General features: G+C 38.2%; 1 pseudogene; it reads left to right on the forward strand.

Annotated features, from left to right (window-relative positions):
• The first annotated feature begins 14,915 nt into the window (after window positions 1-14,915).
• On the forward strand, window positions 14,916-40,002 carry LOC116751114 (annotated as a pseudogene).
• Window positions 40,003-72,089: the final 32,087 nt, after the last annotated feature.

The following is a 72,089-nucleotide window of genomic DNA, read 5'->3' on the forward strand; positions in this document are numbered from 1 at the left end:
CATTTTTAGGACAATAAAAAGATGTTTTACCAAATATAATTTAATGTAAAGAGTATAGTAAAACTTAAGAGTAAAAAGACTGTATCTTAGATGATGGTCAATTTACATTCCCTCCTATGATCTATTCCTTTACTTCCTAAGATGTCACAGCATTCTGAGAGACCTGGGCAAATAATGCACAAATGAAATCTAGAGTCTTATAATTGTAGCATGGCTCTTCTCTAACAGTGTTTGATCTGATTTGTGAGGATGTGCAGGAAGAAATGCTGTGTGTGTGTGTGTGTGTTTTAAACAGATCTGAATGGATCTTGTGCTCACTGATTATGTCATCTCTGGATGCTTAGGGCTTAAAACAAAGGATGATTTTCTTAGAAGTACTTTATGTGTACCTCTGTCTAAAATAGAAAAACAAAATGAAGAATGAAAAAAGTAAAATGAATGGACAGGCATGTAATGGACATGAACTCTGGAGTCAGATGTGGCAGGCTTCTTGCTTTATAGTTCTAGTTTTGCCACCTTCGTCAAGTTCCATAAGTCTTGTTAAGCTTCAGGTGCCTCATCTATAAAATGTGTGTGATAATCATACCCACTTCTTGGAGTGTGATGAGGACCAGATGACATAATGATGAATTGTACCTACCACAATGCCCAGCCCCTGGCTAGAGCTCAACAAATGACAGTGACTATGATTATTACTGCATCATTGGTGTCAGACTAAAAATAAGGGCCTAGGTAGTGTGCATCTTTCTGTTACCTACTTCAAAATCAGTAACTTTAAATCCACACGGTATTATAATAAGTGTGAATCACATAGCGTGCCTGCCTTCCTTCCTTCTTTCACTCATCAGAATTTTGTGTTAGATTCCAGTTCAGAGTAATAAAATATTGCCCTTCCCATCTCAATCATATGTACGACTAAATCAGGAAATACAATCTTTCTTAAATCCCAATGAAAATTCATATAAATTCACAGAAGCCTCTCCAGGTTAAACGTCAGTTTCAGCTTGTTGTATTTGAGAAAACATGGCACTTGCATGTGAAAACAAAACTACTTCCTCCCTTTCAAAAAGAGCAAAGGCAAATCATTTCCTAATTCCAGACACCATGGCACTATGTGAATTTAATCTATTAATTCACTATAAACCTAAGCTAAAGCACATTCTTAGGTTGTCATTATAAAATGAATCAGGTTTAAAGCAAACAAGCCAACAAACACACAAATATAGCCAGAGGATTTGCAATGCAAATAGAATTGATGATTTTATAAGATAAACTGGTCTAAGGACATGTTCATATCTTAAATCTTGAACACATCATGCAAGGGCTGGGTTAATAATACTAGTTGATTTTACTATGTAAAGAGTAACAGTAACAGGCAAGTGCTGTTCTGTCAGCTTAGCTTATTTTTTTTTAACATCTTTATTGGAGTATAATTGCTTTACAATGGTGTGTTAGTTTCAGCTTTATAACAAAGTGAATCAGCTATGCATATACATATATCTCCATATCTCCTCCCTCTTGTGTCTCCCTCCCACCCTCCCTATCCCACCCCACTAGGTGGTCACAAAGCACCTAGCTGGTCTCCCTCTGCTATGTGGCTGCTTCCCACTAGCTATCTATTTTATATTTGATATTATTTATAAGTCCATGCCACTCTCTCACTTTCTTCCAGCTTACCCTTCCCCTTCCCCATGTTCTCAAGTCCTTTCTCTACGTCTGCGTCTTTATTCCTGTCCTGCCCCTAGGTTCTTCCTATTTTTTTTTTTTTTTTTTAGATTCCATATATATGTGTTAGCATACGGTATTTGTTTTTCTCTTTCTGACTTACTTCACTCTGTATGGCAGACTCTAGGTCCATCCACCTCACTACAAATAACTCAATTTCATTTCTTTTTATGGCTGAGTAATATTCCATTGTATATATGTGCCACTTCTTCTTTATCCATTCCTCTGTTGATGGACACTTAGGTTGCTTCCATGTCCTTGCTATTGTAAACAGTGCTGCAATAAACAGTGTGGTACATAACTCTTTGAATTATGGTTTTCTCAGGGTATATGCCCAGTAGTGGGATTGCTGAGTCATATGGTAGTTCTATTTTTAGTTTTTTAAGGAGCTTCCATACTGTTCTCCATAATGGCTGTATCAATTTATATTCCCACCAACAGTGCAAGAGGGTTCCCTTTTCTCCACACCCTCTCCAGCATTTATTGTTTGTAGATTTATTGATGATGGCCATTCTGACTGGTGTGAGGTGATACCTCTTAGTTTTGATTTGCATTTCTCTAATGATTAGTGATGTTGAGCATCCTTTCACGTGTTTGTTGGCAATCGGTATATCTTCTTGGGAGAAATGTCTATTTAAGTCTTCTGCCCATTTTTGGATTGGGTTGTTTGTTTTTTGATATTAAGTTGCATGAGCTGCTTGTAAATTTTGGAGGTTAATCCTTTGTCAGTGGCTTCATTTGCAAATATTTTCTTCCATTCTGACGGTTGTCTTTTGGTCTTGTTTATGGTTTCCTTTGCTGTGCAAAAGCTTTGAAGTTTCATTAGGTCCCATTTGTTTATTTTTGTTTTCATTTCCATTTCTCTAGGAGGTGGGTCAAAAAGGATCTTGCTGTGATTTATGTCATAGAGTGTTCTGCCTATGTTTTCCTCTAAGAGTTTTGTAGTGTCTGGCTTTACATTTAGGTCTTTAATTCATTTTGAGTTTATTTTTGTGTATGGTGTTAGGGAGTGTTCTAATTTCATTCTTTTACATGTAGCTGTCCAGTTTTCCTAGTACCAGTTATTGAAGAGGCTGTCTTTTCTCCACTGTATATTCTTGCCTCTTTTATCAAAAATAAGGTGACCATATGTGCGTGGGTTTATCTCTGGGCTTTCTATCCTGTTCCATTGATCTATATTGCTGTTTTTGTGCCATTACAATACTGTCTTGATTACTGTAGCTTTGTAGTATAGTCTGGGGTCCGGGAGCCTGATTCCTCCTGCTCCATTGTTCTTACTCAAGATTTCTTTGGCTATTTGCGGTCGTTTGTGTTTCCATACAGATTGTGAAAGTTTTTGTTGTAGTTCTGTGAAAAATGCCATTGGTAGTTTGATAGGGATTGCGTTGAATCTGCAGATTGCTTTGGGTAGTATAGTCATTTTCACAACGTTGATTCTTCCAATCCAAGAACATGGTATATCTCTCCATCTATTTGCATCATCTTTAATTTCTTTCATCAGTATCTCATAGTTTTTTGCATACAGGTCTTTTTTCTCCTTAGGTAGGTTTATTCCTAGGAATTTTATTCTTTTTGTTGCAATGGTAAATGGGAGTGTTTCCTTAATTTCTCTTTCAGATTTTTCATCATTAGCGTATAGGAATGCAAGAGATTTCTGTGCATTAATTTCATATCCTACTACTTTACCAAATTCATTGATTAGTTCTAGTAGTTTTCATTGAGGACGATGTTGGCTGTGGGTTTGTCATATATGGCCTTTATTATGTTGAGGAAAGTTCCCTCTGTGCCTACTTTCTGGAGGGTTTTTATCATAAATGGGTGTAGAATTTTGTCGAAACTTTTTCTACATCTATTGAGATGATCCTATGGTTTACTCCTTCAATTTGTTAATATGATTTATCACATTGATTGATTTGCATGTATTGAAGAATCCTTGCATTCCTAGGATAAACCCCACTTGATCATGGTGTATGATCCTTTTAATGTGCTGTTGGATTCTATTTGCTAGTATTTTGTTGAGGATTTTGGCATCTATGTTCATCAGTGATATTAGCCTGTAGTTTTCTTTTTTTGTGACATCTTTGTCTGGTTTTGGTTTCAGGGTGATGGTGGCCTCGTAGAATGAGTTTGGGAGTGTTCCTCCCTCTGCTATGTTTTGGAAGAATTTGAGAAGAATAGGTGTTAGCTCTTCTCTAAATGTTTGATAGGATTTGCCTGTGATGCCATCTGGTCCTGGGCTTTTGTTTCTTGGAAGATTTTTAATCACAGTTTCAATTTCAGTGTTTGTGATTGGTCTGTTTATATTTTCAATTTCTTCTTGGTACAGCCTCAGAAGGTTTTGCTTTTCTAAGAATTTGTCCATTTCTTCCAGGTTTTCCATTTTACATCCAACTGTCATACAGTTGTTTGTTGTAACGTCTCATGATCCATTGTATTTCTGCAGTGTCAGTTGTTACTTCTCCTTTTTCATTTTGAATTCTGTTGATTTGAGTCTAATCCCTGTTTTTCTTGATGAGTCTGGCTAATCGTTTATCAATTTTGTTTATAATCTCAAAGAACCAGCTTTTAGTTTTATTGATCTTTGCTATTGTTTCCTTCATTTCTTTTTCATTTATTTCTGATCTGATCTTTATGATTTCATTCCTTCGGATTACTTTGGGATTTTTTTGTTCTTCTTTGTCTTATTACTTTAGATGTAAGTTTATGTTGTTTGAGATGTTTCTTGTTTCTTTTTTTTTTTTTTTTTTTTTCGGTACGCGGGCCTCTCACTGTTGTGGCCTCTCCCGTTGTGGAGCACAGGCTCCGGACGCGCAGGCTCAGTGGCCATGGCTCACGGTCCCAGCCGCTCCACGGCATGTGGGATCTTCCCAGACCGGGGCACGAACCCATGTCCCCTGCATTGGCAGGCGGACTCCCAACCACTGCGCCACCAGGGAAGCCCGTTTCTTGTTTCTTGAGGTAGGATTGCATTGATGTAAACTTCCCTCTGGAAACTGCTTTTGCTGCATCCCATAGGTTTTGGGTCATCGTGTTTTCATTGTCATTTGTTTCTAGGTATTTTTTGATTTCTTCTTTGATTTATTCAGTGATCTCTTGGTTATTAACTAGTGTATTGTTTAGCCTCCCTGTGTTTGTATTTCTTACAGACTTTTTCCTGTAATTGATATCTAGTCTCAAAGCATTGTGGTCAGAAAAGATCTTTATATGATTTCCATTTTCTTAAATTTACCAAGGCTTGATTTGTGACCCAAGATGTGATCTATCCTGGAGAATGTTCCTTGAGCACTTGAAAGTGTATTCTGTTGTTTTTGGACGGAATGTCCTATAAATATCAATTAAGTCCATCTTGTTTAATGTGTCATTTAAAGCTTGTGTTTTCTTATTTATTTTCATTTTGGATGATCTGTCCATTTTGGATGATTGTCCATTTTCATTTTGGATGATCTAAATTGCTTTCTCAGAAAGTAGTGTGTTAAAGTCCCCTGCTACGGTTGTGTTACTGTGGATTTCCCCTTTCATGGCTGTTAGTATTTGCCGTATGTATTGAGGTGCTCCTATATTGGGTGCATAAATATTTACAATTGTTATATCTTCTTCTTGGATTGATCCCTTCATCATTATGTAGTGTCCTTCTTTGTCTTTTGTAATAGTGTTAATTTTAAAGACTATTTTGTTTGATATAAGAATTGCTACTCCAGCTTTCTGTTGATTTCCATTTGCATGGAATATATTTTTCTGTACCCTCACTTTCAGTCTGTATGTGTCCGTAGGTCTGAAGTGGGTCTCTTGTAGACAGCATATATAAGGGTCTTGTTTTTGTATCCATTCATCCAGTCTATGTCTTTTGGTGGGAGCATTTAATCCATTTACATTTAAGGTAGTTATCTATATGTATGTTCCTTTTCCCGTTTTCTTAATTGTTTGGGGTTTGTTATTGTACATCTTTTCCTTCTCTTGTGTTTCCTGCCTAGAGAATTTTCTTTAGCATTTGTTGTGGAGTTGGTTTGATGGTGCTGAATTCTCTTAACTATTGCTTATCAGTAAAGGTTTTAATTTCTCTGTCAAATCTGAATGGGATCCTTGCTGGGTAGAGTAATGTTGGTTGTAGTTTTTTCCCTTTCATCACTTTAAATATGTCTTGCCACTCCTTTCTGGCTTGCAGAGTTTCTACTGAAAGATCAGCTGTTAACCTTGTCGGGATTCCCTTGTATGTTATTTTTGCTTTCCCTTGCTGCTTTTAATATTTTTTCCTTGTATTTTATTTTTGATAGTTTCATTAATATGTGTCTTGGTGTGTTTCAACTTGGATTTATCCTGTTTGGGATTCTCTGTGCTTCCTGGACTTGATTAACTATTTCCTTTCCTATATTAGTGAAGTTTTCAACTATAATCTCTTCAAATATTTTCTCAGTCCCTTTCTTTTTCCGGGGCCCATATAATTTGAATATTGGGTCGTTTAATGTTGTCCCAGATGCCTCTAACACTGTCCTCAATTCTTTTCATTGTTTTTTCTTTATTCTGCTCTGCAGTAGTTATTTCCACCAGTTTATCTTCCAGATCACTTATCTGTTTTTCTGCCTTAGTTATTCTCCTATTGATTCCTTCTAGAGAATTTTTAATTTGATTTATTGTGCTGTTCATCATTGTTTGTTTGCTCTTAGGTCTTCTAGCTACTTGTTAAATGTTTCTTGTATTTTCTCCATTCTATTTCCAAGATTTTGTATCATCTTTACTGTCATTACTCTGAATTCATTTTCAGGTAGACTGCCTATTTCCTCTTCATTTGTTTGGTCTGGTGGGCTACAACAAATAGACATTTGTTGATGATTTTACTATGAAAAATAGATGCTAGACACTTATTGCCAAACTAAAATTTGTCTTGTGATACCATTTTCATAAAGAAATCATAGTATTAATATTTCTGTGTCTTTCTTATATCCCCCAGCAAGTGAGACTTTGTAAGAAGCAATATAAAACTGATAAAGAAGGTCAAACTGCTCTTTTCATCAGATGGCACTGATTAAGAACTGGACTCATTTGGTCTTGAAGAAGCCAAACCAGTCCTATATGCAGAGTTCGAACACTTCTTCCCTCTTGCTGGAAAAGTTCCCAAACTCTCAATTTACTAGAAATAAGTACATTTGGACTCTTGTTGATCAGGGATCATTCCTGGCCCTCTCTCTTCCATAATATGGAGATATTGATCTCTTGGGCTTTTGTGAGGATTAAATAAAATGATATATTTAGAGTTCCTACACGGTGCTCACAATTGAACTCAGTAATGAGGTTTCCATTTTTCCTTGATTCTGAGTCCAAGACAATGTTGGAAATTTCCACAGAATGACATACAGTCATGAATAAGACATGGTAGAAATTGCTTAAGTGTCTAATGTCTGGTGCAGAAAATAAAAGCAGAGGAGACCTTAATGAGGTAGAGGTCCTTGGATGCCATAGTCAGTTTATAATGAGACATGATGTGGCAGTTTGGTGGAGCTGATGTTGGGAGGAAGGGTATTTATTATAGCTTCAATATTCAATGTATTTTATAGCACTTTACATCTTTGGAAAATGGTAGTAATGAATATGCCAAATCTTATGGTTCCAGAATACTTGGCATTTCAGTGTACTCTGAGTGCATTGTGTTGTTAAAGTGGACAAATGACATAGTTTATTTCAATTTAAGCATATTCTAAATTGCTTTCTCAGAAACTTCTGGCTAAGACTAATTTATCTATGGTACATGTAGAATTTAATGGACTGAGTGTGACACAGTTAATGTGAATTAGCAGTTTTATTAAAGATAATCTCTAATTTAGACTCATTAATTCTCAAAAGAAGTTAGTTCTGAATCTTTTACAAATTGATACTTCACTCTTGATAATTAGAATTTTGAGGGAACACAAATTATCAAGCTATAGTGAAATGTTTCACTGTAAGTGCTATTGGAAAGCTCTGACAGAAAAACCACAGTTCTCAGGGGTAGATCATGAGTTGAAGGTGGTGATATAAAACAAAATGCAGGTGGAACCATGAGGGAGGTACACCCAAACTTTGAATTAGTCTAAATAGTCACTGAGCTGTACATTCGATTGGAAATTTACTGAATTTACGAGGCATTGTGGCAGAGTGGAAAAGGCATTAGTTCAAGAACTAAGGAGAGATGTATCCAAATACTGGGCCACCAGTGAGGCCTGCTGTCCTTGTGCAAGTAACTTAAATCCTTAAGCCTTAGATTTATCATCAGTAAGAAACAAAAACACAGCAGTAACAGCAAAATACCAACTGAACACATTTCATAGGGTTATTATAGAAATATATTTATTTATTTAGCAGGTGGTTATTGAGTACTACCTAAGTGTCACTGGACATTTTCCACATGGCAGTGAACAAAATCAGGCTGGATCTGTGCTCTCCTAGAGCTTGAGAGACAGATAGGCACACACTCAGATACACACAAGAATACATGTAGAATCACTTCTAAAGGAGTTTCCACAAGGGAGAAAAATATGGTTCTGGAGCTGGATTGACTTGCCAGGTTTGCTAAGGCTTCATTGAGGAAATGGTTATGAGCTTCGGTTTAAAGGATGAATAGGGAGTAAGGAATGAAGAGAGGTCCCAGTAGAAGGAACAGCAGGTACAAAGGCCAGTCGGATAATATGAGGCTACAGCAGAAAGAGTGAGGAGCAACTTGCTGTCAACTGAGGCTTGAAACAGAAAAAGGGCTTTGTAGGCAATACTAATGATTTGGCTTTCAATCTGCAAACAATGAAAAGTCACTGAAGGGTTTTAAGCTGTGAGGTGACAAAATTGGATTTTGTGGCTACAGAGTGGGAGAACAGCTCATAAAGGGCTAGATAACAGGAAGCTGCTGTGTAGTCTAGATGAACGAGTGATTGTCTTGACTAGAGTCTCATGGGGTTGTGGACAGAAATGAAATAATTCGAGAGATTCTTATGATGGATTGAGTGTAGGGGTGGCTGAGAGAGAGGTGTCAAGCCTGACTCCTCTGTTACTGGATTGTCTGAATGGCTGGATGGTGATGTCTTTCGAGAAGGAAACCACTGCAGGGGAGAGAGAAAAACTCAGTTTTTAATATATTACATTTGAAATGTTTTTGAGACATCCGAATGCAGGTGTCAAGAAGAATTTGGATTTTAGAGAGGAAAAATCTTGTCATTTTTGTTATTCCTTCTTCTACTTGTGTCCTCCACTCACTTTCTTTTGGATCTTTCCTTATCAGCTTTTTAAGCATTCTCAAGACTTTCCCAGTTTACAAACACAAACACCCTAAAAAAAGAACTCTTTCACATCATATTTCTCTTAGCCATTGCCTCACCTCATAGTCAAATTTCCAGAAGTCATTGTATTCATTGTTTCCATTTTTCTTAATTCTTACTCACAGCTACACTTACTGATGATAAATCTAAGGCTTAAGGATTTAAGTTACTTGCACAAGGACAGCAGTCTTTGCAACATGAACTCATTAATTCTCAAAAGAAGTTAGTTCTGAATCTTTTAGAAATTGATACTGCACTCTTGATAATTAGGATTTTGAGGGAACACAAAGTAAATTGCTGTGAAAAATAAGATGTTTTAACATGCTTTGAGTTTTTAGGTTTAGGTGTGCTATACAATATTTCTTCCTTTTTTTCCTGTCAGCCTCTGGAGGGGAACTCTAGCCTGGATGTGGGGGGATATGTATATTTAGCTGGTGAGATAAAAAATTGGTGCAGTGAACTATGAGATAGTTGTGCGGCTTGCCCACAAATTTCTGCAAATTCCATGTGTATTGCTATTGATATACTGCAATAAAATTACCTCCCACCCTGGGAGTTGGCTGAGAAGAATTTAGTATTTAATGAAAGGTTGGCTCGGTAAGTCCTATTTTCCAAATCAGAAAATAAAACTTTAAGAGGAAGAAATTTGGACAATTGTTCCATGAGTTTGTAGACATTAGGGCTTGGCTTGACACTGCTTTTAATTATATAAGCCTATTGGGAATATGGTTAATGAAAAAGGATGTGATATGAAACTTGAATAATTTTATGTATTGAAATGTTCCTAGTTGTTAATACAATAATCAACACTTCTAGGCAAAGTCTAAGCATATTATTTTCCCTTTTCCATGAAAGTAGAGAGAAAGCCATAGATAAAGAAAAAGCAGATGTTTAATAACAAACAGTAGTAATCTGGAGTTGGTTAGCCTCATGACTATCCATCTTAAGGAAACATATTTTCCAGTAAAGCTGTCAATACTCCTGAAACTATTTTGGGAACTCTAAAGGGTATTTTGTCATAACCCTATAGTGTCTGGGTGTTATAAGCTTCTGTCTTCACTGCAATTTGGGTGTCATTGGGCCAATGATATCATCCATACGGATGTACAGTTGAGTGTAGAAGCTATGTTTCTCCAGTAATTAACTGATGTTTTATCTTTTCTCTGTAGTGTGGGAAACAGAATACTTTGATGTGATACCTCAATAAATAAATGCCAAGGTACTGGCATATTCCTTCTTTTTTTTTATTGTAAAAATAATGTCACAAAATTGAAGAAAGATTGCCTCCCAAATAATACCTATAATCTCACTATTCTAATAAAACAAATTTCATGTTTACATTAAAAAATCTATTCCATATTTACATGCATAATTGCACACTATTTTATGATGGTTATATTCCATTTCATCAAATCAATGTGCAATAATTTAATTATTCCCATTTATTTAACGTATAGATTACCTTGAATTTGTATGTTTATGTCTTTTGCCCAATTTGGGAAAGTTTCATTCATTAATCACTTCAAATATTTTTCTGCACCAAACTCTCCTTTTCATTCTGAGACTCTGATGACATGACTGTTAGCTTTTTCTGTTTATATTGTGCCATAGGTCCTTGAGAGTCTGTTCACTACAAGAAAAATCTTTTTAATTCTCTGTTCTTCAGATAAGATAATTTTAGTTGATCCATCTTTCAGTTTACTAATTTTGTTCCTCTATCATTGTCGTTCTCTATTAAGATCATCCAGTGAGTTTTTATTTTGGTAGTATATTTTTTTCTAAAATTTCTATTAGGTTTAAAAATATAGCTTATATTTATGATTTTTTTCAACCCTGTTGTGTAATAAATTATCCACCCAAACTTACTCAAATTCTGCTCTGTTTGTATCTATAAAATTTATGGACTTAAATAAAATGTAAGCTTTAGTAAGTCATTATTAGATGTAGAAGTCAATTTTACATCCAATACAGAAGACTCTTTTTGTGGTGTGATATATTGGAAATAGAAGTAAGATTCCTAAAAGTTAGCATTGAGAAATGATCAGAAGAAATACTGGAATTCTAGGGCTTTCCTGGTGGCACAGTGGTTAAGGATGCACCTGCCAATGCCCGGGGCCCGGGTTCGAGCCCTGGTCTGGGAAGATTCCACATGCCGTGGAGTAACTAAGCCCGTGCACCACAACTACTGAGCCTGCGCTCTAGAGCCTGTAAGCCACAACTACTGAGCCCACGTGCCACAACTACTGAAGCCTGCATGCCTAGAGCCCATGCTCCACAACAAGAGAAGCCACTGCAATGAGAAGCCTGAGTACCACAACAAAGAGTAGCCCCCGCTTGCCTCAACTAGAGAAAGCCCATGCATAGCAACGAAGATCCAATGCAGCCAAAAATAAATAAATTAAAAAAAAAAATACTGGAATTCTGTTTTCCAGTAGCCCAGAGAGAGGTCTCTTTGGGCTCCCTTGTCTGTGAAAACAAATTGAAGAAAAAATAAAAGGTGAAACTTGGCCACAGTTTTTTGGACAGTGGATAGACTAAAATGTGATGGTTATGATTTGTTAGTTTCTGGTTGTCCCTGAGATAATTTTTATTTTTACTTTTTTATTAAATTATAATTGACATACAGTATTCTATTAGTTTCAGGTGTACAGCATAGTGATTCTATATTTTTATACATTACAAAATGATCACCATAAGTCTAGTTGCCATCTGTCACCATACAGAGTTATTGCAGTATCGTTGACTATATTCCCTATGCTGTACATTACATCTTTGTGACTTATTTATTTTAGAGCTGGAAGTTTATACCTCTTAATGTCCCTCACCTATTTCACTTATCCCCCCACTTCCCTCCTCACGGATGACCACTGGTTTGTTCTCTGTAACTTTGAGTCTGTTTCTGTTTTGTTTTGCTTGTTCGTTTGTTTTCTTTTTTAGATTTCACATATAAGTAAAATCATATGCATTTGTCTTTCTCAGTCTGATTTATTTCACTTAGCTTAATACCCTCTGTATCCATCCATGTTGTCACAAATGGCAAGATTTCATTCTTTTTATGGCTAATAGGCCATTATATATATATATGTGAATGTGTGTCTGTATATATGTATGTATATACATACATATATACAGACACACACACACATCTTTATCCATTCATCAGTTGATGATCACTTAGATTGCTTTCATCCTGAGAGGATTTTCAAAATAATGAATTCAATCCAGTTTTTTGATTTACGATCCTTCTTTTCCTCTCTTTTTTCCACCAGTGCTATTGAGGACCTACTCTAAATAAGCCAGCCATAGGGAATATAGAGATTTAAAGACACCATGCCTTTTAAAAGTCTATTTGGGAAGCAGACATGCAGACGGAAACGGAATACATTATAATAATTATGATAGTGAAGGTAGGAACATGTGTGTTGTGGGAGGAAAGACCAGAAAGTGCAAAATCGGCTTGAGGAAGGTAGATCAGGCTCGGCAGAGAATGCATTTCCACCAAACCACAAATATAAGTTTGGTATGTTCAGGCAATGTGCCTGTAATTCTTCATAAAGTCAGAGCAATTCTGTCTGCATATACATGGACCATGACTGCTGTATTAGTCAAGTTTCAGTTGCAAAACCCAGAAACCATCTGAGTTAGTTTAAATAGAACAAGATTTAACACAGGAAACTGGATGCTTTCCATTTTATTAGAAGAGCTGGAATACAGGCTTTGGGCCAAGCTTCCAGGAATGAGTCTCTGACAAAGAGCATAGAGCTGGCTTGTCAAGGGGGTTGCATCCTGTGCCATGACCGGCACGTGGGGGACTTCTCCTTCAGGTTGGGAATCAGCCTAACTGTTGTCGCCAGTACACACAGCCTCAGAAGCAGTCCAAGGATCAGAAAGCCACCACCACAATTGTTGGTTCTAAAATCACACCCTCTGTCATCCATGCCAACAGAGTGGATTCACTCTCTTAACAGCTATGAAACGAGGGACCAATCAATCACTACAACTTCTGTTACCGTTGTAGTAGAAATCCAAATACCTCTACCACCAGGCTTGCCAGCCAAAGTACTTGAAGCAGTGGAAGAGTGGTCTCTATCTCATTCTGCTATCCAAGTCTAAATTACATCTGGGTCTAAATTGCATTTGGAAATTTAGCTGCAGGGGAGTCTGAGAAGTGTCATTTTAGTTTCCCATTTTTGCATTATAAGAAGGTACATCTAAAAGGGTTAAAAGGTTTTTGAGACAGGTATTCTGCAATACCTATCTCTCACAGTATCTGCTATAGGTGGTAGAAAGATGAATGAAGTAGAGGCCCAGAATTCTTCATTCTATGACCACCGATATCTTCAGTGTAATCACTTTCACGTATTATGTACTGTTTTTTATGATGTCTCTTTCTCAATACTGGTGTAGACTCTTATCTTGGATTTGTACTGGAGCTTGTGCTTTTTTTCATTGAATAGGTTTGATTATGATGAATATCTATTGAAAATGAATTTGAATACTGGAAATAATACTAAATAATGGTGAATAAGATAGATTGTCATAATAGATAATACTGTTTACATTGAAAACATTCACACAAAAAATATATTGTCAGCCAAACCATTGTCATAGTGAAAAAAACAGTCCTTGTGTGGCAGTTCAGGCCAAGTGCCTCACCCTTCACTACTTGCAATGCCTCAATCATTAACTCAGGTATTTATTGAACATTTAATATGTGCAATGGCTGTGCAGTGTTTTACATTTAGAACTTTCATTTGTGCTTTGCTTTATGCCTCTTTTACAGTGTGCCTTCCCTTATGTTGTCTTATTTTGTATGAATAACCAGCTTATTTTTTAAAAAGAAACTGAGACCGAGAGATTTATTGTTAAGAATGCCAACCAAAAAGAATAGTTCTATTGGATATTTTATTTTGTGAAATTTATTTCATATGACCAATACCATTCATATTCCAAAACTGAACCCATTTTGTCTTCACTTGTGATTTTTGACATACATTGTTTCTGGGTTGTGTTAGAAATTAGAAAATTCTGACTGAAGATCTTGTTACTTTCCTGTGAATTATATGAAAAATGTCATATTCTATCACTAGTGGCTGTTATCGTTAAATGTTGAACAGCTTCCTTGGAAAGATTTTTAAATAAGATACCTTACCTTTTATTTTCCTCAAAATGGATTGAACATCATATTTCTCTCATTCAACAATAAGTCTACTTTATAAACCACACAAAATTTTTTTTATTATTTTAGAGTTACACTCACATTTAAAGGCAAAGCTGCTGCTGCATATGTAATTTCAATTGTTATATGTGACAAAGGTTTTATATTTTATTGACTCCATCTCTCTCTATATTTTTTTACTACTGTTACTCACTATGTACTATTATTTACCTGTTCTAAAAGGGACAAAATAAGGATGAGTTTATTTTATATTTTGATGAATTCTAACTTTTTCTAAGCAGATATTTAACAAATGAATTAATCTGCATATCAGCTATCCTACTTCTGATTCTTTCTAAATTTTCCACTATTAATAATTTTTTTAAAAACTGAGGGGGTTGATATAATTCTAGTTAGGCAATTTCTAAGCCTTTCTTTTCTTGCTAAAAAGCACCAAAAAAAAGAAAGACAGAAAGAAAATATCTCTGTTTATATCTTTCAAGCCATTCATCCATCCATCTTATTTATCCATTGGTCCAATTTTTCTTGTTTATTTTGTGGTGATTTGCATGATTTTAGATGTTATAAAGGACAAATGACTATAAAATAGACTGTAGAAATCTATTATCTAAATGGAAATCAGTAAAAACAAAAAAAGAAAACCAAGGTCTATTTCTAATAATACTGCACTGCATATTCAAAAGTTGTTAAGAGAGTAGATCTTAAAAAAAAGAAAGCTGGAGGGAGGAGTCAAGATGGCGGTGTGGGAACATGCGGAGTTAACATCTCCTCACAACGAGGGCATCTGCTGGCCTCTGGTGGGGGACTCTGATGCCCAAAGAGACGGGAGGGGCTCCAGAATGAACTGGTAGGACGTAGGGGGACTGAGAGGGGAGGAGAAGTGGAGGCCATACAAGATTGACGCCCCTGAGGCTGGGAAGATCAGGAGAGGCAGGTGGGAGGGACTCTCTGGGAAGAGCAGGAGAGGAGCGGAGGGTGATCACCTGGCCCACTGGACCGGGGAGCCTGCTGAGCTCCCAAGTCGGTTCCCGCCCTCCAAAGCCCCATCCAGGCCACGTGGGTCCTCGGGGTGTAGGTGGGAGGCCAGGAGATCTTGAGTGGCAGGTGGGAGGGGCCATCCAGGAGGAGGGGGAGAGGAGAGGAGGGTGTTTTCCCCGCCCACTCGAGCCCAGGAAGCCTGCTGGGTTCCCAGGTGAGGTCCCTTGCCCTCTGAGACCAGGAGTGGGAGGCATGCCTGGGCCCCTTGTGTTCCTTGAGCCTGAGCCCCACCCGCCACAGCCCCCAGGTCCTTTTCAAGCCCTGTGGGTCATGAGCATTGGCCCCACCCACCACCCAAACCTCGCCCTTGCTTAGGACCCGCTCTCCACAGCCAAGGCCTTCCCCCACCCCACCCCCTTTTATTTTTCTTTTCCTCCTCCTCTTTTTTTACTGTTGTGGTTCTGATGTACCTTCTGGTTGTTGATTCATCTGTATTTTTATTTTTACATTCTTTCAAACATATCTGTTAGTTTCCTAGTCTAATTTTATCTTTTACTTTGTTATTCTCTTTTTTTTTTTTTTGCCACCCCACACAGCTTGTGGATCTTGGTTTGTGAGTCTGGGGTCGGGCGGAAACTCCCGTGGTGGGAGCTCTGAGTCTGAACCACTAGACTAACAGAGAACCTCAGACCCCAGGGAATATTCATCAGAGTGAGGTCTCACAGAGGTCTCCTTGTCTCAGCACCATGACCCAGCTCTACCCAATAGCTTACAAACTCCAGTGTTGGAAGCCTCAGGCCAAACAACCAGGAAAACAGGAACACAATTCTACTCATAAAAAAAAAAGAAAATGAGATGGCAAAAAAATATGGCACAGATAAAGAAGCAAGGTAAAAACCTACAAGACCAAATAAATGAAGAGGAGATAGGCAATCTACCTGAAAAAGAATTCAGAGTAATGATAGTAGAGATGATCCAGAATCTCAGAAATATAATGGAAGCACGGATTGAGAAAATACAAGAAATGTTTAACAAAGATCTAGAAGAGCTAAAGAACAAACAAACAGAGGTGAAAAACACAATAACTGAAATGAAAAATACACTAGAAGGAATCAATAACAGAAAAACTGAGGCAGAAGAACCAATGCGTGAGCTGGAAGACAAAATGGTGGAAATAACTGCTGAGGAGCAGAATAAAGAAAAAAGAATGAAAATAATTGAAGACAATCTCAGAGACCACTAGGACAACACTAAATGCACCAACATTCGAATTACAGGGGTCCCAGAAGCAGAAGAGAAAAAGAAGCGGTCTGAGAAAATATTTGAAGAGATTATAGGGGAAAACTTCCCTAACATGGGAAAGGAAATGGCCACCCAAGTCCAGGAAGCACAGAGAGTCCCGTACAGGATAAACCCTAGGAAAACACACCAAGGCACATAACAAACTAACAAAAATTAAGTTCAAAGAAAAAATATTAAAAGCAGCAGGGGAAAAGCAACGGATAACATAGAAGGAATCCCCATAAAGTTAACAGCTGATCTTTCAGCAGAAACTCTGCAAGCTGAAGGGAGTGGCAGTATATACTTAAAGTGATGAGAGAAAAACCTGCAACTAAGATTACTCTACCCAGCAAGGATCTCATTCAGATTTGATGGAGAAGTCAAAAGCTTTTCAGACAAGTAAAAGCTAAGAGAACTTAGCACCACCAAACCAGCTTTACAACAAATGCGAAAGAAACTTCTCTAAGTGGAAAACACAAGAGAAGAAAAAGACCCACAAAAACAAATCCAAAACAATTAAGAAAATAGTAATAGGAACATACATATTCATAATAACCTTGAATGTAAATGGATTAAATGCCCCAACCAAAAGACACAGACTGGTTGAATGGATACAAAAACAAGATCCATATATGTTCTGTCTACAAAAGACCCACTTCAGACCTAGGGACACATAGAGACTGAAAGTGAAAGGATGGAAAAAGATATTCCATGCAAATGGAAATCAAAAGAAGCCTGAGTAGCAATACTCATATCAGATAAAATAAGCTTTCAAGACTGTTACAAGAGATAAGGAGGGACACTACATAATGGTCAAAGGATCAATCCAAAGTGAAGATATAACAATTATAAAAGTTTATGTACCCAACATAAGAGTACCCAAATACATAAGGCAAATGCTAACAACCATGAAAGGAGAAATTGACAGTAACACAATCATAGTAGGGGTCTCTTAACACCCCACTTATACCAATGGACAGATCATCCAAACAGAAAATAAATAAGGAAACACAAGCTTTAAATGACACAGTAGACCAGATAAATCTAATTGATATTTATAGAACATTCCTCCTCAAAGTGGCAGAATACACTTTCTTCTCAAGTGCATATGGAACATTCTCCAGGATAGATCACATCTTGGGTCATGAATCTAGCCTTGGAAAATTTTAAGATATTGTAAATCATATCAAGCGTCTTTTCTGACCACAACACTATGAGATTGGAAATCAATTATAGGAAAAAAACCCTGTAAAAACCACAAATACATGGAGGCTAAAGAGTGCACTACTAAATAACCAAGAGATCACTGAAGAAATCAAAGAAGAAATAAAAAAAACATAGAAACAAATGACAATGAAAACATGATGACCCAAAACCTATGGGATGTAGCAAAAGCAGTTCTAAGAGGGAAGTTTATCGCAATTCACTCTCACCTCAAGAAACAAGAAAAATCTCAAACAAACAATCTAACCCTACACTTAAAACAACTAGAGAAAGAAGAACCCAAAGAAAGAGAAAGAGAAAGAAAACCCAAAGTCAGTAGGAAAGAAATCATAAAGCTCAGAGCAGAAATAAATGAAATAGAAATGAAAAAAACAATAGGAAAGATCAATAAAACTAAAAGCTGGTTCTTTGAGAAGATAAAATTGATAAACCCATAGCCAGGCTCATTAAGAAAAAAAGGGAAAGGACGCAAATCAATAAAATTAGAAATGAAAAAGGAGAAATCACAACTGACACTGCAGAAATACAAAGGATTATAAGAGACTACTACAAACAACTATATGCCAATAAAATGGACAATCACAAAGAAATGGACAAACTCTTGGAAAGGTACAATTTTCCAAGCCTGAACCAGGAAGAATTAGAAAATATAAACAGACCTATCACGAGTAATGAACTTGAAACCTTAATCAAAAATCTTCTAACAAACAAAAGTCCAGGACCAGATGGGTTCACAGGAGAATTCTATCAAACATTTAGAGAAGAGCTAACACTGATCCTTCTCAAACTCTTCCAAAGAATTGCAGAGGGAGAAACACTCCTGAATTCATTCTATGAAGCCACCATCACCCTGATACCAAAACCAGCAAAAGATATCACAAAAAAAGAAAATTATAGACCAATATCACAGGTGAAAATACATGCAAAAGTCCTGAACAAAATACTAGCAAACAGAATCCAACATGACATTAAAAAGATCATACACCATGATCAATGGGATTTATCCCAGGGATGCAAGGATTCTTCAATATATGCAAATCAATCAGTGTGATACACCACACTAACAAATTTAGGAATAAAAACCATATGATCATCTCAGTAGACGCAAAAAAAGCTTTTGACAAAATTCAACACCCATTTATGATTAAAAACCCTGCAGAAAGTAGGCATAGAGGGAACTTACCTCAACATAGTAGAGGCCATACATGACAAACCCACAGCCAACATCGTTCTCAGTGGCGAAAAACTGAAACCATTTCCACTGAGATCAGGAACAAGACAAGGTTACCCACTCTCACCACTGTTATTCAACACAGTTTCGGAAGTTTTAGCCATAGCAATCAGAGATGAAAAAGAAATAAAAGGAATCCAAATTGGAAAAGAAAAAGTAAAGCTGTCACTGTTTGCAGATGACGTCATACTATACATAGAGAATCCTAAAGATGCTACCAGAAAACTACTAGAGCTAATCAGTGAATTTGGTAGAGTACCAGGATACAAAATTAATGCACAGAAATCTCTTGCATTCCTATATACTAATAATGAAGAATCTGAAAGAGAAATTAAGGAAACACTCCCCTTTACCACTGCAACAAAAGGAATAAAGTGCCTAGGAATAAACCTACCTAAGGAGACAAGAGACCTGTATGCAGAAAAGTATAAGACACTGATGAAAGCAATTAAAGATGATACAAACAGATGGAGAGATATACCATGTTCTTGGATCAGAAGAATCAACATTGTGAAAATGACTATGCTACCCAAAGCAATCTACAGATTCAGTGGAATCCCTATCAAAGTACCAATGGCATTTTCCACAGAACTAGAACAAAAAATTTAACAATTTGTCTGGAAACACAAAAGACCCCAAATAGCCAAGGCAATCTTGAGAAAGAAAAACGGAGCTGGAGGAATCAGGCTCCCTGACTTCAGACTATACTACAAAGCTACAGTAACCAAGATAGTATGGTACTGGCACAAAAACAGAAATAGATCAATGCGACAGGTTAGAAAGCCCAGAGGAAAACTCATGCACTTATGGTCACCCTATTTTTGATAAAAGAGGCAAGAATATACAATTGAGAAAAAATAGCCTCTTCAATAAGTGGTGCTGGGAACACTGGACAGCTACATGTAAAAGAATGAAATTAGAACACTCCCTAACACCATACACAAAAATAAACTCAAAATGGATTAAAGACCTAAATGTAAGGCCAAACACTATCAAACTCTTAGAGGAAAACATAGGCAGAACACTCTATGACATAAATCACAGCAAGATCCTTTTTGACCCACCTCCTAGGGAAATGGAAATAAAAACAAGAATAAACAAATGGGCCCTAGTGGAACTTAAAAGCTTTTGCACAGCAAAGGAAACCATAAACAAGACGAAAAGACAACCCTCAGATTGGGAGAAAATATTTGCAAATGAAGCAACTGACAAACGATTAATCTCCAAAACATACAAGCAACTCATGCAGCTCAATATCAAAAAAAACAACCCAATCCAAAAATGGGCAGAAGACCTAAATAGACATTTCTCCAGAGAAGAGATACAGATTGCCAACAAACACATGAAAGAATGCTCAACATCATTAATCATTAGAGAAATGCAAGTCAAAACTATAATGAGATATCATCTCACACTGGTCAGAATGGCCACCATCAAAACATCTACAAACAATAAATGCTGGAGAGGGTGTGGAGAAAAGGGAACCCTCTTGCACTGTTTGTGGGAATGTAAATTGATACAGCCACTATGGAGAACAGTATGGAAGTTCCTTAAAAAACTAAAAATAGAACTAGCATACGAACCAGCAATCCCACTACTGGGCATATACCCTGAGAAAACCATGATCAAAAAGAGTCATGTGCCACAGTGTTCATTGCAGCTCTATTTGCAATAGCCAGGACATGGAAGCAACTTAAGTGTCCATCAACAGATGAATGGATAAAGAAGATGTGGCACATATATATACAATGCAATATTACTCAGCCATAAAAGGAAATGAAATTGAGTTGTTTGTAGTGAGGTGGATGGACCTAGAGTCTGCCATACAGAGTGAAGTAAGTCAGAAAGAGAAAAACAACTACCTTATGCTAACACATATATATACAATCAAAAAAAAAAATTGGTTCTGAAGAACCTAGGGGCAGGACAGGAATAAAGACGCAGTCGTAGAGAATGGACTTGAGGACATGGGGAGGGGAAAGGGTAAGCTGGGACGAAGTGAAAGAGTGGCATGGACATACATACACTATGAAATGTAAAACAGATAGCTAGTGGGAAGCAGCTGCATAGCACAGGGAGATCTGCTCCGTGCTTTGTGACCACCTAGAGCGGTGGGATAGGGAGGGTGGGAGGGAGAGGCAAGAGGGAGGACATATGGGGATATATGTATATGTATAGCTGATTCACTTTGTTATGAAGCAGAAAGCAACACACCATTGTAAAGCAATTATACTCCAGTAAAGATGTTTAAAAAAAGAGAGAAAAAGAAATATTGTATGGTAATGCATATATATGGAATCTTAAAAAAAAAATGGTACTGATGAACCTAGTTGCAGGGCAGGAATAAAGAGGCAGACATAGAGAATAGACTTGATGACATGGGGTGGGAGCGCGAAGCTGGGGCAAAGTGAGAGTAGCGTGGACATATATACAGTACCGAATGTAAAATAGCTGGCTGGTGCGAAGTAACAGCATAGCACAAGGAGATCGTCTTGGTGCTTTGCGATGACCTCAGGGGAGGGATAGGGAGGATGTGAGGGAGGCTGAAGAGGGAGGGGACATGGGGACATGTGTATGCATATGGCTGATTCACTTTGTTGTGCAACAGAAACTAACATGGCATTCTGAGGCAATTATATTCCAATAAAGATCTATTAAAAAAAAAAACAGGGGTCTTATGCAACTGGTATATATTGTATAAAGGAAAATACATACCTTGCCCCTTAACAGTCATGAAGTTAAGTAAAATAAGAGTAGTGGAGGTGATTAAATGAAGCTCCATACTTTTTCTTACTTGGTCAATACAGATAACGACCAAGGCCCAAGTAGTGTTCTGAACAAGTTAACTGGCTTTCTTAATATGCAGATGGACAGCCAGAAAGTAGTGATATGATGGAAAGGTGAACTTTTCCCATCTTCTTCTCACTTATGAATTAAAATCTGAACTGTGGTCAACGAGGGTGGCTTTTTGATAGCTTATGTAGTGACCTGCTTAAGAGGCCTGCTCAAGGTGCCTGTAATTCTATATGTCTGGGGTCACACAGCCTAATTCTAGAGTTTTTGATCAGCTCAGTTCCCAATGAGGAAGGATTTAAGTGGCGTAGTGTCTTTGCTCAGCATTATAATACTAGCAAACACTTGTTTAGTATCTCCTATGTGCCTGACACTGTGCCAAACACTAATACCTAGATACTCACTTAAGCCTCACAACAAACCCATGATGTTGGTACCATTGTCTACATTTTATAGACGTGGCAACTGAAGCACGAAGAGTGTAGGTTACTTTGCCATAGTCCCACAGTCCCAGAGCCAGTATTTGGATCCAGGTAGGCTGCGTTCAAAGTCTAAACTCTTAACAGTTTTACTATATGCCTCTTCTATATTATACTGCTTCTACATTATGTCAACCTCTTTGTTTCTTGCTTTTAACTTTTGCCCTTATACAGTAGCTGCGTTCTAGTAGGTATTACTACTAGTGTTAGTAGTAATTTCTGTTTTATTATTAAAAATAAGAAAATTTCATATAAGAGAAACTTGATAATTTAAATACATAGATCAGCTAATTCGCATGATGATCATATGAGGATACATTCTACACAGATGAGAAATTGTGACCCAGGTTGTGCTGTATCCAAGGTGAGGCAAACAAGAACCTATAAACCTGAGACTAGAGCCCAGGTCTTCTGATAGCAAGTGCAGGGCTCACTGACCACACTGTGTCTCCTGCCTATAGTGTGGCTTTATTAGTGCAGGTTTTCTTTCTGAAGACCTGCCTTCACAGGTGGCAGGCCTATCCAAAACCATTAACTCAGAACCCAGTGCAACACTCCTACAAGAGATGTGCCCAGACAGCTGCAGGGGGTCATTTTGTTTTACCTCCTACTGTTCCTCCTTGCCGTCTTGGCCACCCTATCGTCTTCCTGCTTATTCTGGACTTGTTCTGGCCTTCCCATGGTTTGTAAGGGACTTGATTGGTTAGTTGTAATTAGTATTATTGTTACTTAGAAAAGGCCCCCAACATTCTTTTGTTGCAAAACTAGTAGATCATAAGAACAAGAGGTCTATAATAGCATTCAGAATTTGCCAGGTTGTTATTGGGTCTCATGATCCATTATCCTTTTCCTGATAAGGACTTTTTCATCATAAATTTGTTCCTGATAAATCAGATTCACTTTGTTGTCCTTAAAAATCCAACTTTTAGCAGTTAACATTTATTTCAGAGCAAAATATAATGTTGAACATTATCAGATTTAAAAAATTGACAACTTCTACAACATGATAGTTAATTTCTAGATGATGACGTTTCTTATGTTTCAGGAAAATCACTCAGTAAGCTGCTTATGCTGAAGGAACAATTTGGTGGCAATGCAAGAAAGGGTAGATGGCTATCAAATGTTGCATATAACGAAGAAACCAAGCAAAGAATGAGCACAAAGGTATAGTTAGTCATCGTCCGCAAAAAAAGAAAAAAAAAAAAGCCCAGTTGAAACTGACAAACTCTGAAGACCTGAACATGCTATTTTAAATACATAAAATACCTTTGGTGGCCAACTTTGTAAGCTCTTTTCACACAGATTTAATTCAGTTTAGCACCTCTCTGCAGTTTTTTGGTCAGACCACATATGACAAGTTGTGAAAATTTACCAACAGCTCAGAAAGAACCACAAACACTCAGGGAAGGCTGAGAAAAGAGAAAGCTAAATGAATAAAAATAATTGCTAGAGTTTGCAGAGGTATGAGTTGTTAACTAAAAATATAGATCTGATGGCATTCTATTGGCACTTCTGTCTTTGTGTTGCTTCAGAGCACCTGTCCTGATATCTAAAATTAAGAGATTATAATCTGTGCTTTCATGGCGTACTATGGAACTGATGATAAAACACCATGCCTTTCACCTGGTATGTCATATTCAATCAGTGGACATTGTGAAAATAATACCTCTGGTAAAATGTTCATGACTACTGGGTATGGAAGTCAGGGCAAGGTAGACACGTAGCCAGACATCAACTTCATTCAGCTATTTAAATTCTTCACATATGCATTCATATCTTACTTAATAAGTAGAGTCAGCTTTTCTTCTTTTTTATATCATACGCTATGTTCCATTGTGTAACGTGATTTCCTTCTATCAGTTGCAAATCCAGTCTTTTGACTGACCTGTCTTTTTGTCCTCAAGTTTGTTTACTTATTTATGAAGCTCGTCTTCCATCTTCAGTTCCTATCAAAGTCCTTTCTATTTTCTTCTGTTTTCCAGTGGTTCTTTCCTGTTTTTCTTTAGCCCTTCTCTGTGTCAATCAGTATCTGACTTAAAATTCAACAAATATCCCAAAATGAGTTTGTGATATTCTAAATACATTTAATTTTCTATAAATTAATACAAAAGACAACTCTTTATTTATATCTGATTATCTCAGACAAACTCCTTGTTTTTAATTTCCCTAGTGGACAACAAATTTCTCTTCACTAAATATCCTGTAAGGAGATGGTCCTCTTTTTTTGGTTGCTGATTTTCTCTGTGGCTGAGATGATCTGTGAGCCAATCTACTAACCCTGAGTAGGAAACTAGTGATTTTTATTACTCAGTGTAGTTCATAATTCTTCAAAGACTTCAGTTTACTTCATTTGAAATTTGAAAATTACTCCAGTTTACCTCATGAAAGATGACCATTCCATAACTAGTGTGAAATAACCCTCAGACTGTGAGTTTACCAATTCCAGTCTTATTATAGACTGAGTCTCTGTATGATTTCATGCCTTCAAACAGTCAGTTGCTAAGATACTCTTTGTTAAACAATTCAGCAATTCAGTAGGGGATGTGGTTTTTGCCAAGTCATTCCAGTCAAAACAGGTGAACTGCAATAAAAATATGAAAGATTATGGGTCAGCGAACTCTTAACCTCTAAAATAATGTGGAAAATTGTGATCTGTGCATATATACATTTTCTAGGGAGAGGACTTATTACTATTATTAGATTCCCATTACCTTGCATAGTACCTGGCACATTGTTGAATCTGAATAAATATTAGGTGAGTGAATTACAAATGAAATAAGAATTCTAAAAATGGTCCCCTCATTAGTAAAAAGAAAAAAGTTTAAGAATAACCAGAACCACATTTTTTTTCCTTTGAATGTTCCTTCTCTACAGATCTCTTTAGTTTCTCCTTCTCAAAGTTCCTAGAAGCTGGATGTTAAAAGTTCTGAATTTATCTTTCATATTTCTTGACTGTTTTTTCATACCTTCCAATTTTTATCCCTTTATGATATGTTATGGAAATTCAACAGCTCAGTCTTCTGTCTTACTGGTTTGACTTTAGCTGTGTCTTTTCTACTATTCATTTTATTTAAAGGTTTGAATTTTAATTTCAACACCATTTTCCCATGATATTTATTATTTTTTTCTACTAGCCCGACTTTACTTCTTAGCCTTGATGATGGTTTCTTTTTTCTTATCCCTCTCCCAGAGATTCCCCATGATTTCTGGTCCACTGAGGTTTCTTTTCTTGATTTTGAATGTAGTTATGAATTGAAAAGGAAAAGATGACTCTCTGTCATTTTCAGAAACCCAAGATGATCAGAACTGAGGGAGATGAGACATTGTGTGTGTCCACGATCTATAAGTAGAAGTTCTTACATTTTTCTTATGTGTCATTTGAGGTTGGAGACAACTCATTTAAAAGCATAGTGTTTCTCCTGATATTGCCAAGATTATATAGAAATATTGTTAGGTAAAAAATAAAAAATCCAGTGAATAAACACTAAGTCCCCCACAATTATATTATTAAAAAATTGCTACTGCTACTCTTAGTATACACACTTTTTCATGTATTTAGACTTTTCTGTCTCTTGCTTATTCAGCTGTGGGGATGGAGGAAAAGGAGTGTGGCAGATATCCAGGAATTGGGGAAAACACTTTAGGGTTAAATTAATAGGAGGAGATATTGTAATTTGATTTGAAAGGAGACAGCATTCTCTTTAGCAAAAGAAGACCTAAAACCTATGCTCTTAGAGTTGGGGTGGGGTGAGAAGGATGTACTGGAAAGCACTGTCAGAAGGAAATTAACTTCCTTAGTGTGAGATGTCTTTGATTGCTATTGTTGTTGCTGCTGTTATTAGTATTATTTTCAGGCAACCAAAGACAAGAATATCAGAAACAAAATGACTCCCAATGCTCTGTCTTCTCCTGTCTACTCTTAGAATGGGAAGCTTCCCCATCCTCTATCCCACACCAGAATGAGAGAAAGAATAGCTGTAGAAGAATAGTTACCTGAAGTTTCATATAATTAGCACAGGAAGCTAGGAAAATTTCTAAGAAACAGGAAAACTTGGAGCTTGCTAACCCGTAGGTTGATGAACACAGCTCTGTTTGAAGGGAGGGAAGTGAGGGGGACTTTGGGCTAGGAGAAGATGCTAAAAGGAGTGAGGCATTGTGGGAAGGGGGTAGCAAAATGAAAGATGGGGATGTATAGACTCTACTAACCTAGGGAGCATCCATGTGGGAATCCCTAGAAGGACTGAGTAGTGGATCTCCATGCTTGTGTACAGTGCTTTGGGAGGACTTAAATAGACTAGAGGTGAAAAGTCCTTGATTTCAACCCTTTCTGAAATTCAGTACAGTTGAATTCTGCCACTGTGAACCTGAAGTAGAGTTGATTGAAACTTACTAGGGTATGTGTTCAAATGGCAGAGGAAGGGGAATGGACCACGTCTCCACCTGGTCCATGACAGGCATCTAAGACACTTCGAATGTGTTCAGTGATGAGGGTGGGCCATCAGGGGAGCTGTTTTTAGTTATTATGGGGCTAGAGAAACAGGAAGCCTTATTTGCATGCCTGTAGCACGTTTATCCCCAATTGTTTGCTTAGCTAACTTTCAACAGTTCTGTTGGAATCATATTTTCAAATGATAACTTCTTTCCTCACTATGAAGAATAATCAGAGTGAGCAAAATGTCAAGTATGCGTTTCCTAGGTATAATTGAAATACATTAAATCTTAGGCGCCCCCCCCCTTTTTTTTTTGCCTTAGATCAGCTACATAATGTACCTGCAAGTATGAATATAGCTAGGTTAACCTGGGTGTGGATAATGTCCTCTAACAGAAGTTGAGAAACTTTGCTTGTAGTCTCAGCTTGCCTGTCAACTAACCTGGTGAGCTTGACCAAATTGCTTAAGTTCTTTGCACCTCAATGTGTTCCTCACTATGTAGCCCTCCATTATCAAACTAGAGCCTGGTCTTTGACCTCAGCTCTCCTGCTGCTCCTTTAACTGTTCAGTAAGAAACCAAAGAGTTCTGAGTTACTTTTAGTGGGAGCCCTGCAACCAAGTCAATCTTAGAAATAATGAGACCCAAATGATTGTCCATGTTCAAGTAGTAGAACTGAAGACAAGTCCATTTTAGTTATTTTTGGATGTTGAGCTACTTCTTAAGGGGAAAGAGGGTGCTGTGGTATCAGGATGCTTTCACTTAAAGTAATGAAACACGAACTCAACCTGGCTTCTACCATACAAGCCCTTTTAAAAAGTTTCACATAACTTACCCTTCCATGGGTAAGGTAAGCATTAGGTACACAAGTTCTCTAACTTTACTTCTCTGAGATTCTTTTGGCTCCATTCTCTTTCCCATGTTAGCTTCATCTTCTGGTTGAGTGACAGATAGTGGCAGTAGTTCAGGCATCCCACTTAAATATGAACATGTATGGAGGGAGAAGAATCCATTTCCTCCGGCCTTGTCTCCACTTAAGAGTAAGGAGTTTATTCCCAGAAGTGCCCCAGCTCACTCTCCTCATGTCTTATTGGTTGGAATTGTATTAAATTGTACTAAATATCTATCCATAAGCCAATCACTGACAAGGAGAATGGATTGCCATGACTGGCTTAGATTCTGACAGTTTTTGCCGGTTCATTAGTTGCTTTTGAAGAGACAGAGTCCTGAATTTCCCAACTCTGCCAGTTTTGGTGATGTCACCTTAGATTTCTGATTGGCTTAGATTGATTAAGATTTACCACTGGAGTTGGAGATGCATGAAGTTATTTTTAGAAGAGAGAGAATCCAGGTAAATCAAGCTTAGCAAGGAGGAATGGACACCAGTGTTCACTAGAGTCACTATGGGAGATGACTGTAATAACGAGAGGCATCGTGGATGGAGGAGGGAGGGTGATCACGGAGAGTCCTGGGTCAGAGCAGCAATCTGTCAGTGGAGAGGACAGAATGATTTTAAGAGGAAGACAGACTCAGTTTCCAAATCAGCTCTATCACCCTCCAGTTATTTTAATGTGGGGAAATCAGTTAACTTTGTTGTCCCTCAGTCTCATACTCACAATAAGATGGGAATAATAATTTACCCCCTTTTGAATTAATGTTAAAGTGATATAAGAAATATAAAATGTCAAAAGGGAACTTGGCACATCATAGACAGTTATCCTTATTATGTTGATGATGTGACTGACCCTCCTGGAGCAGAGTGATTAGCAGACTAAGTAGCGAGTTATTGGTAGTTGAATGGCTGTGCTTAAATACAACACTTGGCCTTTATTGAGTGCTTCCCATATGCCCGGGATCATTTATTGATTCTATCAACAAATCATTACTGAGTGCTTACAGTGTGTCAGGCCAGCACTGAATTACAAGACATAAACACCACTGTCCTCAAAAAGTTACAGCCTAGCAGGGGAAGACGGACACAGTAAATGCATAAAGCATGTAGGATATGAGGTAGTGCTGAGTACTGAGGGGCACTCTAAGGCAGGGAAGAAGGACAGGGAGGGCAGGGGTGGAGGCAAGCTGAAACAGGTGGTCAGGGAAGATCCTCCTGAGGAAGGCGACATGTGAGCGAAGAACTGAAGGAGGTGAGGGGGAAGGCCAAGTGGCATTCTGGAGGAGGAGATCTCCCAACGGAGGGGACAGCAAGTGCAGAAGTTCTGATGCTGGAAACATGGCTGGGAAGTCCAAAGAAGAGCAGCGACGATAATGTGGTTAGAAAACAGCAAAATGAAAATCAGAAAATAAAAGAAAAAGGAAAATCGGGAGGAGGTGAGATCGGGAAGGTGGCAGGTGAGATTGGGTGGGGAGTTTGTAGAGCTTTGAACGTCATTTTAAGGACTTTGATATTTCATTCTGAGTGACATGGAAAGTTGTGAAGTGGTCTGAGTGGCATTCATTACTTTTCCTTCACTGTTCTTGTGATTTTCTTCTATTTACATTTCTTCTATTTTTTATGTTTTTAGAAATAAAAGTTCTTTTGTCAGTCCCTGCTTTGTTTCTAGCTTTCCAATCATCGCTGTGTATTAGGAATTCCTGCACCTGTACCAGCTGTTTGCTGCACATTCCTAGACATGCTTCGTCTGCCCTGAAACTACTGAGAAGCGAGGGGGCAATCTCTCAGTAATCTCCTTTTATTTACCAACTGGATGTGACCGTAACCTTTGCCTGCTTCGGCCTGAGGGGACCCTTGACACCTCCCTAAGGAGGTTGGGCTGTTCTTGGTTTCTAGAAATCTTTAGGAAACTGGTGCTTGTTCAAAACTACCCCCAATCCCTTGAGCTGCCCAGGGGCTGCTGCCTGCCTGATGGCATTGCAATCTCTGCTGTGAACCAACAGTGAAGTCAAGCCTGGCACCTCCCTCTTAAATCCACCTGTCCTCATCCCATCAGACCTTAATGACTGCCTACATGTCATCTGGATTTTAGATGCCATATCTCTTGGTTATTGTTCTCACTGCCCTTTTAGGCATATGCTGGGGTCTCTTAGTCTATCCTCTTTGTGTCCTAGCTGCTCTTTCAAAATTTTTATCCTTGTCCCTCTGTGCTGCGTATGAGAAATTCCTTAGAACAACATTTTTACTTATTAATTCCTTCTTCATCAAATTGTGAGTTCATTTAGGGTTTTGTTATTTTTCATTATTTAAAAAATATCCCATTTTTAATGTATATCTATTATTTTATTTTCCTGTTTTTCTATGATAATTTATAATTCTCTTTAAACAAATGTTCTCCCTTTCTTTATTGCTATGAACATTCAAAATACTTTTTATAAATCTTAGGTGGAACATTCTCTGATTATTCATTACCTAAATGGGGTTGTTTTTCCCATTGTAGATTTTGTTGACTGCCTTTCTTAGCAGTAGGTTACGTCCTGTGGCATGCAGGTTAGTTTTTTGAGTGGGATGATTTTATCTTCTCTCTTTTCTCTTTTGTGCTCACCTCCTCCTTGAACGGTGGTTTTCTCTGCCCTCTCCATCTGGCCCTCTGAGCCTCCAGTCTAGAATCAGGTGTTTTGATAGGTTGGGGCTCCTGCTTTGCTGTGATGTTTGGTACAGTGTAGATCCAGGCTGGGAGCCGGTTCCTGAGCTTTGGGTTATGCTTTGTCAAGCAGCCTGATGGAGCCTACGGTTTATAAAGTCTTGGGCCCTGGATGAAAGCAGTTTTCTCATCTTCCTTCTATGAGCAGTGAAGAGGGGAGGGTGGGCAGAGGGCAGTACTTCCATGGCAGCTCCTGGCTTCAGGCAGTGAGCCTGAATCCTAGCCCACATCTGCTGTGGGATTTTAAATTCTTCTTCCTCTCGCTCACTGGAATCTTAACTGCCATGCCTGTTTCTAGGCTACAAACCTTGCAGATTCTGGGATTTAGCCATATTCTTTGCTTTGCATTTCTGTTCCTATTCTAGTCCATAACAATATTTATTTTGTTTTGAAGCCCAGTTATATATTTTGGATTTTCTCCTTTTAGATTTTTCAATTATTTTTTTGAAGGAGAAGGGTATATCAAACTCTGAAGTTAATGCATCTTGACTGGAGTTTTCAAGTAAATTTTTAGGTAGAAATTTAGAACGCTGTTTGTGTCAGTTTTGTAACTAGTCTAATTGTAATTGTCTTACCTGCATGTCTTAGTCTGCTTGGGCTGCTATAAGAAAATACGATAGACTGGGTGGCTTAAACAATAAATGTTTATTTCTCACAACTGCGGGTGCTGGGAAGTCCAAGATCAAGGTGCTGGAAGATTCAGTTCTCGGTGAGAGTTCTCCTCCTGGCTTGCAGATGGCCACTGTTTCTCTGTGTGCTCACATGCCCTAGTCTGTGTCCTCGCACTGAGGGAAAGAGAGCTCTAGTGTCTCTTCCTCTTCTTATAAGGGCACTAGTTCCATCATGAGTGCACCATTTTCATGACCTCATCAAACCTAATTACCTCCCAAAGGGGTTAGGACTTTAACATATGAATTTTTTTTGGGGGGGGAGGGGAGGAATCCAAACATTAATTCCATAAACACTGAGCTATTATTACATTATTGTTTCTCATTTGGCTTCAGAACCATGGTTCAAGTATTCAATAGGTATATTGCATTTTAATTTAAAGACAGTAAAGAATTTCGGCAACCCTTACCAACTGAGCTGGCTTCACAGCTGTCCAAACCAGAAGCAGAAAAAATCCAGTTCGTTGCCCCCAGGGCACAAGCTTCTAGAAATTTGGCCATTACGTGAGTGATTCACTTCAGTGAATTAGCCCCTTTCTATGATTTTAATTAATGACAACCAGCACTGTGAGGAAGGTGACAGCGTTGTTCACAGCAGTAAGTCTCTCATTTGGGTGCATAACTGTAAGGGAGAAAAACGAATGTACATATTCCTCCTTAATAGCAAAATCATGCCTTTGTCCTGATCAAGTGCTGCCAAACTATTCACACAAAGTCGAAAAATGAGTCACACATAACATTCTTTGGGACTTCTGCCCTTTGTTCTTCCTGTTTAGAGAATTAAGATGAATTTAGAAATCGAATGACTGTTGTCAAGTGAGACGAGAGCAAGGACTATACAAGCTCAGCTCCAAGATGGCAAAGGGAATCTAACTCCTCTGCTGGAGGATGGGTGGTGCCCTGGGTTATGAGGGGTTTCACGGGTGTGTTTAAGCATCTTACCTTCTCAGAAAGAGGCAAGGAATCCTGTCTCTTTATCTGAGACTCTGTATCTGAGAGCACCAAACAGTAAACATCAAACTTTGTCTAGTGGAAGCTACTTTCAGAAATAAAGATATACATAGATCTGTCTATCTATCTATCTATCTATCTATCTATATCCATCTATCCATCCATCCATCCATCCATCTAGGCTAAGAATAATTAAGCACTTTTTTTTCCCTATTAGATAGAGTCTCTGTAGTATTTTTATTGTACTTCTGCCTTTCTCTAAAAACTCATTTTAAATTAGGAGACCTGATTCTAAACCTGTTTCATTTCTAGTTTAATTGTCTACTCAGTGATTCTATGGGACCTAGAGACACTTATTGATGCTATTCAAAAAATGGTCCTCACTTGATTCTAATCTCTGTTCTTCCATTGTTTGGAAGTTGTGGGCAAGTAGGTGTGGTGTTCATTTATTTATTGAATGATTATTTACTTTGAAAAATATATTGAGAACATACTACATGTCAGAAATTGTACCAGTGTCTGGGGCAGAGAAATGAACAAGAGAGATAATCCTTTATTTCAATGAGCTTTAAGTCCAGTTATAATTATATATATTCTATTAATACACATTTATTAAGTACGTATAGCTTTAATGTCTTTTGTATTTTGAAACGACTATTTTGTTTCAAAAGTACTTGAAACCTTCAAGATGCAAGACACGCAGATTGAGTTAGTTGCAGTGACTGCATTAGGTTTTGAGCAGTAATGCCCATAGAGGTGATCGGTTGCAGCAGGAAACTATGGCATTCAAAGGGAGGGTGATGAGGCTAAAGAACAACACCCAATAATCAGAAATTCACTTGCATTTATCTTTGGAATGCATGATATTTGTTAAAATAAAAGGAGCAGCTCGTTTTCATTAGAGACACATGCCTTAATTCATTGATTATTATTATTTTTTCATTGATTATTTTGATTAGGCTACATGTATACATTCTGGAAGTTCATGTTGAGTACCAGGAAAATCTGCCAAAAACTCAAGATGAAAAAATAATTTTTTTGGAAGGAGCAAGGTGGTAGAATTCTGTTACTTTCTCATCACATGGGTGAATTATAGGGCTGCATATTCAATCCACCAGTCTTTGTGCCATTCCTTTGGTCCTTCTTAACTGAAACTTCTTTGCTCATAGCTAATAAGGCAGGTCTAGGAGTACCAGGTAACCACATAGTCTTCCTTACCCAAATTCAGAGACTGGCCAATGACCTATTTTGTGGCCTGGTGTAAAAAGATATATAGGCCAATCTGACTTTGTCTTGTTTGGACCAAATTAGGAAATGCAGAGAGAAGTGGAAGGCATATCAAAGGACATATATAGAGAATTAAGCTATGTGGTTGAAATCATAAGTCAAGGTCAAGCTGGAGTTAGAAGAAAATAGATTGTTAAAGGAGAAACATAAGAAAATATATGAAGGTGAAAAAAAAAGAATCGAGAAATTGGTGATAGGATAGAGAAGGGCAAGCGGAGATATTAGTGACATATTACTTCAAGGTAGGCATAAAGTCTGAAAACTGATAATATTATTTCATCATGCATTGAAATGGAATACCAATAAACCATTTATTATGTATTTGGTTATTTTTACAGACTTGGTGTCCAGACTGTAGGTGGAGGTTCTGCAGCCTGGGCTCTACTATGGATCCCACTCTAGTTGTTTGACTTTTCCTAGATTCCTGTGCACTTATGTTCATACAGCACTGCCTCACTATCACCAACATCACTTTGTTTCTTGGATAACTAAAGTGAATCTCCTTTTCCTTGCAACCAGAAGATGCTAAACTGAACCAAACTCTTTGAGGATAGAGTCCATTTCCTAGCATAGGTTTATGTACTTTCTTTGGGTTTTCTTTGTTCTTCCTTTTCTTGTGGTCTGTAAAATATTTTGGCTTCTGGAATTTGTAAAACTTACATTTTCTTAATGCTGTACACTGATTAGTGCTTTTTTACCATGTAAATATTTCTACCACATTATAAACTGCAGTGTTTGATTTAGACCATCGATTTGTATGTGCAGCACAGAAAACAAACTATTCGGTTTACTTTTATCTAATAATAACTCTAATATCATGCTTGCCAAAACCTCCATTAAGGATGTATGCCTTGACACATTGATTGCAATGATAGGGAAAAGCACCATTTCCCAGCAGCTGGAGATTTCATGTTGCTTTTGAAGGGACAAAAGGATCGCACCAAAATATTTATATAGCTTGAAAACTCTCGGAAGCCCTCAGTAATAAGCAGGATTATAGGATCCCTAGTAGAACAGGAGTGGGAGTTCTTAAAAGGGTGTAAGTTTGCTCATCATAAGAATATGGTACAGATGGATGAGACCTGTAACATGGAACAAAAGTCAAATTTTAAATAGTAAATTTGGGGAGCCAGGGGCATGAAGAAGAGAAGCAAAAATAAAACAAAGCTCAGATTGAGAATAGTATTATTTATACTCAGGTTCTTAGTAGCCCAGCAAGAGGGAAATCAGATGATGTTGTAGTTCTCATTGTCTGACAATAGGGCATACCGTATATTAGCATATTAAAAGAAATTTTTTCCTGTCACTTTGATCTGAGGTGAAAGTATCATGTGGTCTTTATACAGAAAGCTTTGAACAAAATTATGAATCTCAACCTATACGCTGACTTAAAGTCTTTAAATATATTAAAAGACAAAATTATGCACTAAATACGATTCTTTTTAACTAAAAATTCACACGTATTCCATTATAAAATTGGCTCTCGGTGAAAGTCAAACTCTTTAAAGGTCGATTGTGTAAAGACATTTATGGAGGCTTGGGGTAGAGACTGAGTGATATGCTCAAGATATTTTGCTGTTATGTGGCTTCTTTGGGTACAGAATAAGACTTATTCCCTTCTAATATTAATTGATATGAATAAAATGCTCAGTTGAAATGTAGAGGAGTAAAAAGCATTCGAAGCGGGCTTCCCTGGTGGTGCAGTGGTTGAGGGTACGCCTGCCGATGTAGGGGACACAGGTTCGTGCCCTGGTCCGGGAAGATCCCACGTGCCACGGAGCAGCTGGGCCCGTGAGCTATGGCCGCTGAGCCTGCGCATCCGGAGCCTGTGCTCTGCAAAGGGAAAGGCCACAGCAGTGAGAGGCCCGTGTACCGCCAAAACAAAACAAAACAAAAAAAAAGCATTCGAAGCTTCTCATTAGGAGATCAATAGGATTTGGTGGGTATGCATAATAAATGAGAGTGTAAAATTGAGGATTCAAGGGTCTCTTGAAACACATTATCCTGTTTTGGATCCCTTTGAATGTGTTTTCTCTCTTCTTCCTTTCCTTCCTATCGTTCTGTCTCATTGAGGCTGGTTTTACTCAGGTTCTGATCATATTTAATAAATTAATAACACATTGGGAATAATAATCCTCTTCTTCTCCCAAAACTGCTCATCTTCTTGTATATTCTCCCTCAAGACATTTTTTCTCCCCACTACTTGCATATAACCCTTTAGGTACCAAGACCTTCATTCTGCCACATGAACAATTTTCAAATCTGTCTCCCCATTCAATCGTTTTTTTTTTTTAACATCTTTATTGGAGTATAATTGCTTTACAATCGTGTGTTAGCTTCTGCTTTATAACAAAGTGAATCAGTTTTACATATACATATGTTCCCATATCTCTTCCCTCTTGCGTCTCCCTCTCTCCCACCCTCCCTATTCCACCCCTCTAGGTGGTCACAAAGCACTGAGTTGATCTCCCTGTGCTATGCGGCTGCTTCCCACTAGCTATCTTTTTTACGTTTGGTAGTATATATATGTCCATGCCACTCCTCACTTTGTCACAGCTTACCCTTCCCCCTCCCCATATCCTCAAGTCCATTCTCTAGTAGGTGTGTGTCTTTATTCCTGTCTTACCCCTAGGTTCTTCATGACATGTTTTTTCTTAAATTCCATATATATGTGTTAGAATATGGTATTTGTCTTTCTCTTTCTGACTTACTTCACTCTGCATGACAGACTCTAGGTCCATCCACCTCATTACAAATAGCTCAATTTCGTTTCTTTTTATGGCTGAGTAGTATTCCATTGTATATATGTGCCACATCTTCCTTATCCATTCATCCGATGATGGACACTTAGGTTGTTTCCATCTCTGGGCTATTGTAAATAGAGCTGCAATGAACATTTTGGTACATGACTCATTTTGAATTATGGTTTTCTCAGGGTATATTCCCAGTAGTGGGATTGCTGGGTCATATGGTAGTTCTATTTATAGTTTTTTAAGGAACCTCCATACTGTTCTCCATAGTGGTTGTACCAATTCACATTCCCACCAACAGTTCAAGAGTGTTCCCTTTTCTCCACACCCTCTCCTGCATTTATTGTTTCTAGAATTTTTCAGGATGGCCATTCTGACTGGTGTGAGATGATATCTCATTGTAGTTGTGATTTGCAATTCTCTAATGATTAATGATGTTGAGCATTCTTTCATGTATTTGTTGGCAGTCTGTATATCTTCTTTGGAGAAATGTCTATTTAGGTCTTCTGCCCATTTCTGGATTGTGTTGTTTTTTTTTTTTTGTTACTGAGCTGGATGAGCTGCTTGTAAATTTTGGAGATTAATCCTTTGTCAGTTGCTTCTTTTGCAAATATTTCCTCCCATTCTGAGGGTTGTCTTTTCGTCTTGTTTATGGTTTCCTTTGCTGTGCAAAAGCTTTGAAGTTTCATTAGGTCCCATTTGTTTATTGTTGTTTTTATTTCCATTTCTCTAGGAGGTGGGTCAAAAAGGATGTTGCTGTGATTTATGTCACAGAGTGTTCTGCCTCTAAGAGTTTGATAGTGTATGGCCTTACATTTAGGTCTTTAATCCATTTTGAGCTTATTTTTGTGTACGGTGTTAAGGAGTGATCTAATCTCATTCTTTTACATGTACCTGTCCAGTTTTCCCAGCACCACTTACTGAAGAGGCTGTCCTTTCTCCACTGTACATTCCTGCCTCCTTTATCAAAGATAAGGTGACCATATGTGTGTGGGTTTATCTCTGGGCTTTCTATCCTGTTCCATTGATCTATATTTCTGTTTTTGTGCCAGTACTATACTGTGTTGATTACTGTAGCTTTGTAGTATAGTCTGAAGTCAGGGAGCCTAATTCCTCCAGCTCCATTTTTCGTTCCCAAGATTGCTTTGTCTATTCGGGGTCTTTGATGTTTCCATACAAATTGTGAAATTTTTTGTTGTAGTTCTGTGAAAAATGCCAGTGGTAGTTTGATAGGAATTGCATTGTATCTGTAGATTGCTTTGGGTAGTAGAGTCATTTTCACAATGTTGATTCTTCCAGTCCAAGAACATGGTATATCTCTCCATCTGTTGGTATCGTCTTTAATTTCTTTCATCAGTGTCTTATAATTTTCTGCATACAGGTCTTTGTCTCCTTAGGTAGGTTTATTCCTAGATATTTTATTCTTTTTGTTGCAGTGGTAAATGGGAGTGTTTGGATGATCTGTCCATTGGTGAAAGTGGGGTGTTAAAGTTCCCTACTATGAATGTGTTACTGTCGATTTCCCCTTTTTATGGCTGTTAGTATTTGCCTTATGTATTGAGGTGCTCCTATGTTGGGTGCATAAATATTTACAATTGTTATATCTTCTTCTTGGATGGATCCCTTGATCATTATGTAGTGTGCTTCTTTGTCTCTTCTAATAGTCTTTATTTTAAAGTCTATTTTGTCTGATATGAGAATTGCTACTCCAGCTTTCTTTTGGTTTCCATTTGCATGGAATATCTTTTTCTATCCCCTCACTTTCAGTCTGTATGTGTCTCTAGGTCTGAAGTGGGTCTCTTGTAGACAGCATATATATGGGTCTTGTTTTTGTATCCATTCAGCCAGTCTGTGTCTTTTGGTGGGAGCATTTAATCCATTTACATTTAAGGTAGTTATTGATATGTATGTTCCTATTCCCATTTTCTTAATTGTTTTGGGTTTGTTATTGTACGTCTTTTCCTTCTCTTGTGTTTCTTGCCTGGAGAAGATCTTTTAGCATTTGTTTTAAAGCTGGTTTGGTGGTGCTGAACTCTGTCAGCTTTTGCTTGTCTGTAAAGGTTTTAATTTCTCCATCAAATCTGAATGAGATCCTTGCTGGGTAGAGTAATCTTGGTTGTAGGTTTTTCTCCTTCATCAGTTTAAATATGTCTGGCCAGTCCCTTCTGGCTTGCAGAGTTTCTGCTGAAAGATGAGCTGTTAACCCTATGGGGATTCCCTTGTGTGTTATTTGTTGTTTTTCCCTTGCTGCTTTTAATATATTTCTTTGTATTTAATTTTTGAGAGTTTGATTAATATGTGTCTTGGCATGTTTTTCCTTGGATGTATCCTGTATGGGACTCTCTGTGCTTCCTGGACTTCATTAACTATTTCCTTTCCCATATTAAGGAAGTTTTCAACTATAATCCTTCAAATATTTTCTCAGTCTCTTTCTTTTTCTCTTCTTCTTCTGGGACCCTTATAATTTGAATGTTGGTGCATTTAATGTTGTCCCAGAGGTCTCTGAAACTGTCCTCAGTTCTTTTCATTCTTTTTTCTTTATTCTGCTCTGCAGTAGTTATTTCCACTATTTTATCTTCCAGGTCACTTATCCGTTCTTCTGCCTCAGTTATTCTGCTGTTGATCCCATCTAGAGTATTTTTAATTTCATTTATTGTGTTGTTCATCATTGCTTGTTTCATCTTTAGTTCTTGTAGGTCCTTGTTAAATGTTTCTTGTATTTTTTCTATTCTATTTCCAAGATTTTGGATCATCTTTCCTATCATTATTCTGAATTCTTTTTCAGGTAGATGCCTGTTTCCTCTTCATTTGTTAGGTCTGGTGGGTTTTTATCTTGCTCCTTCATCTGCTGTGTGTTTTTCTGTCTTCTCATTTTGCTTATCTTACTGTGTTTGGGGTCTCCTTTTTTCAGGCTGCAGGTTCGTAGTTCCCGTTGTTTTTGGTGTCTGTCCCCAGTGGCTAAAGTTGGTTCAGTGGGTTGTGTAGGCTTCTTGGTGGAGCGGACTAGTGCCTGTGTTCTGGTGGATGAGGCTGACCCTCTCTTCTCTCCCTATTCTATCTTTTTGCCGCTGTATTTGTTTATGAGTTTATTATAACAGTCTTCTAAATCACCTCCAATTATGTTTTCATATGGTTCTAGAGTGATCTTTCTAAAATCCCAATTTTTTGTCTTCTGCTTATAGTCTTTCAATACCTCCTTCAGGTCTTAAATTTGAAGCCTGCCAGACAGTACTCTCAATGACCCAGGCTTTGCTTACATGCCCAGCTATAGTTTGACATTCTCATATCTACTTCTGTTACCTATTCCTACTGAACCGTCCGCAGCTCCCTTGAAAATGTCTTATGTGTGCTTCCTTGCTCTTTTACTTATCTTCATCTTCACCTGGTATGGTTTTCTCCATTGCCATCCGATTTTGCCTAACTCATCCTTATCTTTTAAAACTAAGCTCAGGTGGTCTTCTCTTATGCTCCCCATGTTGAGTTAGTTTCCCCAGCCTGGGGCGTTGAGAGCAGACCACTGTATGCATGGTGGAGAGGAGAATAGAGTGCCATTGGGTCTAGAAAAGTCCCCTGAACCTTCTTTGGTTGTTGCATGTCATGGACAGTGAATTGAGAGCTAGGTGCCACGATAGGGTAGAAATGGGCTTCTTGTGTTAAAAAAAAAAAGCTGCTTCCTGAATCAGTGCACATCCTAGAGGAAGATTGGGGGTTATTAGTGATTTCCTAAGATTTCCTAAGAGATCATACTCATGAGAGTAAGCTGACCCAGCTGAAGATTGTCCAGTCCCTTCAACTGGATCAATTCAGGCTCGACCAAGTCATGCAATACATCAAGCAGGGGAACTCCAATGGCCATGTGATGCTCCTAGTTACCAGGTGACCCCAGTGGGCCTGGCGGTGAGGAGATGCCCATGATGGAGCAAGGCCTATCTCAGGAATGTGGTCTCCTACTTGAAACAGAAGCAGGCTGTAGGGGTGATCTACCTGCCAGTGAGTGGGTCCATGGGGGAGGGGGAAATGAAGAACAAACATGGTGCCTTATATGTATTCCTGCCCTGCAACCTCTCACAGCAGTACTTCCAATCAGCACTAAGGACACTGGGCAAACTAGAGGAAGAACATAGAGTAATAGTTACAGTCAGAGACACTGCCTAGCCCAAACCTGTTTTTTCCAGTTCCATTTTTTTGGGGTGTCACAAAAGCAGTTATTTTAAAATCTCATCCCTTCCCTGTCTTACACCTTGGTTTTAATTCTCTGCTGGGATATTTTAGTTCATTTGTTGGGGAACCAGAGGTCCTGTCCACCACCAAAACTAAGTTTTTAGGTTTTGCTTTGTTTTCACAGTTATGAGAAGGGACTCCTGTTATATTGATGTCTAGCATACAGATACTGTCTGTTGTGTTACGTATTTTTAAAAAAGTTTTTTTGACTAACTGTATGGGGAGTTGTCAGTAAAACCTTTGTCAAAGGATGGACTAATAAAACATACAGGGCGATGATAGTGGGATGAGGTGATCCCATAGCCAAAGTTGGAGGTGACCTGCAAGGTCTTAGGACCATGAGGAATGAGGAAGGGATCTATTTGGGTCTGTAAAGCTTAGAGTTGAATCAGAAAGAGAGGAAACTGCAGATGCTCCTTGGGAGCAATTTCTCTAGGCAAAAAGTAGACCTTGAATAGCCAGGTGCTGACTTTAGCACTGCCTACTGACTAAGAGAATAAGTGGTATTTTCTTGGGTACCAGTGGGTGCCAGAACATTCCCTGAGGACTCACACCAAAAGAAGTGTAAGCCACACACTTCTTTCACCAGCATCCACTCACTGTTTTAGGGAAAGATGTGTAAATTATTGGATTTAATTAAGTATTAAATTAGCTCAGATATTTTGTCTCTTTTTTTGCTAGCCAAGATATGGGGCTCAAGAGAAAGGCATTGTCTAAAGAGAAATTAAGAAATTAAATTTTCTATTTATATCTAAATGGTAGCGTGACTTAAAATTTGTGACTTCGTTACATGCCCATAAGAAAAAAAATATTTTAGAAAACATACTTTAGTTTCAGGAGAAATATTTACAAGAGTATGTGCAGAGAAGTTCCATAAGCTAGGTCCCCATGCTACAGGTGAACTTTCAATAAGTACTTTTTCTTCTCAGAGCCTTCTACTCACTGTTTTCCCCCTCACTGGTGTATGCTCTTGTCTTTTTGATGTTTATTATTAGATTTTGCTTCTTCAGTGAGGATATCAGAGAGCCTAAGTCATTTCTGGAAACCAGCATTTTATCCTCGTCCTCTTGCTTTCCATCCTACTGGTCCTTGCCAGAAGTCCCTGGTTGCCTGGTGTAAGAAAGCATCATAATTATCTCATTAATATTTGGTCCTGGCCTTCTTGCTAATCAGATTATTATTGCTGAGAATTCAAAGGAAGAGAGCGGAAATCTACTGAAAAGGAATAAATTGGTCCTCAAATTATAGTTCCAGGAAACCGCTCAGGGACAAAAGCTAGTGAAATAAGAGATCATGCAGAACGTAGATTTATGAGGAGAGTGTAGCTCCGTGAATTTAACTAGCCTAGATTCTAGGATTCTGGAAGGCAGAGACCATGTCCTCAGTACTGCCTTCTGCACCTTGTCTGTAGCAGGTTCTCACATTTGTTGACTGTATAAAGATAAGCAAGTTCCAATATGAACTGCTTCCCCGCCCCGCCTCCCCCCCCCCCATTTTCTGTCCTCTCTGAATTCACTTACTGCTTCCCAGAATGTGTTTCCTATGTGGAAAGTGATATGCACTGGATAAGCCCAAATGGGCTGTTGTAACACTGGAGATAAATTTCTACTTTGCCATCTATCATTCAGAGGATGATGATGATGGTTTTAAAGCCATTGGCCACAATATAATTGGCAAGCTTGCTGACTGCTCAAGTATGGTATTTGGCACTCATAATTATTGTTTTCATTTCCCTACCCACCATTCCTGTTCTGGGTTCCATGTGCGACTATAATGGGTAAAACTGGTTCCAGTAGTAAGACTACCTCTGACTGAGGTACGTGAGAACCCAGAGAAATAATATTTGCAACTTCCAAATCAAAGCCAGTATTTCTGGTCACTATGACTTCAAAATATATTCTAGAGCGACTGTGACTCTTACAATAACTCTATAAAATACAAGCCAGCTCAAAAAGGAGAGTCTTTCCCACTGGGTATAATGTCATTAGACTGATGACGCTGTGTAGATGTTCCTGTCAGTGGTAAATTCTCTAAATTAGTACAGTGAATAGTGACAGAGCACGATCTTTGTGTCTTATCCCACACAGACTATATTTGTTGATGTGGTTTCTTTAATGAAACTGGAAGTTTTCATGAATGGAGGCAAACCTGTCATCTCATTGCTTACATTCTTTCTGGAATTTGCATATACAAAGATACAAATTCCGGAAATAGCTAGTCAAGAGAACAGTCCACAGTCCATAGAAGTCCTGCATAGCAACCGTAAATTTTGAACCAGAGGTGGATCAGAATAATATATAGCCATAGTTCTCTGAATCATTCACGGGGGATAGATGGCTGGGCTCACTTTGGAACTCTGATTCAGCACTTTCAATCTGGTAAGATAATTGGAACCACTCTGGTTTTGCTCTTGTCATATCCACATATGTAAAATTATAAGAGCTTTTATTTGTAGAAAAGGCCATAACATAACCCAAGTGCCATTTTAAAATCTAGCTAAAAGTGTTTTCTGATTCTGAGACTTGATTATTTTGTTTACCACCTGGAAGCAAGCACTGTGAGGAGTCATTGTGTGTGTGTGTGTGTGTGTGTGTGTGTGTGTTTGTGTGTGGTGTGTGTGTGTGTGTTTGTGTGTGTGTGGTGTGTGTGTGTGTGTGTTCCTGATTGCCAGATCATCCCCTTTATGCTGTGGTTACAACAGGGCACAGTCACTTGGTAGAGTAGCAGCCCTTGAAGATGAATTTCTCATAAAATCTTTTTGAACAGTCATTTATTTTCCTGAAGGAAAAGTAGACAATACCATAAACAAAGTGTGCAATTTCTAGTTTTCCATTTACTCTGGAAATGTCAGAGGTAATAGAGAGTAGTTAGGAGTGAAAATCCACTCAATCTAATTGAATTAGATATGAAACATGTCAGCAGGCTGCTGTTTTTTCAATCATTAAAAAATGACATATACTCAGTCATTTGGTCTGCAGCAAATTCTTTGGTACACAGAGGACCCTGGTGTTCATGTAGGTCTGTGCACTGCTTGCTGGAAAACTCTTTAAGCCATTTCCCTCTTCCGTCAATGTGTTGTTTCATCCCAGTCTTTTAGATCAACTAAGGACCAAGGAAGATACTCTTCAATATAATAATGAGGAAGAACATTGACTTCCTGGTTTCTAAATGGTAAGGATGTTCTTAAGCCAAAGTACATAGTTTCTAGAGAACTCAGTAAGTACTTTGTTTATGGTGACGTTGCCTCCCAATCATTTTAAGGTCTAGCTGCCAAAGCATGGATTTATTTTAAAGTAATAACAAATAGGAAAGAATCAGATCTCTTGTCTTCTTTCACGCCAAACTTTCGTTGCCTTTTTTCTGATTCTCTGATTAACCCCTTGTAGATTGTTTTCTTTCCCTCTGAACCTTTTGGTATTCTCTCTTTTGGCCTTTTTTCCTCTCTGTATTCTCTCTCTAGGCAATCTCAACCACTCTCGTCACTTCAGCCATCCTGAATGATTTGAAAACTGTAGTTAGTCCCAACATTTCCTTGTAGTTTAGACATCCAGAATGATAACAACAATGACAATATTCATGTGTCCCTACTATGTGCAAGGTACTGGGTTAACTAGTGTATGCTCGTGATTTCATTAACTCTTACAACCACCACCAGTGAGATAGATGCTATTATCATCTTCATTTTACAGAGGAGGAAACTAAAGTTTAGCCATGTAACAAAATTTGCTTATGGTTACACAGATAGTAAATGACTAAGCTGGGTTTTAAACCCTGACAGTTTGATTCTACGATGAGTGCTTTTTCAACCACAGAGACCTGCCTGTCAACCACATGCTAAGCATCTTCCTTTGAATCTTCTACAGGCCTCTCAAAGCCAGTATACAAATCTGCTTCCCTTTTGGCAATTAACTCATGCATTCATTCAACCAATAAGGAATTTACCACGCATCACTGAGAGCCAGACCACTGCCTATGCATAAAGGATAAAATGTTGAACTGAACAGTAGTGTTCCCTGTATTTACAGAGTTTATTATTTAAAGAGGAGAGACTCAGGACTTCCCTGGTGGCGCAGTGGTTAAGAATCCACCTGCCAATGCAGGGGACATGGGTTCGAGCCCTGGTGCAGGAAGATCCCACATACCGCAGAGCAACTAAGCCCATGCGCCACAACTACTGAGCCTGCACTCTAGAGCCTGCGAGCCACAACTGCTGAGCCTGCATGCCGTAACTACTGAAGCCTGCATGCCTAGAACCCATGTTCCGCAACAAGAGAAGCCACCACAATGAGAAACCCGCATACCACAACCAAGAGTAACCCCTGCTCACCGCAACTAGAAAAAGCCCATGCATAGCAACGAAGACCCAATACAGCCAAAAAGAAATAAAGGAAGGAAGGAAGGAAGAAATTTAAAAAAATTAAAAGGGAAGACTCATTAATCACATTATTATGCAGCTGGAGAATTAATTACAAGCTGGGAGAAGTGCTAAGAGGGGCAGGTGCAGAATGCTGTGAGAGCATCTAACAGGAAAGGGGCCTTCTTTGAGGAGAGAAGGAGGGCAAGAAAGGTTTCCCTGACAGATTGCTAATTCAGCTGAGATCAGAAGAATGAGTAGTAGTTAACTAGGCACAGAATGACTTCCAGGAAGAAATTACAACGTCTGCAAAGGCCCTGAGGTGGGGTGATGGGGAAAGCATAGCATATTAGAGGGTTTGCAAAAGAAGATTGGTATATCTGGAGGAGTAGTAAAAGTTGCAGGTGTAGACTAGGCAAGTAAGGACAGGACCACGTAGGGCCTTCTAGTATGTACTAAGTAGTCTCCTCTCTTCCTGTTACCAATGAAAAGCCATTATAGTGGCTTAGTCACTGTAGTGAGAGAATAAAATTTATGCTTGGAAGTATTACTCTGGCTGCTTTTTGAAGACTGAATCGGAGGGGGAAAGAATAGATTCAGGGAAACCAATGAGGAGATTTCAGTGCTCTAAGTGAGAGATGATAGTATTATTTTTCATTACTCTTGTTTAGAAAGGGTGGTGGTCTTGGAGACAGAGACCAAAAAACACCCGAATCTACCTTAACATTCAAATCAGAAATCGTGGTATTATCTCAACTTCATTCTTTCCCTACTTTTCTTATCTTACTATTCTCTGTTGATTTCACCACAACATCTTTAATATCTTCTCTCATATCTCCATTTGTTTTTGACATTTGTTTTTGACATTTGTTTTTGAGGCTGTCCATCCTTGTATTTCTGTCTTCCTTCTTAATCCCGTAATAGCCATTTCTCAACCCAAACCCTGCCCAGTGGTCCCCTGCTACCGGCATATCCATGTGACCCCCTGGCTGTCTGTGGCGTGACCTCAGGCCAGTGCTCTCTTGAGGACTGCTCTTGCTTTGACTTGTTTTCTATATATATATTATTCAAATAATAGACCAGAAGGGGAAGAGAGGATTTTGTAGCATTACCTCTTCATACTTGGCCTATGATGGAAATGATGGTGCTACTGACTAAAAGTGGGATGATCTGATTTTTGAGGAAATTGATAAACTCAGGTTTCAAATATGTTGAATCTTAAGTGTTTATAGAATAGACAGCAGACAATTGAAAGTATGGGTTTGTAGCTTGCAGAAAAGTCTAGGTTAGTGATAAGATTTAGCAACAAAAGTGGCTGTTGAAGCCGTGAGTTTATCTGAGTTTATCCAAGAGATGTGTACAGATTGAGGAGAGGGCTGAAGATGGAGCTCAGGGTAACACCCACTTTTGAAAGCAAAGTGGAAGACGAGAACCTTGGAAGAATATTGAGGAAAAGTTACTAGAGAGGTAAGAGAAACCAGGGGAGGGCAGCCTTACAGAAGCCACAGAAGGGGCGGGTTTCAGGAGAAATAGACTCCTTTACCATGTAGATGATAATCCATTGAATTGCCTGCTCAGCAAAGCTCTCTCTCTGTGGGAACCATCCCCCAACTAGCCTGTATAGTTCCAAAGTTGCTAATAATCCCAGTGTTCTGCCTGCGTGTTGGCACAAGGGTAGACATGAAGCGCAGATCTGAGGAATCATAGCGTGGGATTTCCCTCTTCATAGGATTGGTCCAAATTAGTAGCAATGTGATGGAAACAAAGCCTGAATTCATACATGTGAGAGTAGTTTCCCAAATTGTGCTGGTACTGTTATTTTTAAAAAGCCATATAAGACACCTGTGGAAACATAACCCAGCTATAAGTCTGTAAGTGGGTTACAGGATCCAGATCCTAGAATCTATTATTTGGAAATGAACCTTACTTTTCTGGTGAGATCTAACTTTGAAACTGATGAGTTAGTAAACAAAAAAATGAGATTATTGTAATAGGAAAAGGAAAAGATGGTTCATTAACCATCTTTTTCAGTTCTAATGAAAAGCTAGAGCTGGTCATCATGCAAAATTATGATATTCAACTCACAGAACAGTCTCTCAATTTAATACTATCTTATTAAACATCTTTGATAATGAAAGAAAATGTTTTTACTCCTGATGGATGATCAGAAGGGTGATATCAGCCCATATCCTGAATATTCCACATATGGGATTTTTATAATTCCTCTCTCTAAGGGGAAATCTTGAAGTTACTCTTATTGCATCTTTTAAAATTGAGGCGTAATTGACATATAACATTATGTTAGTTCCAGGTGTACAGCATCGTGATTTGATACATCATGTATATATTGTGAAATGATCATCACAGTAATGATTACTATCAGTCACTATACATAGTTACAAAAATTTCTTCTTGTGTTATTGAATCTAAATCTGCTTCTACTCAACTCCTAACTAATCTGAAAGATGAAGAGGATTATAGACTTTTATATCAGAAGGACCCTTAGAGACTACCTAAAATTTTAACCCTCTCCCTTTACAGATGAAGAAAATAAAGCTGAATTGCCCAAGGTCACTCAGTTGGAGGCATATCAGGAACTTGTGCCAATTCTCAGCACAGAAATATTGTCTCCTTGCTACAGTGGTCTGGGATTATCCCTTCTTAAACATCTAAGGGAGCACAGCCAGACTCTGATTTAAAATGACTAGAATGGCTTTATTATTAAATGCTTCAAGCTACAAGGTTAAGTAGGGGTTCACGTAAATAATGTGATTAATACTTCTTGTGGCTATGTGCTTTGTCTCTTCATGACTGGGATGTGAACGTAGTTCACAGCAGCTAAGGAGACCCTGTTCTTTATAAACGCTGTGGGACAGCTGCACAGTATCATCCTGGCTCTTGAAAGTTTATGAAGTAAAGCAAACTGCTGAAATGACATTAACCTTATTTAGTTTATTAGAATTATTTTTGACTAATTTTGTATTTTGACCAAGATTAGTAACATTTCATAGTTTAGATTTCTGAGCTGAGTCTGCTATTTTTACAACCACTGTTACAAATGGTGGTGCCCAGTCCTATGTGTGGCCCATTAATAATGGGATTATGGAGAATTGTATGATATGTCCAGCTTAATTCAATGTACTCCTGCAGTCTTCTTCAAGGAAGCACCAGGACCCATGAAGGATGCATTAAAACATGCTTTCAGATGCATGATAGCTGCTTCCAGCTCAATAGACCTCATGGAATAGTCCGCAAAATAGGTACTTCAGAAACTTTAGCACATTCAATTCTATCATGTGGACACTATAGCCTGAGCTGGCAGTGATCCCATAATATGACCTGATGAACTTGAAAAGGGCTATCTCCTATCAAATTTAAGCACTGTCCAGTTTGGAGGGGACGTCGTCATGCACAGCCCTGATCCTCTTTAATGAAGGACTTGTTAGGAGTGCTGTCAGCAGACATCCTTCAGTGTCAACCCCTCCAGAGATTGCCTCAGTTATAGGCAGCTGTGTTGCCCAAGATCGTACCCTTTCCAAGAGGACTCATGTACAATGTCTAATGGAGCATAAAAGTCTAATTATCTTGGTTGAATTCAGGACAACTCTGAAGGTCCATTCTATCTCCAGCGTTCCCCATGGCATTGGCCAAGTCTCTCTTTGGGCTGTCACTGTAGTTTGACTTCCTGTTTCATCCATTTTTGCTTCCACTCCCTCTCTCCCCCAAATATTGATCCCAAGTGTACTCCTAAATAAACATCTTGAATACAAAACTTTATCTTAGTCTGCTTTCCAGGAAACTGAACCTGGAACATAAATATTTGCCTTTTCCCTGTTAGCTGAAATGTATTGTCCGATATCATCATCTATTTGCATGTTGGGCAATGCTGTACATAGGAAAATATGTTTAAAAAGTCAACCTGCTTTTTTGTTAAATAAATTTATTTATTTATTTATTTTTGGCTGCAGTGGGTCTTTGTTACTACGTGCGGGCTTTCTGTAGTTGCGGTGAGCGGGGGCCACTCTTCATTGTGGTTCATAGGCTTCTCGTTGTGGTGGCTTCTCTTGTGCACGAATTGTAGGCATGCGGGCTTCAGTAGTTGTGGCACACAGGCTCAATAGTTGTGGCTCGTGGGCTCTAGAGCGCAGGCTCAGTAGTTGTGGTGCATGGGCTTAGTTGCTCCATGGCATGTGGGATCTTCGCGGACCAGGGCTCAAACCCATGTCTCCTGCATTGGCAGGCAGATTCTTAACCACTGTGCCACTAAGGAAGTCCAACCTGTTTTTTAGGAGGATGAAAAGTAGTGCCAAAGCCGGAAGGATGGTGCCTCTGTATTTTATTAAAACAGGTGCCCCCCTACACTAGTGTAGGGAGAGGGTGTCTTTGCCAGGCTGCAGCTGGTTACAAGCTCAGTTGAGGGGCAAGGGACTGTAAATATGTATGAATGGAAGTAATTTCTGCTATTTTGTTCCAGCTTGTTATTAGGGAAGTAGGTGGCTTCAGATGATACAAGTGGGAAATCGATCTGTGGGCAGGATGCTTTGATTAGTGGTTCTAGATAGAGGGTTAAAATTGCACTTCCCAAGCTTCCACTTCTCTTGACCATTTTTTATTTTTAGTAAATGGGAATATTTATTGTGGGGACTTCCGTTGGCATATAGTGCCAGGTGAACGTTTAGGAAAGGTTAGAGGTGAGGAGGCATATGTTTCCACAGGATATAGACACTTTGGAAAGTCTTTTTACTTGAAATTAGACCCCCATAAGTGCATTGTTCACTATGGGTAGGGAATAAAAATTTGATGAATAAAAGTCCCTTTGTGAACTATTTTGGATCTGAGAAGGGATTTGAATTTAACACAAAACCTTAACTAATCAACATAGTTTTTTGGGTATGTCACTTTTAGAAAGAAGTAAGAAAAAGTAGCAAAATAAACTATTAAGAAATTTACTCAATTAAAAAAATACAAATTTCTCACTTTATCTTGGGGATTGTCTATATTCACTGCAATGTCGTTGAAGAATCTGCATCCACATGGTTAATGCTGTAAAATGTACTGAGTTTACAGTTGCTCCCTGACTCCTGGGAGATAAAATCTCTGTATTTAAAATGATAGGCCTGACTCAGGTAAAAGCTTCAGGTAGTAAGATTGAATCAATTATGTTTACAAGAGAGGGAGAAAAACTTAATGTAAACATAAACGGATGACAGAAAACGTTTTCTGATTTATTCTCTTATTAACTAGAAAATTTGATTAACAAGAAAAGTCTGCACACTGAGGGTTCTTGGTAAAGACTCGTTAATCAGATCTATGAGGGGCAAAGGGATCTTTGAAAGAGCTCTTTCTTTAGGAGCAACTTTGTGTCTAACAGAAAGTGCTGAAGAAATACCCTTCTTAACGGAAAAAGTATTTTTTCTTTGGATGAATGACTTAAAGTCAGGTTGAAGATAAAAATGATGAAATATCACTTAGAAGCAGAGAATGTGGGACAAGGAAGCATAGACAAGTACTTTACTTATGAAATGGACTTTTGAAAACCATTGAGTTAAGCATGAGGAAAGGCATTCAACCTTGGAACGAAATGTTTTAGCATTTAGTATTGGAAACTATGGAGCAGAGAAACCTCAGGTGCATTTTCATTACAATTACTTGTATAGAATAGAAAATATAAATAGGAAAAATCACCACAATCATTTATTCAGCACATAGTTTGATTTTTATGATTTTGTGTTTTGCTTTTTATAATTTGATGATTTGAAAAATATATGTATAAATATTATTTAGTTCTACAGCTTCCCATATTTTAGAATTATTATTCTTATTTTACACATGAGAAAAGTAGAGGACCAAAAAGCGAACATTTACCCAAAGTCACTTTTTTTATTGAATGAAAGATTCTTTAAATTCTATAGTGCTTTACAATTTTCAGAAGTTTCATACACGTGACTTCATATAATCCCATAATAACCCCTTTTTCCCCTACCCCTATATGGCCTCCCCTTCCCTCCCTCCACTGGTAATCACTAGTTTGTTCTCTATATCTTTTTTGTTATATTCACTAGTTTGTTATATTTTTATGATTCCACATGTAAATGATATCATACAATGTTTGTCTTTCTCTGTCTGACGTTTCACTTAGCATAATGCCCTCCAAGTCCATCCATGTTGCTGCAAATGGCAGAATTTCATTCTTCTTTTCATTTTTAAAAAAAATTTGGTAAAGGAGTTGTGGGATTTAAACCTTCTCCTAACCCTGAAGCCTTTTCCAGCCGCCATAATTATTGGTGGTCTGGTAGTTTTTGGCAAACCTGCGGAGTGGACAGCCAAGGCACATTGCTGTTGCTGTTCTTTTCCTTCTGCAGATGTGGGGTTGAGGAAGATGAATTCCTGGAATTGCTTCAGCTCACAAAGCAGATCAGCAGAACACCTGGGAACAAGCTGTCCTTGCCTTCTCACTTTCTCCTTTTAGAAGGGAAGGAGATTTCTTACACATTTTCAGAGCTCAGTCTGACTGGGCAGGCCAGAAGATGGTAAATCTCCCTGCCTCTCCCAGGTGTGAAATATATTGACGGCTACTAAGTGTTAATATTCTTTCTGAGAATTTGCTTCATGCTCTGTGATTTTAGCCCCCAGTAGTTCACATCTTGTTTTACTTTCTTGGGTTTATCTCAGCACAGTCATACCAATTAAGCTCTTAAATAACAGGAAGCTCAAGGAAATGGCAATACAGATTAAAAGTATTTCCCAGAATCTCACATGCCAGTGGGCAAGAGGCTCCACATCCCTTAGTTACGGTATCTAGGAAAAGAATATCCCATGGAAATAATTTCAGCTTCCACATTTTCTTTTGTCATCATTTTCTTTTTTTTCCCCACATCTTTATTGCAGTATAATTGCTTTACAATGTTGGGTTAGTTTCTGCTGTACAACAAACTGAATCAGCTATATGTATACATATATCCCCATATCCACTCCCTCTTGAGCCTCCCTCCCACCCGCGCTATCCCATCCCTCTAGGTCAGCACAAAGCACCGAGCTGATCTCCCTGTGCTATGTGGCAGCTTCCCACTAGCCATCCATTTTACATTTGGTAGTGTATATATGTCAATGCTACTTTCTCACTTCATCCCAGCTTCCCCTTCCCCCGCTGTGTCCTCAAGTCCATTCTCTACATCTGCGTCTTTATTCGTGCCCTGCCACTAGGTTCATCAGTACCGCTTTTTTAGATTCCGTATATATGCGTTTCAGCTTCCACATTTACGAGGACCATTTACTGTTGACTTCTTTAGCAGTCGTGCTGGAACACTGTGAGGCAATGCATTTTGATTAGTAGCAAAGTTCTGTGAATAGCTCATCAGAATTTCTAATGCTGCTTTTGACATGTTTTTTGCAGATATGTAGATTTATTACATGAATATCTTCAAATGTTGGTATGCTGACACCTGACACCTAAATAATGCAAACTTGCACTGATAATTCCCAACCAAACCAGCTCTCATAAACCTGTTAACCATATAGCACTGTTTTCCTAGTCCGGGAACTAAAAACCAAACAACATCTTATAATTCTCCTCATCTCTCTTCCTCCCTAGGTAACCAAATACTATGTTTTGTTGTTTCTGCCTTTCAGTGTTTCTCTAGTGCTGTATTTCCCAAATTGAGTGCACAGAATACTTGCACATTGTTAGGTATTTACAGGATTTCCATGGGATCAGATGAGTTTAGGAAATGATGTATTAAGAAAAGTTAACATGTTTCTTTATGGCAAGACTTCTCAGATCTTTAATATATTTGTGTGCATTTCAAATGTTCAAAAGTGGAATGCAACATTTGACATTTCTAAAGTTTATTTGACAAAAAACAATTCCTCTGGTTCACCAATTATATAAATATTAATAATAACATTGATACTAATGAATATTTGAAGATGTTCATTAGTAAATACTAGCGCTGTAGTTTGGGAAATACTGCTTGAATCCACTCTCTTGATTTCCTTGACACTTTTCTATTCAGATCCAATCATCTTGCTCAGAGTCCTGTAATGGAGGTTTAACAGCTGTCACCTCCAATCTCTTATCTCTAACGTTGGCCTTTTTCACTATTGGTCTCTCCTCAATGTATAGGTAAGATTATGTTACTTTCCTTCTGAAAACCATTAAATTTTCCCCAATGTCTCCAGCATAAAATACCTATATAATACTCTTTCATGGGGTGTCAAAGTCGTTGATGATGAAGCCACAACACACTTTCTATTTAATCTCTCCACAAATCTATATTCTTTGCTGACGGTAATCTATTTACCTGGAGCAACCTATTCATTTTTAAGATTCATCTCAAGTATTTGTAACACAAATACTAGCTGGGGCTAACCTGTCCCAATGTGACTCGCCTTCTCTACCTCTAAGCATAGAAGGTGTCATTAATTTTGAGAATTCTACCTTACTAGATACTTATGACAAAAGAATATCAAAATAAAATATGAGAAAATATGAATCACACATAATCCTACCCCCTCAAAATGACTCCAATCAAAACTTGGCATATATCTTTGTGGTAATATATATCAATGTCTTTGTCTATGCCTGTCTCTATCTATTTATATCCATCTGTATACACACACACAACACACACTCTCCTCCCTCCATCCCACCCCCAAACACACAGAGATCATGTCATGTTTTGTCAGTCGATGAATATTTTCTATGGCAAAAATAGAATCCCAAAGGGAGATTGTAGTATTGTGCTGTTTAACAAAGTGCATTTAAGTGTTCATAAATATAAATGTCTGCGAATGGGTTAAAATGCACTAGAGAGAGGGCTTTGACTTAAAAGTTTTAGTTCATAGGAACAGTGTATATTCAGAAGTATAAAAGTCTTAAGTGACTATCAAAAAGTTAACGGGAAATATAGTATCTAATAAAAGAGAAATGTTTGTACCACTCGAATCTGCTTTGTCAAAGCATACATACAATGATGCGTTTAATTCTGGACCCCAGCATTGCAAGAGTCATGAACCAAATTGGAATACATTCATAGGACGGTGATCAGATTGGAGAAGGAAAACATAGGTGAAGGAAACACTCAGGGAAAAGAACACTCGGGGGAGATTTCTAATTTCTGAGGGATTGTCATGGAAAAGAGACATTAGGCTTGCTCTGAGTGTCCTCAAGAAATAGAAATTGAACAAATATGTGAAAAAGGCAGGATCTCAGCTTTCTGGTCTAACATACAGAATGTACCGTTAAAATGTAACCACACAACTTGTATTAATATAATACACGCATATATAGCTTTATATTGAATACCAAAACCAAATGACACACCCACCTCCTAGAGAAATGGAAATAAAAACAAAAATAAACAAATGGGACCTAATGAAACTTCAAAGCTTTTGCATAGCAAAGGAAACCATAAAAAAGACAAAAAGACAACCCTCAGAATGGGAGAAAATATTTGCAAATGAAGCCACTGACAAAGGATTAATCTCCAAAATATACGAGCAGCTCATGAAGCTCAATATCAAAAAAACAAACAACCCAATCCAAAAATGGGCAGAAGACCTAAATAGACATTTCTCCAAAGAAGATATGCAGATTGCCAACAAACACATGAAAGGATGCTCAACATCACTAATCATTAGAGAAATGCAAATCAAAACTACAATCAGATATCACCTCACACTGGTCAGAATGGACATCATCAAAAAATGTACAAACAATAAATGTGGGAGAGGGTGTGGAGAAAAGGAAACCCTCTTGCACTGTTGGTGGGAATGTAAATTGATACAGCCATTATGGAGAACAGTGTGGAGGTTCCTTAAAAAACTAAAAATAGAACTACCATAAGACCCAGCAATCCCACTACTGGGCGTATACACTGAGAAAACCGTAATTCAAAAAGAGTCATGTACCACGATGTTCGTTGCAGCAGTATTTACAATAGCCAGGACGTGGAAGCAACCTAAGTGTCCATCGACAGACGAATGGGTAAAGAAGATGTGACACATATATACAATGGAATATTACTCAGCCATAAAAGGAAATGAAATTGAGTTATTTGTAGTGAGGTGGATGGACCTAGAGTCTGCCATACAGAGTGAAGTAAGTCAGAAAGAGAAAAACAAATACCGTATGCTAGCACATATATGTGGAATCTAAAAAAAATTTAAAAATAAAAGGTTATGAAGAATCTAAGGGCAGGACAGGAATAAAGACGCAGACGTAGAGAATGGACTTGAGGACATGGGGAGGGGGAAGGTAAGCTGGGACCAAGTGAGAGAGTGGCATTGACATATATACACTACCAAATGTAAAATAGATAGCTAGTGGGAAGCAGCCACATAGCACAGGGAGATCAGCTTGGTGCTTTGTGACCATCTAGAGGGGTGGGATAGGGAGGGTGGGAGGGAGACGCAAGAGGGAGGGGGTTTGGGGATATATGTATACCTATAGCTGATTCACTTTGCTATATGGCAGAAACTAACAACTTTGTAAAGCAATTTTACTCCAATAAAGATGTTAAAAAACAAACAAACAAATGACACATCTCTCCCCCTACAAGATATACTACAGTAGTCCCTCCTTATCCTTGGTTTTGTTTTCTGCAGTTTCAGTTACCCAGTCAACTGTGGCCCAAAAATATTAAATGGAAAATTCCAAAAATAAGCAATAAGTTTTAAGCTGCGTGCCATCCTGAGCAGCATGATGAAATCCTGCACAGTCCCGCTCTGTCCTGCGGGGGTGTGAATCATCTCGTTGTCCATCCTGTCCATGCTGTATACACTACCCACCATACAGTATAAGAAAACACATAGTATATATAGGGTTTGGTACTATATATGGTTTCAGGCACCTTTTGGGGGGTGCTGTGGATAAGGGCGAATGTATCCCCTGTGGATAAGGGGGAATGACTGTATTTCAAAATACTATTTTCTGTATTTATTTATTTTTAAATTGATAGCTGAAAGTTACAGTTTTTCAAAATAATTGTACCAGTTTACACTTCCACCTGCTAGAAAAGCACATTCCTTTTGCTCCATGTCATTGCCAGAGTTTGACATTGATAATCTTTTTGTTTTTAGCCATTTAGGAAGATTTGTACTGGTATCTGAAAGTGGTTATTATTTGCATTTCTTTGACTATCTTTTCATGTATTTATTACCCATTTGGGTTTTTTTTTTTTTTTTGAAGGACCCATTGAAATCTCTTCCTTATTTTTCTTAATGACTATGTTTTTCTTACTGAAGTAGTAATTTATATATTCTGGCTACAAGACCTTTGTTGGTTATTGAATTGAAACATCACTTCCCACACTGTAGTTTGCCTTTTTAGTCTCTTATGCTGTCTTTCCAGGAATAGAAGTTCTAAAATTTAGTGTAGTTATATTATTCTCCCTTAAGAACAGTATTGTCTGTGTCCTATTTCAGGAATATTTGTCTATTCCAAAGTCACAAAGATATTTTCTTATAATGATTTTTAGAAGCTTCATTCACATTTACAACTTTGCCTATTTATTCCACCTTAAGCTGATTTTTGTGTATGGTGTGAGAAAGGGGTAAAAATTTCTTTCCTGTGGATATCCAGTTTACCTAGCAGGTGTTGGAAAGATGGCCTTTTCCCCAATACTCTGCAAAACATCTTTATTTTAAATCAAGTATCAACAAATGTGTGACTGCTATTTCTGCATATTGTATTCTGTTCCCTAAGACTACTATCAAGCTTTGGCCAAGAGCACACAGTCTTAATAACTGTAGCTTTACAATTAGATTGACATCTGTTAGAGCAAGCCACTCACCCTATTCTTCAAGAATGACTCGGCTAGACAAGGTTGTCCACACTCATCACTATTATTCAACATAGTTTTGGAAGTTTTAGCCACAGCAATCAGAGAAGAAAAAGAAATACAAGGAATCCTAATCAGAAAAGAAGAAGTATAGCTGTCACTGTTTGCAGATGACATGATACTATACATGGAGAATCCTAAAGATGCTACCAGAGAACTACTAGAGCTAATCAATGAATCTGGTAGAATAACAGGATACAAAATTAATGCACAGAAATCTCTGGCATTCCTATACACTAATGATGAAAAATGTGAAAGAGAAATTAAGGAAACACTCCCATTTACCATTGCAACAAAAAGAATAAAATAAATAGGAGTAAACCTACCTAAGGAGACAAAAGACCTGTATGCAGAAAACTATATGACACTGATGAAAGAAATTAAAGACGATACAATAGCTGGAGAGATATACCATATTCTTGGATTGGAAGAATCAACATGGTGAAAATGACTATGCTACCCAAAGCAATCTACAGATTCAGTGCAATCCCTATCAAACTACCACTGGCATTTTTCACAGAACTAGAACAAAAAATTTCAGTTTGTATGGAAACACAAAAGACCCCAAATAGCCAAAGCAATCTTGAGAAAGAAAAACAGAGCTGGAGGAATCCGGCTCCCTGACTTCAGACTATGCTACAAAGCCACAGTAATCAAGACAGTGTGGTAATGGCACAAAAACAGAAATATAGATCAATGGAACCAGATGGAAAGCCCAGAGATAAACCCACACACATATGGTCACCTTATCTTTGATAAAGGAGGCAAGAATAAACAATGGAGAGAAGACAGCCTCTTCAATAATTAGTGCTGGGAAAACTGGACAGCTACATGTAAAAGAATGAAATTAGAACCCTCCCTAACACCATACACAAAAATAAACTCAAAATGAATTAAAGACCTAAATGTAAAGCCAGACACTACAAAACTCTTAGAGAAAAACATAGGCAGAACACTATGACATAAATCACAGCAAGATCCTTTTTGACCCACCTCCTAGAGAAATGGAAATAAAAACAACAATAAACAAATGGGACCTAATGTAACGTAACAGCTTTTGCACAGCAAAAGAAACCATAAACAAGACAAAAAGACAACCCTCAGAATGGGAGAAAATATTTGCAAATGAAGCAACTGACAAAGGGTTAATCTCCAAAATTTCCAAGCAGCTCATGCAACTCAATATCAAAAGAACAAACAACCCAATCCAAAAATGGGCAGAAGACCTAAATAGACATTTCTCATAAGAAGATACACAGATCGTCAAACACATGAAAGGATGCTCAACATCACTAATCATTAGAGAAATGCAAATCAAAACTACAATGAGGTATCACCTCACACTGGTCAGAATGGCCATCATCAAAAAATCTACGAACAATAAATGTGGGAGAGGGTGTGGAGAAAAGGGAACCCTCTTGCCCTGTTGGTGGAAATGTAAATTGATACAGCTACTATGGAGAACAGTGTGGAGGTTCCTTAGAAAACTAAAAATAGAACTACCATACAAACTGGCAATCCCGCTACTGGGCATATACCTTGAGAAAACCATAATTCAAAGAGTCATGTACCACAGTGTTCATTGCAGTAGTATTTACAATAGCCAGGACATGGAAGCAACCTAAGTGTCCACTGGCAGATGAATGGATAAAGAAGATGTGGCATGTAAATACAGAGGGCTATTACTCAGCCATAAAAAGAAACGAAATTGAGTTATTTGTAGTGTGGTGGATGGACCTAGAGTCTGTCATACAGAGTGAAGTAAGTCAGAAAGAGAAAAACAAATACCGTATGCTAACACATATATATGGAATCTACCAAAAAAAGAAAAATCGTTCTGAATAACCTAGGGGCAGGACAGGAATAAAGACACAGACATAGAGAATGGACTTGAGGACAAAGGGAGGGTGAAGGGTAAGCTGGGTCGAAGTGAAAGAGTGGTATGGACATATATACACTACCAAATGTAAAAAAGATAGGTAGTGGGAAGCAGCCACATAGCACAGGGAGATCAGCTCGGTGCTTTGTGACCACTTAGAGGGGTGGGATAGGGAGGGTGGGAGGGAAATGCAAGAGGGAGGGGATATGGGGATATATGTGTAGGTATAGCTGATTCACTCTGTTATAAAGCAGAAACTAACACACCATTGTTAAGCAATTATACTCCAATAAAGATGTTAAAAAAAAAAGAGGAAAGATTTGGCTATTTTTGGTTATTGCATTTCTATACAAATTTTAGGATATTCTTTGTCAAGCTTTGCAGAAAAATACTGTCGGGAATTTGATTAACATGACAATGAACCTGTAAAACCAATTAAAATAATTGATATTTCTGAATTTTGTGTAATTCTATCCATAAGAATAACAGATCTGTTTATTTGATGTCTGTCATTGTTTTCTAGTTTTCTGATTAGAGATCTAGGAAGGAAGGATTTAAAGCAGACTTCCCTCTGATTACTAGTTGCTCTATTCTTATAAACATAATAACTAGACCTCCAGACAAATAGAATAATGGCAATTGCTAAGAGAAGAGTCCTTATCTATGGAATGATTAGAGCAGGATATTGCTGGTTTAGGATTGCTTCTTATAAACAAACCTACAGTTTATGGATTTATGATGCATGGCTCTGGCTCCTTGGAGAATGTCACCTAAGCTACAAATCTCCCCTGGTTATAAAATGAGATGTTTCATGACTTAAAATGTCCCCATGTATGAAGTGACCTATAAATGTCATTAGAGATACCTATTATTTAAGAGTAGAGAACTCCTGTCTGATGCAGGAAGTAAGAACTTAGGAAACCACATAGAATATTTCAGACCTTTTCCACCTTTGCTTGTGCCTCTTATTTATTTATTTATTTGGTTGAGTTGGGTCTTTGTTGCTGCACAGTGGCCTTCTCTAGTTGCAGCGAGTGGGGGCAACTCTTCGTTGAGGTGTGCAGGCTTCTCACTGCGGTGGTTTCTCTTGTGGGGCACAGGCTCTATGCTTGCGGGCTTCAGTAGTTGTGGCTTGTGGGCTGTAGAGCGCAGGCTCAATAGTTGTGGCACACGGGCTTAATTGCTCCGTGGCATGTGGGATCTTCCCGGTCCAGGGCTTGAACCCATGTCCCCTTCATTGGCATTCTTAACGGCTGCACCACCAGGGAAGCCCATGCTAGTGCCTCTTGATTGCTTGTATGCTTGATATTACTAGTAAAGCCTTCTTATTTTCCCTTATTTATGCTTTTTATTAATTTATGTATTTTTTCACTAATTATGAACTCCAGTACATTATTATGAACTCCCCAATTTTAGAAGAAAAGCATTTAAGTATTTCATCACCAATTATGATGTTAGCTATAGGTTCTTTTGCAATACTCTGTACCAGATTAGTAAAGTTCTCTATTTCTTGTTTGCTAATAGTTTAATTTTTTTTTAAATCATGAATGCATGTGAAATTTTATCAATTTTTTTTTCTGTAACTAGTGGGATGGTTTTCCTTCTTTAATCCATTACTGATATTTGGATATTGATATAAAAATTAGATTGATTATTTAAAAAATCTTTTTCATTGCGGTATAACTCCATCCAGAAAAGAATAACATTAGAAGAAGCAGAAGACCAGTAAAGTTCCAGAAATGTGTTTTATTATTATTATTACTATTATTAGTGCCACTATAACTTAGTAAAACAGATCTTACAAAATTTGAAGGGAAGCTAGGAAAGAAATAGAGGTAGCAGAATAGAACCTTCTTATGTTCTGCTGTTTCTCCACTCTCAGCAGCCTCTAGTTGACTGTAAAGAACATTTCTTGTTTTTCGTCTGAAAATTCTAAGGTACAGGTAACCCTTTAGTCATGGTAATAACCTCAGTTAACCTCTCATAAGGTGAGGGGAGCAAGTTTTAAAATAAATACTGTACCAAATGGTCCCTAAGGGTCAAAGATTTCCACAGAGAAGTTAAATAATTATGAGAGTGTGTGGGTGTGGCAACTGCTGAGTTCTGACTTCATTTTGGAAGATTTTTACTGCTTGCATTAAAGGCATGGCAGCTCCAGGACTGAGGTTACTAACTGCCCACAATTATGGATGTGGAAATGAAAGATCGGAAAGGTTAAGGGACTGGTAGCAGTTGCACATATGATCTGTGTGGTGGGTTCATCGCTGGAGCTCATGACTCTGATCCACTGCATACTGTGACAGAGTGCAACCCAAAATAGGAAGCCCTGAAGTCCACAAGATAGGGGATTTCCTACTAGATGTCTTCATTTAGATAAGTGTAATGGAAACACATCCTGTAAGAACTCAAGGAGAAGGGCAGAATTTTTTAAGGGTCTCGTATTTCCATTGCCTTTAGAATGGCATCAGTCAAGCTCTAACTAGCAGTGTGAGATGCTTTGTTTGTTTCCCAGTGTGTCTAGACAATCACATGATCATGGTCCTGACAAGTTTCCTCAGTCTACCCTTGAATGGTGATTAAATTTCTCTCGTTTTGGCTTCTTCTCTGGTTGGGGAATAAAGACCCTCCCAGAGATACTGAGATTCTCAGCCATCATTAAACCATTTGACCCTTTCACCTATGCCCTCTTATGTTAGAAAAAAGTCTTGGGCAACTTTTGAGGTTGGTCCTCTGTCCTTTGTCTCTGTATTTGCCCATAGCCATTCCTGGTAGTTGTGACTGTCTGTTGAGTCAGTAGGGTATCCTACAGGGAGAACTGGAGAGCGTTCATGCCATCAGTGCTTGTGTCACCTGAAGGCCCAGGTTCTCTGTGCCTCATCTCTGGGAATCTTTTCTCCCAGTCAAGATTTTGGGTGTAAGGGGGAGAAGAGGTGGGGCTAAAGTGCAGAAAAGCTGATGCTCTCCTCTATTATGGGCTGAATTATGTCCCTCCCCAGCTCTAACCCCCAGTACCTCAGCATGTGGCTGTATTTGGAGATGGGGCTTCTAAAGAGATGAATGAGGCCATTCGTGTGAGACCTAATCCAATCTGACTGGTACCCTTATAAGAAGAGGAAATTTGGACACAGGGAGACACCGGGTCGGGGGTGCATGCCCAGAGAAAAGGCCATGTGAGGTCATAGCAAGAAGGCAAGCCACGGAGAGAGGCCCCAGAAGAATCTAAACCTGCTAACACCTTAATCTTGGACTTCCAGCCTCCAGAATTGTGAGGAAATAAATTTCTATTGTTTAAACCACCCAGATTGTGGCATTTTGTTATGACAGTGTTAGTGAATAAACACACCCTCTGATCTCATTCCCTGTGTATCTCCATTACTTCATAAATTTCTCCCTTCTTCCACCCCTCCCTTTCTTCCTGACTTTGTCCTTCTATCCCTTCCTTCCAGCTATGTTTGGAAAGCACCTACTTTGTGCACGCCCTATCCTAGGAATTAGAGCGGTGCCTGTTCATTCTTGATGCCTGCCACATTGCTAGAGGTTACATTGCCACCGTGTCCCACTATGTGCTGTGGCCAGATTCACTGTGGGAAATATTGATGTTGGCTGTTGCTTCTTCTTTTTGTGAAATCTCTGGTCTTGTCTCTTATCTGCTGGAGAGGTGATGTGTTCTTTTATTTCTTCCTGCCTGTGGAGAGGGCAAAATCCACCCTGAGTATATTAATGGAAGATGTACTTAAAATGAAGACTCCAGTGTCACAGAACTTCTCTTTCCCACTATTGGGATTTTACTCCTGCCTTCTTTCTCAGATGTGTAACTGGAAAAAGCTAGTCCCACATCTTTCCAGGTCCAAAGAAACCACCTATTTCTTTCTTTTTTAAAAAAATTTATTGAAGTAAAGTTGATTTATAATGTTGGGTTAATTTCTGCTGTACAGTAAAGTGATTCAGTTTTACATGTATATATTCTTTTTCATATTCTTTTCCATTAGGTTTATCATAGGATATTGAATATAGTTCCCTGTGCTAAATTGTGGGACCTTGTTGTTTATCCATCCTGTATATAATAGTTTGCTTCTAAGCCACCTATTTCTTTTTTTTTTTTTAAGAGCAGCATCTAAACTTTATTGAACTTTGTAACCCATTATCATGCACAGTACTATTACAAAGTGGAAACTCAGTTTCCTATCAATGAATTGGCATGGCGTAGAAGCTAGTGTGTCCTGTGAAGATTTCAGTGTAAGCCACCTATTTCTAAGAGACCTGGGGGAGGTTGAGAGGTGGAGGGAAAATAACCATCACCCTATCGTCACTGCTCAGTGGACAACTTCCAGCACCTACCCACGACCTCCAAGTCAGCCAGTTTTCTGGGCATCTGAAAAACATCCCATTCCTTTGATCATCACCAGCAACCTAGGCCACCCTCTCAGTCTTGCAAGGGCCACTCATTCATGACCTCCTGCAGCCCTCTTGGAATCCTAGTGCAGTTAGAGAAGCCACCAAGCCCTCAGTTGGTTCTGGGCTGATGGATGAATGGTTGTTACAAAATACTATCTAAATGCTTACTTAACCTGTCTTTCTTTCCACTAGGAGTTTAAGTTAGCATCAGGTGTACTTAGCATGAATTTTATAAATTAACTTCAGGAATTCATAGCCCTCAGAACTGTGTGCAACAGTGCATGTGAAGGCCCATTTTTTCCCCAGAAGATTCGGATTCTCAGATGGGTTCAGAGATTACCACAATACCATGAATTGTTGATTTTTAATACTTACATAGATTTGACTGAAGCAGATAACTCTGTTCTTCTGCTAAAGTCATGTGTGATCCAGCGTCTACCTCACAAAGCTGACCTTGATAGAACACATGTGGAGCTGCCACATTTGAGTTTGGTATTTTGGTATTACCACATGTTTCAAATCATCAATAGAACAAAGGCTCTAAATATTTCTTTTGGTATGTGTTATTTTTAAATGGTTCCCATGGATCATCAAATGATCCTTTGATGAATCTCAGTTTTATCAAAAAAAAAAAAAAAAAAAAAAAGACAGTGTTTTCTTACCAGTGTCCTTTGATATGACTCCAGGCCTGTTATACCAAGATGAAGAGTTTGTCTGAAAGACTCATTCTGGGTGAGGCTGGCTCATTTTTTATAAGGATTTTTAGGGTATTTTCCAATTTTCAAGTTTCTGTTTGGTTTTTCTATCATTCTCTGCTTATATAGCAACTGACTGATTAGATTTTATAGGAATTAAAAAAAAGATGCATATTTGTTAATTTTTTCATATGTATTATCAACAACAGAATTCAAGTTATTTTAGAACCAAACCAAACTTTGACTGCACAGCCCTGTAAGTTACTTTATTTTCCCATAATGGTTCTGAGCACTTTCAGCTTGTTTAAGTAAAGCTAACCATAGTAAATTAGGTGTAGTAAGTGGCATTGAGAAAATCCCAGATGGTAGTTAGGACTTTGGGTTAGCATTCATCAAAAAAGATTCTTTAAACTTTGTTGGAAATAACTTCAGATGGAACACCAGGTTATTTAACCAAACTTTGGATCAGAACTATTAGCATCATTTCTGGATCTATGATAACTTTTTTTTTTGGTTTGATTCCAAGGGTAAATGATTACATTAACATGGCTATAATAAATTATGTAATGAATGTAAAAGAGATCAGAATATAATTTCAACTTCAGTCATCCCTCAAATTCAGTCTTTTTCAAGAAATATGTCTTGCTCTCCTTTACTTTTATAAAAGAGGAGGAAATTGGGATGGATAAGGCAAATAGAGTAGGGAATTTAGTGTGTTGGTGTTCAGTGGGTTTCCTTAGTAAGTCCTTATTCTTTCCCAATCTACAAGTATCCATTAGTTGAGGCATTGAGCAATCTCTTAAGGGAGGGGACACAGACGGAATTGTTAAAGGGATGACCTTTCCTCTTGCCCTAATCTAGAACTAATCTCCTCTCCAGAGAGTGTGTTAAAATAAGCAACCCCAGAGAGTATGCCTAGTCAACTACTCTCTGTTTAGTCCTGAGAGAAGGGAAAAAGTTATCCGAATGGAGCCTCTTCTTTCTCTGTGATTATGAATGGGAAGTGGATAAGGAAGAGAGGTGGGGAGAAGGACGGTGGAGGAAACACGCTGCTTCATTCCTCTGGTCTGCCCAAGAACAGCAGAGCTGCAGGTTTGAGGCATGTCACCCAGTCCCTTTAGCTCTGCCAACCACCCCTTCCATAAAAGTATCATTAGGCTTTCCTGTTTCTTCACTTAAATAGTTGAATCCAGCTATGCTCACACTATCTCTGGTTTTCTCTACTGCCTGCCTAGCTCTCATCTCTATCTATTTCTAGCGTTTTCTTTTCCAGCCCTTAATTCTGACTCCAAATTCTTACCAGTTTCCCCTCTTCAGTGTCCTGGGTTTTCCCTTGCAGCATTGATCACTTACTGGGAAAGTCTTGTAAAAGACTTTGGGGGACATTTGGGAGTTGGTCAGCAAGAATGCCAACAGAGTGAGGTTATGTCAGTGTTCTCCCTGCTTCCTGATGACAGATGAAAGCCACCCCACGAAGTGTGAGGTATTAATACAGACCACATAGAACAATAGCAGCCATACAGCTGGCCTGGCTCTATGAACAGAGCCTGAATTGGGCCCATGTATTTGGCTTTTAAAATGACTTGATCTGTGTTCAGAAAGCCTTCTATCTTAACAAAAGAAAACAGAGAGATTATAAATTTCCATCTTGTGCCTATATGGATTTTATTTTTTAATGTTGAAATAAGACTCCCTGAAAGTTCCCATGGAAAGACTGTCTTGTTTGAATGCTTGTTTGATTCTTAGTACTGTGAAAGAACTGAGAAGACATCAATTTTAGATAAGATATTTGAATACTTATCAAAGGTGGCAGATCTAAGGTAGGAATAAATAGTCGCTAACTTGGCACAATTTAGGAGGAATTGACAAAATTGTGTATGTTCATCAAAAGCCGCTGAACATAACAACTTGGGCCTTGGGGTTTTAGATGCTGAGGAAGGTGTAGAGGCTGAAAGATGGGGCAGCTCCAGGCCAAACTCACTTTATGTTTTTTTTTTTAAAGCTGTCTGATGCTGGAAGAAAATGGCTCTTTCTCTGAAGGGTCCAAAATGATGGTAGGGCTTAGATGACTCACTTCAAAGTTACAACAATCAGTTTCCACATGGTTTATCTTACTTCCTGGAAGGGTTATATTATTATAGAAGAAAGTAGGTGAGGACTTAGAGGTGTATGCTACAAACCCAATCAAGGAAGGAAACAAAGATGCTTACTCTTCGTTTCACAGTTTTGAAATCTGAATCCACATCAAAGGGGCTGAAAAGAAAAAAATTAATCAAGACAGATAAGCATATCGTACAGCAGAGGTGCCAGCAGAACCAGAAAATGAGGAGCAATTTTAAGTGATATTTTGGCAGGGGAAGAAATCGCTTCAGTGAGAGTCAAACAGAAGAGCCTAGTTCTGGTATTAGGTGGACTGGAAGTGAAACTTGACTCTCTCCCTCCTAACTGTGTGCATTTGGGCAGGTTGTTTAACCTCTGTGTCTGTTTCATTCTCTGTAAAACTGGGGTCACCATCTACCTTTTAGAGTTGGGTATGAAGCGAAACAATGTGTGAAAAGGAGATATCACTCTTTCTCAGTAAAGACTTGTTAGTAGTATCATTAGCAGTAAAACTCTGTCCTTAGGTGGACTCATCAAATTGGTGAAATAATTAAAAATTCTTCCCAAATATTCTAGGTTAGCAAGACACTAACTCTCAGGATTGGCTTTGCTAATTGCAGTTTGTTCTCCTTGCCTCTTGCCACTGGAAGAGGTGAGCCAGCAGCAATTTTTGCCGGTGTCCAGTGTTCAGGCACAGAGAATTCCTGGTAAGGGCCCAGGGCCTAAAAATTTCTAGGAAGGTCTGGAAGACATTTTGCCGTCTTGCCAGGATCCCTTGGGCATAGGATTCTCTCCCCCTTTACATGCATTCATGAAGTCCAAAATATGACCTAATTTCCGATACATAGGAAATTCTGTCTTGTGACTTGTTTAATTTGAAGCAGCAGAATTCTGAAGAACTGTGTTTTGGGCCATGCACTATTCAGTATGGGTGAGTCACATGTGCCAATGCAATGACAATACATGACTTTCCATTTGTATCTGTAGTGACTTCCTGTGCATTGGAAGGTTTTAGGAGCCAGAATATTTAAGTGGCACTTTCTGAAGTTCCTTGTATCTTAGGCATAAATTAGATTGTGGCTTCCTATATCCCTAAAGCAATTTACCATACTCAAAAATAATTTGTGCCAAGTATTACTGACTCATTGCAAGTAGGACATATGATTTGCACAATGAGATTTTACTGCCTGGCTCATGTGATTTTAACATGTGGAGTAAGTTTTCCAAGACTAGGGGATTTGGCAAATATGAGGGGGTGAAGTTTTCATTTTAGGTACCCCCTCTCCAAGGATGAGGGAAATGGTTGGTACTGACAGATGTTTTGTCACTATGTGGACATCACACTTCCAAAGCGCTTCTTACTCAGCCTAAAGCATTGCATCTGATTAGTTGTACTTTTAGCTTTTTCAGCTTGTAATTTCCCTTTGACCAAATCATTACTGACCTCAAGAGGAGTTGAATTTCCTCAGTTTCATGTGGAACAAAGAAGCATGCCAATGAAGAGGCAGGACATAGAGATCTTTTTTACTAATTTAAATTTCAGTCTGTTGGCACCAGGGTCTCATCTACAATCCAAGACACCCCTGCCTTCCTGGATGAATGTGCATAGGACAGGGAAGCTTCTCCCCTTACTCCTTTCTCACTTCGTTCCCTTCTTTGTTCTATGGTGGGCTGAAATTGTAGCCTCCACAAAAGATATGTTCATGTCCTAATCCCCAGAGCTTTTGTATATGACCTTATTTTGGAAAAGGGTCCTTGCAGATGTAATTAAATTAAGCATCTTGAGAGGAGGAACTTGGATTATCTTGGGTTATTCAGGTGAACCCAAAATACAATCACAAGTATCCTTAGAAGAGAAGAGGCAGTGAGGGGAAGACACACAGAGAAAAGAAGGAGGCAATGTGGCCACAAGGCAGAGACTGGAGTGATGTAGCCATAAACCAGTGATTGCCAAGAGCCACCAGAAGCTCGAAGAGGCAAGGAGGAGTTCTTCCCGAGAGCCTTTGGAGGGAGCATGGCCCTGCTGATGCCTTGATTTCAGTCTTCTGGCTTCCAGAACTGTGCGAGAATAAATATGTCATTTTGAGCCACGCACTTTGTGGTAATTTGTTTTACTGGCCACAAGATACTGCTGCATATAGCTTCCTTTTTACTTTCTCTTTTGCCCTATTTTAATTCCTCTATCCTTTCGTGCACTTGCCCACTTATGCCTTCCATCAAAATAACCTGTCTCTCTGTGTGACTCTCTGTCTCTCTCCCTCTCATTGTCGCATTACTGCCAAGACAAATCATGTACTGATAATTATTCTTCTTCTTATTTTTACTATCTCTCCAAATGGCTTCTTCTTCTTTTTAACATCTTTATTGGGGTTTAATTGCTTTACAATGGTGTGTTAATTTCTGCTTTATAACAAAGTGAATCAACTATACATATACATATATCCCCATATCTCCTCCCTCTTGCCTCTCCCTCCCACCCTCCCTATCCCACCCCTCTAAGTGGTCACAGAGCACAAAGATGATCTCCCTGTGCTATGCAGCTGCTTCCCACTAGCTATCTCTTTTACATTTGGTAGTGTATATATGTCCATGCCACTCTCTCACTTCATCCCAGCTTACCCTTCCCCCTCCCCATGTCCTCAAGTCCATTCTCTACGTCTGCAACTTTATTCCTGTCCTGCCCCTAGGTTCTTCAGAACCATTTTTTTTTTTTTTTAGATTCCATATATATGTGTTAGCATATGGTATTTGTTTTTCTCTTTCTGACTTACTTCACTCTGTATGACAGACTCTAGGTCCATCCACCTCACTACAAATAACTCAGTTTCATTTCTTTTAATGGTTGAGTAATATTCCATTGTATATATGTGCCACATCTTCTTTATCCATTCATCTGTTGATGGACACTTAGGTTGCTTCTATGTCCTGGCTATTGTAAATAGAGCTGCAATGAATATTTTGGTACATGACACTTATTGAATTATGGTTTTCTCAGGGTATATACCCAGTAGTGGGATTGCTGGGTCGTATGGTAGTTCTATTTTTAGTTTTTTAAGGAACCTCCATAGTGTTCTCCGTAGTGACTGTATCAATTTACATTCCCACCAACAGTGCAAGAAGATACCTTTTTCTCCACACCCTCTCGAGCATTTATTATTTGTAGATTTTTTGATGATGGCCATTCTGACTGGTATCAGATGATATCTCATTGTAGTTTTGATTTGCATTTCTCTAATGATTAATGATGCTGAGCATCCTTTCATGTGTTAGTTGGCAATCTGTATATCTTCTGTGGAGAAATGTCTGTTTAGGTCTTCTGCTAATTTTTGGATTGGGTTGTTTGTTTTTTTGATACTGAGCTGCATGAGCTCCTTTTAAATTTTGGAGATTAACCCTTTGTCAGTTGCTTCATTTGCAAATATTTTCTCCTATTCTGAGCATTGTCTTTTCATATTGTTTAAGGATTTCCATTGCTGTGCGAAAGCTGTGAAGTTTCATTAGGTCCCATTTGTTTATTTTTGTTTTTATTTCCCCTTTCTCTAGAAGGTGGGTCAAAAAGGATCTTGCTATGATTTATGTCATAGAGTGTTCTGCCTATGTTTTCCTCTTAAGAGTTTTAGTGTCTGGCCTTACATTAAGGTCTTTAATCCATTTTGAGTTTATTTTTGTGTATGGTGTTAGGGAGTGTTCTAATTTCATTCTTTTACATGTAGCTGTCCAGTTTTCCCAGCATCAATTATTGAAGAGGCTGTCTTCTCTCCATTGTTTATTTTTGCCTCCTTTATCAAAGATAACGTGACCATATGGGCATGGGTTTATCTCTGGGCTTTCTATCCTGTTCCATTGATCTATCTTTCTGTTTTTGTGCCCTTACCATACTGTCTTGATTACTGTAGCTTTGTAGTGTAGGCTGAAGTCAGGGAGCCTGATTCTTCCAGCTCCGTTTTTCGTTCTCAAGATTGCTTTGGCTATTCGGGGTCATTTGTGTTTCCATACAAATTGTGAAATTTTTTGTTGTAGTTCTCTGAAAAATGCCAGTGGTAGTTTGATAAGGATTGCATTTAATCTGTAGACTGCTTTGGGTAGTATAGTCATTTTCACAATGTTGTTTCTTCCAGTCCAAGAACATGGTATATCTCTCCATCTATTTGTATCTTCTTTAATTTCTTTCACAGTGTCTTATAGTTTTCTGCCTACAGGTCTTTTGTCTCCTTAGGTAGGTTTATTCCTCGGTATTTTATTCTTTTTGTTGCAATGGTAAATGGGAGGGTTTCCTTAATTTCTCTTTCAGATTCTTCATCATTAGTGTTAAGGAATTCAAGAGATTTCTGTGCGTTAATTTTCTATCCTGCTACTTTACCACATTCATTAATTAGCTCTAGTAGTTTTCTGGTTGCATCTTTAGGATTCTCTGTGTATAGTTTCATGTCATCTGCAAACAGTGACAGGTTTACTTCTTCTTTTCCAATTTGGATTCCTTGTATTTCTTTTTCTTCTCTGATTGCTGTGGCTAAAACTTCCAAAACTGTGTTGAATAATAGTGGTGAGAGCGGGCAACCTTGTCTTGTTCCTGATCTTAGATGAAATGGTTTCAGTTTTTCACCATTGAGAGCAATGTTGGCTGTGGATTTGTCACGTATGGCCTTTATTATGGTGAGGTAAGTTCCTTCTATGCCTACTTTCTGGAGGGTTTTTATCATAAATCGGTGTAGAATTTTGTTGAAACTTTTTCTGTATCTATTGAGATGATCATATGGTTTACTCCTTCAGTTTGTTAATATGATTTATCACATTGATGGATTTGCATGTGTTGAAGAATTCTTGCATTTCTGGTATAAACCCCACTTGAGCATGGTGTATGATCCTTTTAATGTGCTGTTGGATTCTGTTTGCTAGTATTTTGTTGAGGATTTTTGTATCTGTGTTCATCAGTGATAGTGGCCTGTACTTTTCTTTCTTTGTGACATCTTTGTCTGGTTTTGGTATAAGGGTGATGGTGGCCTTGTAGAATGAGTTTGGGAGTGTTCTTCCCTCTGCTGTATTTTGGAAGAGTTTGAGAAGGATAGGTGTTACCTCTTCTCTAAATGCTTGATAGAATTCGCCTATGAAGCCATCTGGTCTTGGACGTTTGTTTGTTGGAAGGTTTTTAATCACAGTCTCAATTTCAGTGCTTGTGATTGGTCAATTTATATTTTCTATTTCTTCCTGGTTCACTCTTAGAAGGTTATGCTTTTCTAAGAATTGGTCCATTTCTTCCAGGTTGTCCATTTAATTGACTTATAGTTGCTTTTAGTAATCTCTCATGATCGTTTGTAATTCTGCAGTGTCAGTTGTTACTTCTCCTTTTTCATTTTTAATTCTATTGATTTGAGTCTTCTCTCTGTTTTTCTTGATGAGTCTGGCTAATGGTTTATCAATTTTATCTTCTCAAATAACCAGCTTTTAGTTTTATTGATTTATTTATTGTTTCCTTCATTTCTTTCTCAATTATTTCTGATCTGATCTTTATGATTTCTTTTCTTCTGCTAACTTTGGGGGTTTTTTGTTCTTATTTCTCTCATTGCTTTAGGTGTAAGGTTAGGTTTTTTATTTGAGATGTTTCTTGTTTCTTGAGGTAGGATTGTATTGCTATTAACTTCCCTCTGAGAACTACCTTTTCTGCATCCCAAAGGTTTTGGGTCGTTGTGTTTTCTTGTCATTTGTTTCTAGGTATTTTTTGATGTCCTCTTTGATTTCTTCAGTGATCTCTTTGTTAGTAGTGTATTGTTTAGCCTCCATGTGTTTGTATTTTTTATAGATTTTTTCCTGTAACTGATACCTAGTTTCAAAGCATTGTGGTTGAAAAAGATACTTGATATGATCTCCATTTTCTTAAATTTACCAAGGCTTGATTGGTCACCCAAGATATGATCTATTCTGGAGAATGTTCCATGAGCACTTGAGAAGAAAGTGTATTCTATTGTTTTTGGATGGAATGTCCTATAACTATCAATTAAGTCCATCTTGTTTGATGTATCATTTAAAACTAGTGTTTCCTTATTTATTTTCATTTTGGATGATCTGTCCATTGGTGAAAGTGGGGTGTTAAAGTCCCGTGCTATGACTGTGTTACTGTTGATTTCCCCTTTCATGGCTGTTAGCATTTGCCTATGTATTGAGGTGCTTCTATGTTGGGTGCATAAATATTTACAATTTTATATCTTCTTCTTGGATTGGTCCCTTGATCATTATGTAGTGTCCTTCTTTGTCTTTTGTAATAGTGTTAATTTTAAAGACTATTTTGTCTGAGATGAGAATTGCTCCTCCAGCTTTCTTTTGATTTCCATATGCATGGAATATCTTTTTCCATCCCCTCACTCTCAGTCTGTATGTGTCCGTAGGTCTGAAGTGGGTCTCTTGTAGACAGCATATATATGGGTCTTGTTTTTGTATCCATTCAGCTAGTCTACGTCTTTTGTTTGGAGCATTTAATCCATTTACATTTAAGGTAGTTATCGATATGCATGTCCCTATTTCCATTTTCTTAATTGTTTTGGGTTTGTTATTGTACATCTTTTCCTTCTCTTGTGTTTCCTGCCTAGAGAAGTTTCTTTAGCATTTCTTGTAAAGCTGGTTTGGTGGTGCTGCATTCTCTTAGCTTTTGCTTGTCTGTAAAGGTTTTAATTTCTCTGTAGAATCTGAGTGAGATCCTTGCTGGGTAGAGTAATATTTGTTGTAGGTTTTTCCCTTTCATCACTTTAAATATGTCCTGCCAGTCC

This window comes from Phocoena sinus, chromosome 3 (assembly GCF_008692025.1).
Source record: "Phocoena sinus isolate mPhoSin1 chromosome 3, mPhoSin1.pri, whole genome shotgun sequence".
Lineage (NCBI taxonomy): Eukaryota > Metazoa > Chordata > Mammalia > Artiodactyla > Phocoenidae > Phocoena > Phocoena sinus.